This window comes from Rhinatrema bivittatum, chromosome 4 (assembly GCF_901001135.1).
Source record: "Rhinatrema bivittatum chromosome 4, aRhiBiv1.1, whole genome shotgun sequence".
In the NCBI taxonomy this organism is placed as follows: Eukaryota; Metazoa; Chordata; class Amphibia; order Gymnophiona; family Rhinatrematidae; genus Rhinatrema; species Rhinatrema bivittatum.
Window position 1 is genome coordinate 64,113,383 of NC_042618.1, and position 72,089 is coordinate 64,185,471.

The 72,089-nt window shown below is 41.7% G+C and overlaps 1 protein-coding gene across 1 annotated transcript; it reads right to left on the reverse strand.

Moving 5' to 3' along the window:
- Positions 1–1,383: 1,383 nt before the first annotated feature.
- On the reverse strand, positions 1,384–35,627 carry LOC115089868 (N-alpha-acetyltransferase 30-like). Its single transcript, XM_029598240.1, has 5 exons — positions 35,334–35,627; positions 34,321–35,101; positions 27,031–27,154; positions 25,234–25,289; positions 1,384–1,734 (listed from the first exon to the last, which is right to left on the reverse strand). Exons 2-5 carry the CDS (start codon positions 35,098–35,100, stop codon positions 1,597–1,599), a joined length of 1,098 nt encoding a protein of 365 aa, XP_029454100.1. The 5' UTR covers position 35,101; positions 35,334–35,627; the 3' UTR covers positions 1,384–1,596.
- Between the last annotated feature and the right edge of the window lie 36,462 nt (positions 35,628–72,089).

The window sequence follows — 72,089 nt, forward strand, 5'->3', positions numbered from 1 at the left end:
ACCCTTTCCAACAATTTTTTTTGGAGGTAGGGTTTACATGTAATTACAGTAATAAAAAAAAAAATCCATACATTAAATCCTAACACACACAGTAGTAAGGCAAATCTAAATTCTGACTGTTAAACAGTAGAGAAGCTTACACTTCTAGAGATGTCCATCCGGTTTCAGGGGCTCTGTGCAGCTTTTCCAAATTAATTGAAGAAACCTAAAAACTTGCAGTTTATTTTCCCAAACTTAAGAAAAGAACCCTGTCACATATCACAATGACTGATATATAATTTTGCCTAAACAGAACACAGTGGAGGATCACTGTGATGGCTTTTGTAAAACTCACTGGGAAAGGATGGTTTTGTTCTTCCTTTGACTTTAAAGGGAAGCCCCACACCAAATACAGCTTTTTAGAGAAAATGAAAGCAGCTAAGAGAGGATACAATACACCTTGAAATTTATTTCCAAGACCAAGAACAGGGTAAGATGAAAGCATTTTTAGAAGACTGTGAAGCTAAGCGATCTGAATCTAAATCAGTGAAAAAAAAAAAAGAAAAATTGTTCCAACTGCTTTAAAATAGCTGTTCTTCAGAGGTCCTCACATCCATTAAATAAAATCATACCAATTTACAGTAAATTTCTTTATATTTCTTTTAAAATTCCCTCCCTCCTTAAAAAAAAAAAAAAAAAAGTGCACCTAGAACCAGCATAGATTTAACTTTCGTAATACAAGTCTCGTTTTCTTTTAGCAGCTACTCAAGGTTTTTCAAAATAGCTTACACTTCTTGATGTAAGGAATAATGGCCTTCCAGAGTTTACCACTCTGTGTCTTGTCCGGGGGAAAAAGTATTCAAATTATAAAAAACCTGAAATAATTTACCACTCAACTCAGAACTTAAATAAAAGCAGGAGATTTCTTGCAAAGACACGACAAAGAAAAGGAAAGAAAAATTAAAGGAAAGAGCATGCATTCAAACTAGAGGTGAAGACAAATATACTTATCTATACAGGCACTAGAAGACGCAATCAAATTGTTACCATTACTCATTTTAACACACATCCCACCCTACAATACATTTTTTTTTCATTCACTAATCACTGGGATTTTCGGTACCAATATTTAAGAATGGAAAATTCAATATTGAAAAATAAAACCTAAAATTTAAGGTTTTTTGCTCCAGAAAACTATGGCAAGTTTTGTATGAAATATTAGGATGCTTGTAGAATTTTACCATCTACATTGGCTTTGCTTTGGGAACCAAATGTTGTGCTCCACATACATGTTCTTTGATAAAAAGGTTCATTTTTGTATGTTATACAGTCGGTAGACTTGCAAATAAATGAACATATCTCGGCCATTGACTGGCACACGTTGCTGATACCAAAAAGATCTCCTTGCAGTTTGAAAACAATCTGTTTTAATTCAGGACAAATGCGCCATGCCATAGTGCAACAAATATGTGCAACACTCAATGAGACACTGACAGATAAGAGCTGCATGGATATTACTGAGTCCACCTGCAAAGCAATTTTGTTCAAATTGCACTGCATGCAAAAGAAGGATCTGCACGGTTGGGAAGCTGTTCCTCGATGTGATGGGTTCTTCTGTTAGCGCAGCCATAGTTTAAGACGCAGTGCATCTACTCCATTTAAATAATATCTGAACAAGCGTTTATCTCGCACAAAGCCAAGATTTTCATAAAGTTTCAAAGCAGACTTGTTTGTGATCTCCGTTTCCAAGACAACCTTTAAGGAAGACAAGACGGAAGGATTTTAATTAGTGACATTAATCATAACCTAGAAATAGCATAAGTTGCAGCAACAGCATTTTAACCCTTCTCTCTTATCAGTCACTGCTTTCTCTATGGTTTGTTCATTAAATGACTGCTACGCACAGTGGGACAACGGCTCTCATGTAACACATTCTTCTGGGACAAACACGTTTCACGTATGTTTTCTTAAGCCATCTCATTTATGTTAGCCTTACCTCTCTACACAGTGATAGGAGGGGGAAGCATCACCCTTAATATATACAAGCATGAAAAACGTACAAATATAAAAATGAAGGAAAAGTCGCATTATGCTTGAGAGGAATGAGGCCAGCAGGGGTTTGGCTGGTTAGGAGCACACTAAAGAGATAATCTTTAGAGACAATATAGTCTTTCCTACACTAATTCACTTTTTACATCGTGTTGTACAGAGCTTTCTATAGAATTAGGGCAGAATAAGGTAAGAGTCCACACAATAGTTTCAGTCTACTTTTATAAAGTACTCGGGGGGGGGGGGGGGGTAACTTTTCTGAAATGCTTATTCGAAAAGAGCAAAGATGGATTTATAAACTCAATAGCCTCGCCCCACATGGCCTCAATAATGAGATCGAGTGGTCCATTTTTAACTTAGCTTGGCTATTTCAGTTGTCCTTCACGTCCTACTTGTTCTGTCTTTGATCGCATTTGATTGGTTGACAGTTTTCGCGCCAATTCCTCACAGCGTTTAAAGAACTTCATTGTCACTGTATCTGTGCACTCCCTTGAGTTGGAATCGATGCAGGTTCGCGTATGCTTTGCTAGCTATAATTTATGATAAAGGTATCCCATCAATTTAAATGTTCTACACTATTTCTCTCTGTTTGTATTTTCAGATTTAAAACCTTATGTTTGTCCCTCCCGACGCAGCCTCGCGGCGAAAACACGGGATCCGTGTCAGGGACCTGCTGTTACATTGTTATGCGTTTTTCAAGACTATGTGGAGTTGCCATTCCAAGTAAACTTTTATAAAAGTACACTGAAACTATTGTGTGGACTCTTACCTTATTCTGCACTAATTCTATATTTTGGTGTTTAACAAGTGCAGAACGTGTTCTCCGTTTTTGTTTATGGATTGTACATAGCTTTCTGACAGCTGGGTGACATGCAGATATACCAACAAAATCTCACCCTAATCACATATTAGCAGCAGTAGTGCAAGCACACGAGGAGAACCATGTCCGATATATTTTCTGCATATTCCAATGTGACCATGTAATGCTGTATTTCTACAGCTTACAGACCCACAGGTCTGTAAGCGCATTCGTACGCGCTTTTTCCCCCCATGCACAAACCCCTTACTACATCCCCGGATAGGGCTTTGCGTGGGAAAAACGCACATACAAACATGCGTACATGGGTGCACAAAACCTGCGGCAACTTCAGCGCACCTTATTACATCGGCCCCAATGATAGGATGAAGGTAAGGGGGAAGGGTGGGTTGATGGGTGATCAGAGAACTAATTTCAAGCATCTACATCTTTCTGAGCAGGGCAAATCTCTGTAGTCTTTCCTGGTGTATAGTTTGGGTAATTCTGGAAGAAAGGAAAGAGCTGGAGAATATAAATGATTTTGATGAAACAGGGATTTCACAAAGGCAGCAGTTTGAAGAGACAGGACAGTTAAGGTTGTCCAGAAGGTAGAGGGATCACTAAAGGAAATTCCAGCAATAGCACCGCCTTAAGGTGGAAAGAAAAACTGAACAGGAATTGGCCAGGGGACTGTAAAGCCAGAAGGAACAGGAAGCACAGGGCTGCTGGGAAATGTAGTATGGAAATTCTTGGCAGAGAACCAATTAGGATGAAGACAACTGCTGAGGCTATTTATTTATCACAACGGCTTACATTTTTAAAAGATACATATTTTTTAGAAAGACATATTGAAATATAATACAATGGTAATGATATAGTATAAGGTAATGCTTCTATTTTAAGGTGTTTATAATTTATAAATTCATAAATTTCAGTGTTTCTTTTTTATTTTATTTTTAGGTATTTTAGAGTTTTAGGTAGATACAAGTCATCCACCAGTCCATCACTAGCACTTTCACAGTTAATGCAGGGAATCTGCATGTCTCTTAAGGAAGAGCGCACTGCCTTTCAAGGAAGAGAGCAGGCTCACCCAGACATGCCCACAGCCTTCAGTTAGGGGTTTTGAATCTGCAAAGGTACATTTCTATACTGCCCTGGGGAACTGGGCTGTCCTGTGGGTGACTACCAGTGTATCTTACTGAGATGGTCCTGGTGTATCTGGACAGGCAGAGAAAGCCTAACGACTGAAACAAAAAAAAAATTCAGACGTGACCTCAAAATGTGGTTATTTCAAAATGCCTACAATCTCACTTAACCTTTCTAGGATCACCACTTGCTCCTACATCGACAAACTCATGATGAATCTACCCTCAGGACCCCTTATCACTTTCTTTCCAGCCCGTACAAATAAATGTATCTGAAACACCCTCGCTCAACCCCCCCCCTCCTTTTCTTCCCCACAGCACCTATTGTTAAAAACTGCTACCTCTTCCCTACATATTTCCCCTCCCCTGTCCGTCTAAGTCAATGTACATGTCTTTCGCTTTAATTTACGATATATGAACAAATCACGTGATTGTAATTGGCTACCAATAATATTTATGTCCTGATGTAAATCGTTGTGATCTTCACTTGGTACACGGTATACAAAATGTTAAATAAATAAATAAAATGAACACTGGTACATGGTTAGCCTCACCTCGGTGATGGGAAATTTAACGGACACTGTGGAAGGAAAGGGATAGTAAAACTATCTACAATCTGGTGGGTTACTGAACTTGAGGCAACATGGTTTTCACCAGAAGAAGATCTTGTTGAAAGAATTTGATTTTTTTGATTGCGTGACTAGAGAATTAGATCAAGGACGAGCATTTGATATGATCTGCATGGATTTCAACAAATCTTGTGATTTGGCTCCGCATTGGAGGCTCATGAATAAAAAGAGAAGTCTGGGAATGGGTGCTAAAGTGGTGGAATGGATTACATATTGGTTGATTGACGGGAGGACAGTGTGTAATGGTAAATCAAATTTACTCTGAAGAGTGCCTCAAGGATCAGTTTTTGGGACTGATTCTGTTTAATATCTTCTTAGAGCGACATTGTGGAGGGGGACAGAAGAAAAAGTTTGCCTTTTTGCAGATGATACTAAGATCTGCAAACAGAGTGATATGCCTGAAGGAGTAGAGAGAATGAAAAGTGATTTAAAGAAAGCTTGAAGAGCAGTTGAAGGTTTGGCAGCTGGGATCAACATCAAGAAGTACAGTCATGCATTTGGGATGCAGTAATCCAAAAGAATTGTATGAGATAAGGGCTGAAAGACTAATGTGCATGGACTGAAAGAGAGACCTTGGGGCAACTGTGTCTAGTGATCTGAAGGCAATGAAACAATGTGACAAGGCAGTGGCTAAAGCCAGAGGGATGTTGGGCTACACAGCGAGGGGAATAACTGGCTTTTAAAAGATCATAATGCTCTTGTACAAGTCTTTGGTGAGGCCTCACCTGGATACCGTGTTCGCATCTGGAAACCTTATCTCAAAAAGGATAGAGCCAGGATAGAGGTGGTCCAAAGAAGGGAGACCAAAATGGTGTGGGGTCTGCATCAAAAGCCAAATGAGATGACTTGAATATGTATACCTTGGAGAAGAGGAGGTGCAGGGGAGATATGATACAGAATTTCAAATACCTGAAAGGTATTAATGATGCACACCAGAAATGCGGAGTAAATGGCACACATATATACATACATATGAATCCCAAAATAATGTGTGGCACTACAATATAAACTGTTCAATACATATATTAATTGCTTTATTTGTTGAAGGCCAATAGGAAAGAACACATTTAAACAATATACTCTTATTCTGAAAAGGTAGAAAACACCCCGACATGGCCGTGTTTTGCACAAGGCTGCGTCAGGGGATGGCGAACATTTACATCCAGATAAAGAGAATTGTGCCTAGAGAATTGCTGCTGGTGCTCACGCCTTAAAAATAAAAATTCCTGACTCATTTTGTGTAAGAGAATTTGCCGACAGAGCAGCTCAAAAACAAACTACACTGTATCCTCATCCTCGAGTTTTCACAGACTTCCGATGCTAAGCCACTTTTGAAACACTGTACTGAAATGATATTAATCTGTGACCCCTCGGGGTCCCCTTTTTGCTGGTAGCTTCTTCATAATGCTGCCTCCCAACCCAAGACATCATATATAAAACTTTCACACTGCTGAGGTACTGTGATGGCCAGGGAAATGCTCTTTATCTTGACTTCAAGTGAATGCTCGCCATCCCCCGGACGCAGCCTTGTGGGAAACACGGCCGTGTCGGAGGGTTTCTACCTTTTCAGAATAAGAGAATATTGTTTAAACAAGTGTTCTTTACTGTTGGCCTTAAAACAAATAAAGCAATTATTATATGTACTGAACAGTTTATATTGTAGTGCCACGCATTGTTTTGGGATTCATATTAATGATGCACAAACCTCAAACTTTTTTTGCTGGAAAGGAAACTGCAGAACTAGGAGTCATGATATGAAATTCCAGTGGGGGACAACTCAGAACCAACAATGGGAAATATTTCTTCACAGAGCGGGTGGGGGATGCATGGAATGCTCTCCCTGAAGAGGTGGTGAAGTCAGGAACAGCGATGGAATTCAAAAAGTCATCAGATAAACACTGTGGATCCTTACAGGCTACAGGATGGAAATGAAGAAATGGGGTACCCTATGTTAACTGGAGGTGTAACCTACACAGAGCAGCAGTTACTACTATCCTTAACAGAAGGCATGGGGGTAACCTGCATAGAGCGGCAGTTTCTACCAAAAGCAACTTGCTGGGCAGATTGGATGGATCATTTGGGCTTTATCTGCTGTCACTTATGTTACTAAATATATTTTTACTGAAGTCGCTAACTCTTGAGCTGTGTGTTCCTGAGAACTGACATTAATTAGATCAATAGAAAACCATGTCAACTACTAAATGAAAATCCACACACACAGATGAAAGGTCTGTTTGGAAGTCTGATAATATTCACCAGAGTTGAAGGACTATATATTTAAATTAGCACGATATGGCATCACAATTTTTTTTTCAAAGTATATGTACTTAAATTGATGGAGAGGGGTGATGATGATATTGTTGGCTAATCAGCAAAAACATCACTAGTAGCCCAAGACTTTGAGCATTATCCCTCGCATCCATTTTATTTATAAACTATATCTTTTCATGCTTGGCTTGTATAGCAGATGATTTTTTGACTGATTAGATTATGAGAAGCACAGATTGTGACCTGTGACAATGATATGAGACCTCTCCTACATTTTAAAGACTTCCGATTAGTTCTACAAGCAATCATTCTCACGAAAATAGACTACTGCAACTCACTTCTACTGGGTCTACCTGCAAACGCCATAAAACCGCTACAGATGCTGCAAAACGCTGCAGCGAGGATCTTAACCAAGTCCAACAAAAGAGACCACATCTCACCCATCTTAAAAAGCCTACACTGGCTTCCCGTCAAATTCAGAATACTTTTCAAAGTGCTCTCAGTAACCCACAAGGCACTACACAACCTGGCACCACTCGAGCTCAAATTCCCTCTCCAACTCCACACCTCTACCAGACCAGTGAGACAAGCCTACAGAAACAACCTTCAAATCCCACCGATGAAGTCAGCATTAAGCAAAAGAGCTTTCTCCACAGCAGGTCCTAAAATCTGGAACACTCTCCCGTCAGATCTCAGATCAGTGCAATGCTCCACTACATTTAAAAAACGACTCAAGACTTGGTTATTCAACCAAGCTTTCCCTTAACATCAACTTGCGGAATATCCCTGCCAATGATCCCCTCCGTGGGAACACGCTAGAGAACTATATAGACCTCTAGAAATCACATATTCTTTGGCAGTCTAATTATCTAACAACATTATAATACCACCTGTTTAGCTAGACTACATTAGGCACCGTACCTTTTAATTATGTTATTAACCCCATATATCTTAACCCAAGTTAATTCGACCTGTTCATTGTAAGACATTTACTTGTCATTGTTATTGTTGAGAATGTAAACCGAATTGATCAATAATTCTGTTATTGGAAAGTCGGTATAGAAAAATGCTAAATAAATAAATAAATAAATATAAGAAATCTTGTTTTTTAATGAATATGAGAATATAAGGATATGTTGATTTTAATTCTGAAATTTAAATAAAGTAGAAGCAGAGATGTATCTATAGCTTGGATTACAGCAAAGTATTTTGACAGAAAATTTGCAAACATAACCCAAAGACCTTTTTTTTTTTTAATTTTTTTATTTCTCGCTTCATGAATCATCATCAAAATTTAAGTAACTACAAATTTGAAAATAGTCAGAAGTCCACTATATAATACTGTACATTTTCTGTAAATTAAATATTAGTGGAGATCCATGGAGGAATAAAAAACATACAAAGGTATTTTGGTGACAGTAGACTTGCATACCTGTAAGCACAAGGAAACGCTACAATGAGTCAGGAAATCAATTCCTGGAGGGGAAGTCTATAAACTGCCATCATTCAAAAGGGAATAGCCACTGCTTGTTGCCGGCTGTAGTAGCATGGGATCTGTTTAGTGTTTGGGTACTTGTGACTTGGACTGGCCACTGTTGGAAACAGGATGCTGGGCTTGATGGACCCTCGGTCTGACCCAGTATGGCATATACTATGTTCTTGTTATGATCTGTGTAAACCACACTGTAGTAGTGAGTCTGTCTTGCCTCGGTCTGAAGTGAGCATTCATTCTCACAAACATTTAGTAATATCTAAGGTTAAATGCGTATGTTCAGGTTGGCTTATCAAAAAGGACAGCAATACAGCTATCTGCTAGCAAAATTGCTAACACTGGCATACAGGGAAGCAGCTAAATTCTAGTTCGGTTTTTGAGCGATAACAGTAATTGCAGAGGCTTCACTCCACAAATCAAAAACAGAATAAAATCCCACCGGCTGCAAGAAAACCCAGACTCTACCTCATCTCAACAAGAAATCCAATATCAAAGAGCCAACGAACTTACATCTAACAAAACCAAATCATGTGCAATCATTTTCCACACCGAATCTCTGATGCCTTTCAATATACAGTGCCTCATAAAAGGGAATCTGTAGGTCTTATTTTCATGGTCACTGGCAGATACATAATAACTGCACTCCCCAGCAGAACCAATACAGTCATGAAAAGTGCTAACAAATTTATTGCTACATTGTTCTATTACAATGAACCACTTGAAAGAAGAGAGAGAAAATAATAAAAAACCCATCTGATTTTGTCAAGAAATTCTTTGGGCTAAGCTGAAAAGAATTCTAAACTGACAAACACAATTCCGCGTACTATTTCTGATTTCCTATATCATATCTTGATTTCATATCTTTAATTTAAAAAAAAAAAAAAAAAAACCCAACCTGCTGGTGAAATATCCTGTCTGCGCTAAAGTTTGCTATGCATGCAAATGAGCTCCGTAAGAAAACATTCTGCACACAATGTTGCTGTGGGGAAAGCTGGCAAAAGACACAACTACGCCACACTGAGATGAAAATCTCTTTTTGGTGAAAACCAGCCCACAAAGGCTTTTTCGCAAGCTGGTTTTCAACGGATTCACAATGAATGAGCTGCTCTGCATGATCCTGCCTTGCAGCTGCTCATTAATTTTGCATTTAAATAAAATTTTGCACGGAGTGGACTGCATGCAAAAGTTTTCCTGCTCTGAAATTAAAAACCTGCAAAGACTCGTGCAGACGGGGCTTCATGTGCAAGGCCCCCGAAATTCTGCATGTGAAGCCCAGATGGCCGAAGTTTCCGCAGTGTATAGTACATTGGGGTCATAGTGTCGATCCAATCTACTAGTCTCTTTTGTCCTGTATGTCTATCTTGATGAGACTGTAAGCTCTACGGAGGCAGGCACTGCCTGTGCACGTCAAGTGGCCCTTTTATTAATAGTAGCAGTAGAGGTACTCATAGGCATATTGCTGGAGGCCAAAGCCCGTGCCCTGAATTCAATGAGATGCTCCGCTGTTGGGCTTGTGTGCGCCAGATCTTTCCCCGCATACTGCATTTGTAGATGCTAAAAAGTGAGAGAAACCTGCAGCCAGGGAACTGAGACAACAAAAGCAGATTACCACCAGATTTTACTGGTCAAACATGCCAGGGAGACTCAGAAAAAAAGTTTGCATTAGAATATTAATCTGAAAGGCTAATTTTTCAAAAGGGATTTTCCCCCAATCAACAAGCTAAAATGTCGGTTGCACCTCTGCTAATCCTATTCTCATATTTACAACTCAAGTAAAGTCATTTCTAATGTTTTCATTTATTACTTATATACCATGGAACCAGATCCTAAGATCCACTCAATATGGTGAATAATATCAATACAAAAGACAAATAGTGTGTTGCAAAGGTTCAGGGGTCTGCAGACTCTTGGGAGTCCCATCAATAAAAGTGATTTTTATTGAGGAAAATTGTTTTAAAATCCGAATTACATGGGAGTACAGTGCTGAGATGGATTTAACATGCTGCTCTGTCCCTGACACGGGACCTAATTTCGTTAATGCTGCATCGGGAGGAACAAATAGGTACATCTCCAAAACTGGTGACAAAGATTCGCAGAGTTGCAATTTAGGTAAAGGTGGTTGTAAGCAGCGTATTGCATAATAGTGAGGTGCAGTGTAGTGAAATTGCAGGGGAGAGCATGGTAGCAGCTTAGAAGGATTCCTGAGAATACGATCGGGTGTAATCGATTCACGATGTGAAGTATCAAAGCACTTCCTGCTTTCTTAACGAACCCGATTTAAAATTATTCTCTTCCTGTGATACTTCACAACGCGAATCGATTACACCCGATCATATTCTCAGGAATCCTTCTAAGCTGCTACCATGCTCCCCCCCCTGCAATTTCACTACACTGCACCTCACTATTATGCAATACGCTGCTTACAACCACCTTTACCTTAATTGCAACTCTGCGAATCTTTGTCACCACTTTTGGAGATGTACCTATTTGTTCCTCCCGATGCAGCATTAATGAAACACGGCCGTGTCGGGGGACAGAGTTGCACTTTAAATCCATCTCAGCAATGTTCTCCATATAATTTCGATTGTAAAACAGTTTTCCTCAATAAAAATCACTCTTTTTTTTTTTTTATGGGACTCCATTCAAGTGTCTGAATACCCCTGAACCTTTGCAACACATCATTTGCCTTTTGTTTTGATACATTAGTGTGTTTTGCACTCCATTCCACATCCTTTTGTGGTAAGAACAATAAAAATTGAACATCCACTCCTGTTCAATAACAAGATAGTAAATGCAATAAAAAAATATTAAAAAGCTAAACAATAAAAAATCCAACCAACACACAACCACCTCCTTTCAACAAGGCTCCTCAACACCCTCCATATATTAAATGTTAGCCCAATGAAATATCAAATCAAACCTCACAAATCTGCTTCGCTTTTTTGAAGGGTTTAATAAACATGTAGATATAGATGAACCAGTAGATATAGTGTATTTGGATTTTCAGAAGGCATTTGACAAAGTTCCTCATGAGAGGCTTCTAAGAAAAGTAAAAAGTCATGGGATAGGTGGCGATGTCCGTTCTTGGATTACAAACTGGTTAAAAGACAGGAAACAGAGTAGGATTAAATGGACAATTTTCTCAGTGGAGGGGAGTGGGCAATGGAGTGCCTCAGGGATCTGTATTGGGACCCATGCTTTTCGATATATTTAGAAATGATCTGGAAAGGAATTCGAGTGAGGTAATTAAATCTGCAGATGATACAAAATTATTCAGAGTAGTTAAATCACAAGTGGATTGTGATACATTGCAGGAGGACCTTGGGAGACTGGAAAATTGGGCATCCAAATGGCAAATGAAATTTAATGTGGATAAGTGCAAGGTGTTGCATATAGGGAAAAATAACCCTTGCTGTAGTTACACAATGTTAGGTTCCATATTAGGAACTACCGCCCACGAAAGAGATCTAGGCATCATAGTGGATAACACATTGAAATAGTCGGCTCAGTGTGCTGCGGCAGTCAAAAAAGCAAACAGAATGTTGGGAATTATTAGAAAGGGAATGGTGAATAAAACGGAAAATGTCATAATGCCTCTGTATCTCTCCATGGTGAGACCGCACCTTGAATACTTTGTACAATTCCTGTCACTGCATCTCAAAAAAGATATAGTTGCGATGGAGAAGGTACAGAGAAGGGCAACCAAAATGATAAGGGGAATGGAACTGCTCCCCTATGAGGAAAGACTAAAGAGGTTAGGGCTGTTCAGCTTGGAGAAGAGACGGCTGAGGGGGGATATGACAGAGGTTTTTAAAATCATGAGAGGTCTAGAATGGGTAAATGTGAATCAGTTATTTACTCTTTCGGATAATAGAAGGACGAGGCGGCACTTCATGAAATTAGCATGTAGAAAATTTGGAGAGAATTCTTTTCCACTTAATGCACAATTAAACTCTGGAATTTGTTGCCAGGGGATGTGGTTAGTGTAGCTGGGTTTAAAAAAGGTTTGGATAAGTTCTTGAAGGAGAAGTCCATTACCTGCTATTAATCAAGCTGACTTTGAAAATAACCACTGCTATTACTAGCAACAGTAACATGGGATATACTTAGTGTTTGGCTACTTGCCAGGTACTTGTAAGCCTGGATTGGCCACTGTTGGAAACAGGCTGCTGGGCTTGATTGACCCTTGGTCTGACCCAGTTTGGCAATTTCTTATGTTCTCTTCACCTACAGGCTGCATCACCTTCCCCACCAAGGGCTATCACCAATCTAGACTTGGAAAACACCCATGTTTTAAATTTTTTCTTAAAGGTGTTAAGCTTAAGTCTTATCTCTCCTAGTAGGCAATTCCATAGCTGTGGCTCAGCCACCAAAAATGCCCTATCTGACCTTCTTGAAATCCCAGCTGGAAGGTACAACTAGCAGTACCCCCTGGCTAGAAGTTAACTCCCTCTCAGGATGGTAGCAGTTTACCAGCTTTGAGAGACTGACAGGGCACTCCCCTCTCAAGACTCAAAAATCCATGTTGCCTGCTTAAACTTGGCCCTGATTCCCACATTAGCATTCACTTTCTTTGCATTACTCATTTTTACAGAAGTTATATTAGTGATATCAATGGAGCTATTCACAGGTAAGTCTGACCTGTTAACTTCGTAAGAATATATACACACAACAATCTCAAGCTGGCAACAGGAAAATTCACCGGCTGCATGTACAGTGCAATTTAATTATCAGTGGAGCGAGAGTGTTCCAAGATTTATTCCAGAAATCGTTTTCACATACTGCAATTTCAGAATGCCTACTGATGTTATATTGTGGCACCTCTTTCAGTGCCCTTTAGTAAATCTATATACATACTATATAAAGAGCTTAGGTCCTACTGGTGGCCAGCAGTGTGTATACGAGCATAGGCCGTGTACACACCGCTGTACACACTCCGGAAACCTAAGCACATAGGCTGGAATGAGGCATGGTAGGGGATCAGCAGTGCAGGTCAACTGATGCAGCAAACAGCTGTCTGAAAAGGCTCAGTTCATGCAGGCTTGTAAAAGGGAAGCAGCGGCTGTGGAAGACACAGGAGGGAGGGGAGGCAACGGGTCAATGGTGCAGGAGGGCTAGGGAAGCAAACATGTTGGTGAGAGGCCTGGTACAGTCAGGGACGACTGGGAAAGATTCTCTGGGTGACAGCTTATATAAGATATATTTTCCTAAGGTGGTTAAATATAAAATCAGGAATATGGAGAAGTATTTCAGCATGGACAGAAGTCTACTCAGATCAAAGAAATAAAGATGTGCTCTCTTAAATAACAAATCTTACTTTCCAGAACACAAATTTTGCCATTCCTTGTGACCTCGGGCAACTCGCTTCACTCTCCATTCCCTCAGATCCAAACTTAAATTGTGAGCCCACTGGGGACAGAGAAATATCTACAGTACCTGAATGTAATCTGCTTTGAAGCGCCTGAAAAGCATAATATAAATCAAATAAATGAACTGTATTTTTGTTTATCCAACTGCTGCCAACCTTTCCTCAGAAGCTTAAGGCAAGGTGCAACAACAAGACAAACATTGTAAAGGTAAGTGTGCAGCCTTACATCGACCTGTAAGAATAGTACTTACGAAGTCACTAACTGCAAGCAGGAGAGAGCCGCTGCTGTTTGCCCAGGACAGCCCCCTATCCACCAGACCCTGGTGAAAGAGACCTGCCGCCATTGTCAGGGTGCAGAGGAGCTGCTCAGGCCTAAGGCAGCGCCTGCTGCTTTGGCTGCGGTAAAGAGAAGCTACCGCTTGCTGCGGCCTGGGGCAGCCTATGTGCTGCCAGCAGGATTCTGGAGGCATTCTTGAGGGTTGCTTACATTTTATGGGTTTATTTATTTATTTATTTAATGGTTTTTATATACCACCGCTCATCGGAGATATCACGTCGGTGTACATAGAACGAAAATCCGCAATTGCGTTGTACATAAAACAGTAAGAAAACAACTGAGAAACTATACATTAAAACAGTTAAATGCATTAACAAAGAACAGGTTATAAAGATATATATAGATATATAGCGATAATATTATATGGATTAGTTGTAATAGTACAATTTATTATAGAAGCAAGGGAGAATTGTAGGGGGGGGAAGGAGTGAGGGGGTATGAGTTTAAATAGGGGAAAAAAGAGAAAAGGTAAAGGAGGAAGGGATTATATACATGTAAGGCTGTTAAATACAGCAAATTCTTCGGTTTTATAAAATAGCAAAAAAGGTGCTAGGGATGAAAGAGGTAAGAATGAATCTGGAGTTGACTGCTATAGGATGGAGGTAGGAGTGAGGGGTCGGGGAGTGGGGTGACATCTTCAGTGTCTTAACTTAAAGGATAAAAGATTGAGGAAGTAAAGAGGGGAGGGTAAATAGGGCTGAGAAGGAACATGTGAAGGTCACGTGTAGGCTTTAGTGAAGAGCCATGTCTTGAGCTTTTGCTTAAAGGTTTTTGGGGACAGTTCAAGACGTAAATCAGTAGGCATGGAATTCCATAGCATAGGGCCAGCTAGGGATATGGCACGAGCTTTGGTGGATGCGTATTTGAAAAGTTTTGGTGAGGGGGTTTGTAGGGTTACTAAGAGATCTTCTTATCAAAATAAAGCAATGCATTAATTTAATTCAATTCACCTGTTTCTATTTGAAAACGAAGGATTCTTTTTGATGAATGCCGAATGATTCCGACAGGATGCTTTCCTCTCATTTATACGGAACACAGAACTAGGTTTGGAAATGGAGTGCATGGTTGTATCCATTCCCAGAAACACTCTTCTACCTGAACTGCCATGTACAATTGGTATTAGACACGTAAAGTCACACCAAATTCCAAAGCACGAAGGACAGGCTGCAGCTCCTTTTTTCTAAACAGGGTTAAATAGGCTTTAAGAGGCAACGAATAAATACGAAGAGCTCCGTCAAAAGGCACATAAAGGAATAAGAACATGATGCTCTCTCTCAGCTGCAGTCTACCAGTGTCAGAGGCAAGTTATGCTAAGATGAAATCTACATTTTTGCTGATCAAAAGAAAGTCATAGATGCTACTTATTCCTTTCATGGAAGGAATGATGGAAGTCAGAAACAGTAGTCTGCATTTCACATTTCAACATGACTGAAAAAGGATCAGACTGTTGAAGCACTCAAGCTGCATTGCATAACATTATCATATTACAGATTTACTATTATTTACTACAACTAAACAATAAAAATCACACTGTCTATAAAGCCATTTACCAAACAAGAGACTTAAGGGCATAGCTTAGAGACCTGGATGTGATGAACTGAACACTTGCTAGAGAACTTATGTTGGGTATTGCCTGTAATTATCTAGGCCAGTGACCCCACAGCTCAATCAGGTTTTCAGGACATCTACAATGAACATGCATAGGACTTAATTGCAAACAATGGAGGAAGTGCATGCAACCTCTCTTGTGCATATTAGTTGTGGAAATCGCCAAAACCCGACTAGGTTGATGCTCTTGAGGATCCCTGACCTAGGCTAAATGGAGGATGTCAACTCATATTACCTACTTCATTTTTTTCATCACTTCTTCCTCCTTTGCTGTACCAATTAGAGATGCTGACTTCACATTCACCTGAATCCACTTGTTCTATTTTTGATTCAAAGGTGTCCCACTTAGAACTTTTCTAGCAAATATAAAACTACCAGGATTCTCACCCCAGTAACAAAAAAAAAAAATAAAATTGCCAGTGTTTTACAATTACAATTCAGAAGGACACATGGAACCACCCTGGCTGAGTAGCTGATTGGTTGATTAGCTAAAACTTTTGATGTCTAATCTGCTTGTGAACTTCCAAAGAATAAAGGCAAGAAAGAGCAAATGTTAATCAATTACCATTGGGTACACTCAGATGCAGAACTGTGCTTTGAAATCTCCCTCTCATTTTGCACCTGTGTTAATAGCAAAATGTATTACCACATGATACCTATATGCAACACTGGAAGGAAGCCTCACTCAACCAGCCAGCAAATTGTATTTTCGCTCTCTTGCTTGGGGATCTTGCTAAGGTTAAGTAGCACACGCCCACTTCAGTAGCAACAATCATAAAATAAAAGAAGAGCCTGATGAGAATCCGCTAGTCCAGTGCTTCTCAACACAGTCCTCGGGACACACCCAGCTAGTCGGGTTTCAGGATATCCGCAATGAATATGCATGAGAGATTAGCATGAACTGCTTTCATTGGATGCAAATTCTCTCATGCATATTCATTATGGACACCCTGAAAACCCAACCAACTAGTTGGGTCTGGTTTTGCAATTAAATCAGAACATTCTCACGTAGTACATCAGTGTCATTTTAAAGAACTCCTTGCAGTACATTAAAGAATTCAGAATACATTTCTTAAAAAAAAAAAAAAAAAAGAAGGTGAAACTGAAAAATCCAACACAGAGCAAGTGATTTAAAAAGATGACTATGTGTCTGTAGTTTCTAAGATTCCCTGTCCGTAACCTTTATGTAGTACATCATCATTATTCTGAGACTCTGTAACCAATACCCAATTGACATGCTAAATAATTCTGTTATTTCTTTTGGCAACTTGGCAATCCCCATGGATGAGGCAATACGAGAGGATTAAACTGGATTATGTTTCAGTGTTTTAATTCACATCACTTATGTACTACACTGCCATACTCTGACAAACAGAATGCTCGCAGTACACAAACTCTCTCACTTTACTAATGGTCATTATCATGGAAAAAAAAAACCAACCCAAACATTTTAAAAGCATTTTTTGAAATAAGAAACTAATAAAAATTACTGAGAAAGCACTGTTCGTTGCGTCTGCATCCTCTTTCTAAAGTACTAAACCACAGTTGTTCAATAAGAACTTGCGTACTGTAGCACATGTGAAGCGGCACATTCAGGTTCTGCTTCTTTTAAACTCTCTAATGTAAAATTCTAGTTCAGCTCTGTGCACGAAGCCAGCGAGAGAGAGAAATGGAAATCCAACCTCACTTCCAGTTTCATGTTTTTGCTGTCTCAGGCCGACCTGGGCTATGAGCAGCATGGAAACCATGCAACCTTTGATGAAAGAGAGAATGCTCCGCTAAGTCGGAGGGATTTTCTACTGTTAGGGCAATAGCCCCGTTGCCCTCAAGAAGGTAACGGGCACAATCTGCAGTCAACTCGGAATTAGATGGGGGGAAAAACTGGCCAAGAGACATCACTCAACCCGAACTGTAGCCCACTGTCAACAGAACGTCAGAGGAATGGTCCATGCCAGAGTCCAATATAGAAAAAAAAGACCCTTACTGTAAAAACATGAAAGGGTAAGAACAAAGATCCCAAAAAACTGGCAGATGAGCCACAAAAATACTGGCTACAAATCCTACTGTGATGCAGCTACAAACAAACTCAAGTAGGTTTCTGGGCTGGCAAATATTTAGCAAACTAGCATCCAAAAGTTTTAGGAACTAGGGGAATGTTTTTTGCATATAATTTAATTTTTGCCTGATTTCCTACAGAGAAACTGACTTTATAAAATGAGTGTGTATCTTTTCCCCCCTTCTCCCAATAAGTTTAGAAGCATTCATTCACATTTTTGCCAAAATAGTAAAGCACCCTGGAAGCCCAGCTCACACTTTCAATGCACTCTTGATCCTCCCATCACTTAGAATTTTTTTTCTCTCTCTCTCTTAGAAGGGGCCAGTTCAGTTAAAATCTCAGGGAGTCCCCAGCACACCATGATGCCATCAAGAATTTCAAGAGCTGCTCTACCATTGCTAACCAGTTACTAATAATCTGTAACCTATCATTTGAAGCAATCAGGATACCTGAAGGCTGGAAGGCGGCCAACGTGAGGCTGATTTTTAAAAAGGCTGATCCAGGAAACCATAGTCCAGTGAGTTTGACATCGGTGCAGGGTAAAATGGTAGAAACCATTCTTAAAAATAAAGTCACTGGTCATCTAGATAGAAATGGTTTACTGAGGATGAGTCAAGAACATCGCTAAGAAAAAGGGCCTTTTCTACTGCAGGTCCATCTAACTGGAACACTCTCCCTCCTGACCTCCGACAAGAAACTTGCCCAATCTCCTTTAAGAAAAAACTTAAAACTTGGTTATTCAAGCTTGCTTTTCCAGAACCCTCTGGTTAGCTTAAAGCTTTCTCTCCATCTCTCGCTATACTTCTCTGTTTATTTCTCTCACTTATATGGTTTAATCTGTTATTAGTCTCTCTCATTTACCCAGGTTCCCTATGAAGAGACCCTCAGTCACTCTTTTGACTTTTCCTTCATTACTATGTAATCCATTTCTTATTTACCTTGATTACTATGTAATTCAAATTGTATATTTTGTTTTTCTTCTCTTTGACTATGTTACTTAAAGTTGCTTAAATGTTCATTGTTCCATGTAATGCTGTCAGGCAAGTTATTGTTCTTTGTAAACCGGTTTGATTTGCATCTAATGTAGGAAGATCGGTATAAAAAAACAAAAAATAAATAAGTAAATAAGATGGTTTTAGTAAAGGGAAGTCTGGCCTTATTAGGCTTTTAGTGTAAATAAATATGTAGATAAAAGTGAGCCGGCTGATATAGTATATTTGGATTTTCAGAAGGCTTTGGACAAAGTCTCTAATGAAAGACTCCTCGGGAATTTAAAAAGTTGTACAAGAGGAGGCAGTGTCCTATTGTGGATTGGTTAACTTGTTAAAAGACAGGAAACAGAAGGTAGGACTAAATGGTCATTTTTCCAAATGGAGAAAGATCATTAGTGGAGTTTATTCTATCTTCGGACAGAGTGGCACAGGGATCAGTACTGGGACCTGCACTGTTTAACTTATTCATAAATGATCTGCAAAAAAGGGAACTTGAGTGAGGTGATCAAATCTGTAGATGAAAAAAATGTATTCAAAGTTATTAAAACAACAGCAGATTGCCAGGTACTGCAGAGGGACCTTGTGAGACTGGGACCAAGCAACTGAATGGCAGATGAAATTTAACACAGAAAAGTGCAAAATGATGCACAAAGGGAAAAATAATCCCAACTTCAGGTACACAATGCTGGGTTCTGTATTCAGAGTTACCATCCAAGAAAAGAAACGTGGAATCCTTGTAGACAATATGTTGAAATCCTCAGCTCAGTGTGCGGTGACAGTCAAAAGAGCAAACAATCAGGGTCATTTACCATTTCGTGTTAGGGCCTTAACCCTAGCAATAAATGCTCTAACACACAACGCCAGAAATAACTACACCTTTTTTCTGTGCGTTGTGTGTGCATTAGCCGTGTGTCATTCTCTATTTATACCACTGTAAGAGGGGGCACTTTTAATTTGGTGTGGGGTTTGGGGGTGCAGTTTTACATACACAGCGATACGAACAGCAAAGTTGACATCACTGATGATTTTTGGTTGATTTGTACAATGCGCTCTCTACCTAGCTTCAAACAAGCTAGGTAGAGAGTGCAACAAGCTAGGTAGAGAGCGCATTGCACAAATCAAACAAAAAATCTTCAGTGATGTCAACTCTGCTGTTTGTACCTCTGACTCTCTATGTAAAACCACCCCCCTAAACTCCACAGAGTTTTAAAAGTGCCCCCTCTTACAGTGGTATAAATAGAAAGTAACATGGATTTCTATACAGAGTCTCTCTCCCCCCCCCCCAACCCCCCTCAAAAATGCTGCAATGTAGTGTGCACTGCGGAAATTGCCTATGCAGATGTGATAGCTGGAAATTATCCTAACCACGTCAGTTTTTATCGTGGGCGCTTTTTCCACTATATAGCATTTTGATAAATCTAGGGGAATGTTAGGAATTATCTGGAAAATATCATGTCTCTGTATTGAGCCATGGTGTGACCACACCTTGAGTACTGGGTGCAGTTCTGGTTGCTCCATGTCAAATGAGATAGAAGAACTAGAAAAGGTGCAGAGGAGGGCAACAAAAATGATAAAAGGGGAAGAATGGCTTTCCTAAAATGGAAGGTTACGCAAGCTAGGGCTCTTCAGCTTGGAAAAGAGAAGGCTACAAGGGGACATGACAGAAATTTATAATCGTGCATGGGGTGGAATGGGTAAATAAAAAAAGGACAGTTATTTACCCTTTCAAAAATACTAAAACAAGGGAACACTCCATTAAGCTAGCAACCAGCATCGTAGAAAGTACTTTTGTACTCCATGCACTATCAAGCTGTGTAATCTGTTACCAGAGGACATGGTCAAGGCGACTAGCATAGCAGGTTTGGACAAGTTCCTGGGGGGAAAGTCCATTACACGTAATTAGCGAGGCAGACCAAGAAAAGTTAGTGCTACCCCTGGAAGTGAGTAACAGGAACTGGATCTACTTTATGGGATCTGCCAGGTACTTGCGACCTGGATTGGCCACTGTCAGACAGGATGATAGGGCCTAATGGGCCTTGAGCTGACCCAGCATGGCATTTCTCATGTTACATACAACAGTCAGGACTGACACCATCAAATGTATACTTTAAAAAAATGAAAAATACTATGTGCCCACAACATTCTTGCTCAAATGCACTGTTAAAATATGCTGGTGGCATCTCACAATACCTAGCAACAGTTGTTAATCTTTCACGTACATCAGGTATATTAACAAACACTTTAAATCAAGCTTCAGTGACACCTGTACCACATAACCCTCTGCAGATCCATATAATTTTGCTAATTATTGTCTGATATCTCCTCTTCCCTTTTTGGCAAAATGATCAAATATTGCATCAGCTTTCCGATTATATTGATGAAACTGAATATTTGGACTCACATCAACATGGATTTCATAAAGGTTATAGCATAGAAAGACTATTGTTATCATCCTCTGATACAATTTTGCACGGTTTTGACACAAACACATATTACATTCTAGTTCAACTGGATATATTAGCTGCGCTCGACACTGTAGTTCACTCCATACTATTAACTCAACTGAAATCCATAGGCATAACCAGAACAGTTCTACAATGGTTACATAAGACTTGCCATACTGGGTCAGACCAAGGGTCCATCAAGCCCAGTATCCTGTTTCCAACAGTGGCCAAGCCAGGTCACAAGTACCTGGCAGGATCCCTCAAAATTATCAGATTGCAAACAGCGACAAAGTTGGTTCATGCTACTCCTCTTGGCTTAATATCATTTCTGGAGTCCCTCAGGGCTCAGCACTTTCCTCCACAATGTTCAATATATATCTCACTCCTTTATGCAAGTTACTTTCTTGTTTAGGTGTCAATTATAACCTATCTACAGATGATATTCAATTGTTTATTCCTTATTTTCTCTCAAAGTGTAATACACTGTAGCACGCATCACTTTGCATCAAGTCAGTTAAATGCTGGTTAAATCATTGTAGACTAAAGCTTAATGTTACAAAAACAGAAATAATAATTCTGTCAACAATAAAAATCCTACACATCTCTTTCCCTCCAAATTCCCATTTTAAAACTAACAATTACCATTTAGGACTGTCAAACCTTTACGGTTATTTCCGGAATATGATTTAATCAATGAAACAACATGTTTCCTCAATTATTAAATGTTCATTTTATATATTATCTTTGTTAAAGAAAATGAAACTATTGTTAACCAAACGACTTTCAAGCTGTATTGCAAGCACTGGTTTTGGTTGCACTTGGTAATGTAATTCGCTATATTTGGAAAATTCTGCTGCCAGACTGTTAAGCGGGACAAGATTGAAAGAGCGCATAACTCCTACACTGATGAAGCTACACTAGCTACCTATGACATGGAGGCCTCAATACAACGTCCTTGATCTCATTCATAGATTACTAAAGGAAGAATCATCCATTTGGCTTGCATTCACACTTCGCTTATATAAACCTACTCGTCAGCTCAGAAATGTTTCCTGGAAGTACCTGCCCTGAAAGTAGCACGTCTAGACATCACTAGAAAGAGAGCAATCTCCACAGCAGGGCCACGCCTTTGGAATTCTTTGTCTGAATCCATCCGCACAGCTTCTTCTCAGAAATCATTTAAGGAGGCGTTGAAGACTTTTCTTTCTTTGCAGGCTTATTGAACTAACATAAGCTCTATTTAATTTATCTGTTTTTATGGGGGTTTTTTTTTTTTTTTAAATTGATGCTGTATTGTTATTTTGTCCATACATGTGAAACTAAGCTTATGCATTGCTGATGTAAACCGCTGTGTACTGCCCATGGAAAATGCAGGCTAGAAATTTTTATAAATAAATGTTCTTATGTACTTATAATCATATGCAAATTTCTGTAACAAATAAAGGAAAATAAGCATTATGAAATGTTCACATTTTGTTTTTCTTTTATTGTTTTGGTTTTTTTTTAAATTTTTGTTCTGTTTTGTGTATATTTTATTTAATATTTTTTGCTTTTTTGGGAGGTAGGTGGGGGATGAGTTTGCTTTTACGTTTTCCTTTCTGATGTCCCTTCAAGCCTTTTCCCCAGCGCCACATGGCCCCGCAGCAGAAGCTGCTGTGACCTCTCCTCTTTCATACACGCTGGGGTTACCCTGACCTCCTATCCCATGAGGGATGGTGCAATTGTGGGTACCAGCAATTACATTTTGGTGGCCAAAGAACTCGGGATTTTTTTCACCTTTGCCTATGCCACATTCAAACATATTCACACCTCTCATCATGAATCCATTTTAATAACTTTACCACAAACACAGCACATGATCAAATTTAAATGCTGCAGCAACTCTGTAAAAAAAGAAATAAGAAAGGAAAGTAATCCAAGTGTTCATGAAATTGAACACATGATTCAAATATCATGTATCAAGCAAATAAAACAAATCTCCATTACAGAGAGGATAAAAAGAAGGGAAGTCAGATATAACCAGTCAATTCTGAGGAGTTCTGCTAATGCCGAGGGTGAAACTCATTCAGCCTACCAACATCAGCAGCACTCTGAAATCCCAATGCGGTCTTATTGTGGATGTCTCCCAAAACCTAGTGTACTAAATAACACAGAGAACAGAGACAGCCCAGAAGCAGCAGGGGGGGGGGGGGGGGAACCCGGAAGAAGGAGCCATGGGAGTTCTGGAGCCTATGAGCCAGAGAGTTTACAGGACACATGAAAATAATGTACAGTCCAGCATGTTTTATCTGGTGTTCCATTACCCGAAAAAGCCCAATATATGGGAAAAAAAATCCTCCCATGGTTGGGAGTTCCCAGGAGCCCATGCAGTGGCAGGGAGGAGAGAGTTAAAAAAGGATCACAACTCTTTTACCACTTCCTTCCCCCGCCCATGGCCACGCCCAACCCCCCAGCCCTCCCTTCACAGTCAGCTTGGCCCAGAGCTTCGCTACCCCTCCTGCGGTACATGGTCTCAGATCAGTTGTTTCAATTGTGTACTTGCTTCTGACATCATTCATGGACTTATACCAGAAAGTGACTACAGGGGTAGCACTTTTTTTTTTCCCTGAAAATGGTTGGGGCCAAGCTCTTGCTGGCCCTCTCCCTTTCATCTCTTCATCCTGCACAGCCCGACCCAGCTGGCAAGCTGCTCCAGTGGCCCAATACTTTTCTGACCCACTCCTCCTAGGGCCAGCACGTATTCCTCTCATTCGGTTCACAGCTCAGATCATCTGTGCTCCATGCGGTTCAAACAGTTGATCTGAGATCATGACCTGTAGAAGAGAGGTGCTGGTGGCAAGAGGAGCAGGTTAAGGAAGCACTAGGCCCCGGGCTCTGCTTGCTGGCTGAATCATAGAAACGTGATGGCAGAAAACACACACTATATGGCCTATCTAGTCTGCCCATGCCCTATGTTTATCCCGTGCTTTCTTGAATTCAGATACTGTTCTCGTCTCTACCACCTCCACTGGGAGGGTTGTTCCAGGCATCCACCACCCTTCTCTGTAAAGAAATATTTCCTACTACCACTACTATTTCCTAAGATTACTCCTGAGTCTACCCCATTTCACCCTCATCCCATGCACACAGGGGTAGGGTGGTGGAGGAGGAAGAAGTGACAGAGAAGCACTGGCAAAGCAGGGACCCTTCCATTAACCAGAAGAAGCTTGGTAAAATCCCCTTCCAGATAAAAGGTGCTCTCCTGTAGTCATGCTCTGATGCAAGTCAGTGAGCAATGTTGGGAACAATTACATTCGTTTGCCTTCATCACAGTATGTCACCTGACAGAGGGACCACCAAAAAGAAAAAAACCATGCTACAGATGAAAACATTGCATTTGTTATATCTGATATATCTAGTATCTCAAACGGTGGTCAAAAAAGCAAACAAAGAATGTTAGGAATGGTCTGAAAGGGAATGGAGAATAAAAGGGAAAATATTATATTGCCTCTGCATTGATCCATGGTGTGACTGAACCTTGAGTACTATGTGTAGTTCTGGGTGCCCCATCTCAAAAAAAAAAAAAGATAGCAGAACTAGAAAAACTGTAGAACAGGGCAACAAAAATAATAAAAAGGATGGAACAACTCCCCTATGATGAGAGGCTGAATTGATTAGGGCTTTTCAGTTTGGAATAGAGATGGCTGAGAAGGACATGATATAAATTTATATCATCATAAGTGGAGTGGAACGGGTAAATAAAAGAAGATTATTTACTCTTTCAAATACTACTAAAACAAGGGGACAGCCCTTGAAACTAACAAGTTGTACAACCAGCAGATTTAAAACAAATTAAATTGTGGAATCTGTTGCCAGAAGACATGATCAAGGCGACTAGCATAGTCAGGTAAACTAGGGAAAGCTATTCCTACCCTTGAGAGTGAGTCAGAAGAAATAGATCTACCTTTTAGGGATCTACTGAATACCCGTGACCCAGGCTGGCCACTGTCGAAGACAAGATACTGGGCTTGATGGACCTTGCTCGGATCCAGCGTGATATTTCTTACGTTGGATCATTTGATGACACTTACCTCATCACAATCACCTTCAACCATGGCATAAATAGCTTTCTTTACCAAGTTTGTACCTGAAATGCAGAATTAAAAAAAGGTTTGTCTTTTTTTTCTTTTTTGATGCATAAAGATAAAATCTAACAGTTCATTTTGAAAGTTAGCATTTGCAGAATCGAAATTATGTTTACTATAAAATACATAACCTGTATTTTATGGCCTAATCAATTAAAAGGCAAAGGACTACTCAAATAGGGACATTTTCAAGAGCAATCTATTTTTCACTTTTCCTACATTGCAATGCTAGATAGAGCAGCAACTGAGATGGGTGTGCTTACCAAATGCCAACAGGAGCAGGATACGGCTTTTTATTCTAGGGACAATTTCTTACAAAGCCCTACTCTGGATATATGCCAGATATAAATCTTTTAAATAAATAAATCAGTCCCAGACAAGTTAAAGTCCTGCTGAAATCTTTTTCCAGTTCTAAACTGCAATTCTAAGATCACCAAGATTACAGCAAAGATGTCTTAACAATTAGCTTTCTGCCTAGATTACCAAAAGCAGGTAGGACGTATTGCACGCTCTCTCCTTAGTCTGAACAAGGGGTTAAAAAACGCTTCCCAGAGGACTTTATTTTAGACAGACCACAAAGGCCATGTGCCAAATCAGGTTTTAGTGCTCGTACTGACCATTTAGAGTAGCAATGAAAACTTTTATGTCCATCTCCCATACAACATGAGAAACTTTTTGAGAAGGCAGAAGTTGTGTTTTACAAAGAAATTATTTGCTCTGAGAAATCTGAAAAGAAGCTTCCCAGGACAGTATCAAGTAGGAGGCTTGGTTTTAAGGAGGGATTTTCTTTGTATTTGAAGATGCACTAAAATATGACGAGGGGCAGCTGTTCTCCAAGGCACTAGCCTGACTAACTGATGGCATGACCCATGCCATATAGCTCACTGGAAGGACTACATAATCCAATGAGGACACCACAAATTAGCTCCAAGATACCATCCAAAAACCCAGTCCATTCTACGTTTTACCAGGTTATGAAAACTCATTATCAGGTGGTTTTGTCAATCATTCTCGGCTCGCACAGTAATGGGCAGGCAAACCACTCTCTGCAGTGTCTGCATATTGCCTTAATACCATTTATAAAATTACAGGAAATGCACTGCAAATCTAAGGGCAATCCTGCACCAACTGCTGTAGCAATAAGCTAATAAAATGCTGCTCTGATTTGGGCACTCTGACTCCAGCAGGAACACCAGTTTAGTCTTGTGGGAGTCCTACCATGAGGTCTTCATTTCTATTATCAAAAGGAACACAAAAGATGACAGAAAGGAATGTCCAAGTCAATATTTTAATTTTCCTCTTTCCTCCAAGTTTCAGAAGAAAGCATGCTGCAAGTTTGTAAACTGCCTCCGACTGCTTATTTAAAAATCTTTCCAATCTTTGGGATCAGGCATTTAGTGCCCAACCTAAGGGTGTTTTCCAAAAATGTTTCATTCATAACAGTTTACCACAAATAGCATCCATTCCCCCCTCGGCTGGCACCGCACAAAGTGAGAGAGACCACACAAAGCCGCAAGCACAAACTTCTCATCCGGTCACCGTGCTCGGTTTCTTCCATCTAGTTTATAACTTCTGCCAGTAACGGCCTCTGATGTGATACAGCTTCACGTGGTCTCTCTGTGCACAGGCGGGGGGGAGCTTGAATCTATGGTGCTGCACTGGTTAACCCACGGTTACTCCTCTGGTTTGGGCGGCACATGTACAGAATTCCCTAGGTCTGCAAAGAGAGAGCCAAAATCTTACCGATGCCTTTTCTTCTGTATTTGGAATCCACTGCTAACATGGCTATATAACCTCTTCGGAACATCTTTTTGTGCATATCCAACTTGCAGACGATGGCACCTACACATTCCTCATCTACCATGGCCTTAAAGACAAACAAATACTTTTATGTTCTAATTTTCTGACACCCACAATGGAAAACAACATTTTTAAATGGCATTTTTACAATACATGTAAAACTGGTTTTGTTTTTAAGTAAACACTTTGAAGAATATTCCCGCAGCAGCCATCTTCTCTTCAAGATTCTAGTTTGTGCTGCATCTGCTCCCCAATATTCTGTTCTAGAATTTGCACCAAAACAGAAATATCATAAACAGAATACACCAAAGAAAGTGTATTTATTTATAATTTACCTCACTCCTTTTCACTGGTGACTCAAGGCGAGATAAGTGCTTCCAGATAAAACAGAGCAACAAAAATATCCGTCACAGCAAGTGTAATTAATGAAAAACATCCTTGAGAATCATTGAAAATACCAACAAGAACACCAAGGGGGAGACACAAGCATTTTTTTCAATCCAAACTTGCACAACTTGCATTGACAAAGTGGCAGGCATGTTAAAAAAAAAATAACAAACCCATTAGCAAACGTGATGGGCACTGCAGTCCAAGGGGTCTATTAATTAACCTGTGATGAGCATTAACAAGCAAGCATTATTAATGGCGGCTTCCATTATTGGTAATGAGGCCTATTCATAGGTCATAAGTCATAGGCTTGCAAACAGATCCCCAAGTTTCTTATTCCCAGGTCAATACTTGACCTTGTATTGATAAATCAGCACTTGGTGCTGATGATATTTAAAAAAGGGGCTGAATTAGCGCATTTCAAATTTGTAAAAAGTAGCACCAATTGTAACCCAAATATAAAAAAGGTTTACCACAAACTAGCATGTCTTATTGCTTCACTTGAAAATAGGTTAACAACCACAACCAGTACCAGCCAAATACTGAGGAGATTTTTTAATAACTTTGCGGAGCTAAAAAGTTGAAATATATTTGATTAATAAAAAAAAACAAAACAAAAAAACTAACATTTTTTAAAAGATAGGATGAATGGAAAATCTCAGCAAATTATGTACTGTGATATAAAAAGCTAAGCAACATGTTACATGAACCTCCAAAAACTTAATTATTCAATGCTCGCTAATCTGTATTTTGCTCCAAGCTAAAAACTTAAATTGTCAATGTCTGCCAATACATTTAGTCTAAAAAATCTGTTACCAATTTCATTAAGATAATGAATTTTGGCACCTAAAATGAGCAATTCCCTTCCAATCCAAGGGACTGGCTGAGGGTTCAGGAAGGATACACTGTATAATTATAATTCCACCATTTCACTTTTCAGGCAATTAATGATTTCATGCCGCCTGTGCTGTAAAAGTGAATTAACGACAGGAGCATGGGGGAAACGTTGTTAGGTTTTATAGGCTCAAACAATGCCAGACTTTAAGTTGGTGCATTTTTCAGAAGTCTAGCCCCTCTTCCCCACTGTCATTGCTCCTCTGAACTTGAATGCTGCCTCATGGGGAGGAGTAAATGATTGGGGTCTGCATTGCTTACTACTGGTTTTCTTTGAGTTGTGTATTTATTTAGGAATTTTTAACATGGTGTAATTTGCATGTATGAAATTGTATTATTTTTTTGTAAACTACTCCGGGTGGTCCTACAGGACTAAAAGGGTGGGATATCTCTGTTCCTTGCAAAAAGCTTAAAACTCTTGTGATTCAGTAAACGTCAAAGTGCTCCCTTTACATGGCACTCCACATGGTTCTATCTATCTATAATATATATAGCTAGATATATTTCTCCTAATGTTACTTGGCTCCTTAAATGCACCATCAACAAAACACCACCACTGAGTATCCACCAGACTAGAAATGAAAGAGAAACAGTTCTAACTGCAGTGGAAATGGAATATTCCACTTGTGATCTTCTGACCTGTAGCTGTGTGAATAGACAACAGCACAGAATACATACGTTGTAATATTGGAATAGAGAACAAAGGCTGAAACTGGAAAACCAGGACTCCATGAACATTCACTGGGAATTAGAAATATTCACTAATGAAGGGAAAATGTTTCCAATTTTCACTTCAAAGCACCGGGATGAACTTGTGTATATATTTATGGACTCCTCTTTTCACAGAAAAATACAGCAGATAAGGACAATTAGATCCATCTAATCTGCCCATCCATAATGCAATACTGTACATCCTCTCAACTAAGGATCCCCCTCTGTTTATCAGAGGCTTTCTTGAATTCTTTTACTATTTTGTTCTCCACGGCCCCCTTCTGGGACGACAGATCTCTTTATTTACTCCTGAACCCTTTTGAATCATATATCAAGATCTCTTTTGCCAGAACTTCTTTACCACTGAAAAATGAGTTTGCTCCTTGTGCATTATTTATATCTTTAAAGTATCTTAATGGTCCTATCCAATTCTCCCCTTCATGTATTTAGGCTCTTAAGTCTCATTTTGTAAGTCGTATGGACCTAAGTATGCAGACTTTTCAAAGGCGGGGGGAGACAGACACAGGATAGAGACATTCAAATAATGCAAAAGTTATTAGTAACAAAAAGCAAACATTTTCAACAGAAAGGAGGTTCTAGAACAAGGGATGTGTGTGAGGGAGAAGAGGGGTTGATACAATTTTTAAAAAAGCTATGAAAAAATTCAAACCTACACAAAACTAATCTCTTTGATTACTATTAGTCTGTAATAGAAATAAAAATGTATCTAGAAAAACCCTCCCATGATAGTGCTTTGTATGCCCTCACTTCGGCTGATTATTAGATTGCGTGCTTCACCCTGGGATTGTGACTGCAGGATCACCACTTGTCAGCGAGCACATATCAAAAGCACTATGTGGGCAGATCAATGCCTGCCAAACAGGAGAGAGTGGTGAAGCCATGACTATAGCTCTCTAGCCCCCCATGGTCATTGAAGCCAGTAGTAGTGGTCTAGCAGAGCTAAATGGGTTCACCAATTTTGTGGCAATCAGCTGTTAAGATGAGTAGTGCAATAATGGATATGCTAAAGTATATGGCGTGGCAATAGGGAACTGAATGGATTTGGGGAAAAAATGGGGAAGAAAAAGCGGTCAATCAAAAAGCATCCAGAGTGGATAATATTTATAAGCATAACTGCCAAAAAACCAAGAAAGATATACCTTTGCATACTCCTTTGAGGAAGTTTTACTGAGCTCTTCACCTAATACTGAATGGTCTTTTGTGTCCCTTTTCTTTCTATCCACATTTACTCCCTTTCCTGCAAATATCCTTTAATTTGATTTGATACAATACCAAAGTGGACCAAACTATTTCTATTTCTTTAGATCTCTCCTATAATGGGGGCACTCAAAGGCTTGGTCCTCCTTAAAACCTTCCTATGGATTCTGGAGTGTGTATTATATATATATATATATATATATATATATATATATATATATATATATATATATATATATATATATATATATATATAAAATCAAGTGGACCTATTTTGGTTCGTATTAGACTGCAAACCCTTTATAAATCTAGCCTATGGGGCCTTTTCACTGAAAAATATTTCATATGCACAATATACTGTATCAAAGATCATGATTTGTGACTTAGCTATAGCAAATGAAAACATATGCACAAAAGTACCCACTTTAGTCCAGCATACAGACCAATGCACATACTATATTGGTCAGATCACTTTTCAAAAGGAGAAAACAAACATGTGCAAGTAATTGCTAGCTGGGAAAGCATCTATGCAAGAAGACAATTCTCCTGAGCCTATCTCACGAAGCAGCAAGTTACAATACAAGGCTCCTTTGCATCCAAAAAATATGTATTATTTATTTTTCCTAAGTAGGTTTATCACTACCTGCTAGATAGTGAAGAGCGGGGGCTTAGCTGTAGTCTAGCAACATTTATCTACAGAGTGAAAATAGACTAAAAAAAACACCAATTACATCGAATTTCCTTTCAGATCAAACATTACCTAAAAAGCCACAATAGAAAATCACAATGTATTTGATACCAAATTTGTGTTTCACTGTACTTACAGAGTTTAGTGAAATGTTTAGCACTGTAAGAGAGCACAGGAATACACATATTTGAAATGTCCAATATAAAATGAAATTAGAAACAAGTATTGTTTTTGGTCTATTTTTTTGACTTTATCATTATCCGCTACACGTCTCTGAACTCCCTGCAGTCTCTTTGCATCCTTAAATATATACAAATAATACTTTCTGGCAAGAATTATGGGATTTTATCAGCTGATCAATAATAAGATTTCACTATAAATCAAGCAAGCCCATCGACATCTGTACAAGAAATATAAAATCTGTAGAAATCAATGGTCCTAGTCAGGTTGACCGACTGTGAAGGATGTGTTGAGGGTGTGTGTGAGCCTCTGAACTGGTCAATCCAGGATCTCTACAAGTATAGTTTAGTAACTTTACTATGCATAATCTGGAATAAAACATTTTCTGTTCCTGTGTGTTCTTTAGTTAAACTGGAAAAGGTCAAATTCAAACGTAACATTCTGTGCAGCCCATCATGTATTCTGTACCTGCCCTCACAGTCTTAGTCAAATCTTGTATACTGGTATGGACAAGACGTACACCCCCAGAAAAATATATACCAACTAATCTTATTAATAAAACTCATCTCAATGGAAAATGGGCAACCAGGCCCCATAAGTTCTTCCATTATTCACTCAATACAATGTACTGCTGACTTTCTTTTGTAACACCCTCTTCTGAAGTGCTAATGTGCTCAAGACATTGGACGGATTTATCAGGGCCTCAATGTATATCAACACTGCATCATTTTGATATTCACCAGACAACAAAATATCACTGAGATGTGGCATACAAATACTATGAAGAAGCTCCATTTTCTCCTGTCCCTTGCCCATGGCAAAAGATGTGTGTGAACTGGACCCATAAGACACCATTTTCACAGATGTTTTACCACCGGAGGATAGATATAATTTCACTAAAAGCTAAACATACCATTTTTAGTTGTGTTACTAACAGGGCTTAAGTTGTGTGTGTGTGGGGGGGGGGACGGGACGGACAGCCTGGAATGCAGTTCGGGGACTTCTTTTCAGGCGCAAGAGGAAGAGTAGAAGGGGTGTTCTGCTCTAGCCCCTCTCCCTCCAGGTAGCCTGCAGGCAAGAGTGGAGGAGTAGCTGAGTAGTTAGAGCACCAGGCTGTGAACCAGGAAGGCCAGGGTTCAAATCCTGCTGCCGCTCCTTATGACCTTAGGTAAGTCACTTTACTCTCCATTACCTCAGGTACAAACTTACTGGGTCATTTTTCAAATCGCATTAGGGTCTTATCACGGGTGTTACGTCCATAACACGCGTTATTTTTCGTATCCTGTGATGTGAATGCAAATTTTGAAAACTTATTCAAAAGGGGAGGGGTTCGGGTGGGGTTTATGAAAATGAGGGGTGTTTAATGTTGCGAGCAATAGTGTAAAGCAAGTTATCGCACATTTTAATGCCGGAACTAACTACACCTTTTTTCCTGGTGTTAAGCTGTGCAATATGCGATAAATGTAAAGCGCTAAAATAGCACACATTACAGTAACTCAAAAATTACCCTAACCATGCCCCTTCCTTTTTTTTTTTTTTTTTAATTGTGGGCGCTATTCATGTGAAATTTATAGCAAAATGATAAATCTAGGCCTTAGATTGTGAGCCTTCTGGGGATCAGAGAAATTCTTATACCTGAATGTAATCTGCTTTGAAGTTCCTGAAAAAGCAGAATATAAATAAAAAATAGAAGAGGAGGCGGGTGAGCCTGGAGCACAGAGAATAACCACTTTGCTCCCTAATCCAATCCCTCCCCATGTTTCCCCTCCCCTATATTGCAGAACAGAAGGGGTTTTTAGTAAAACAGACATTAAGAAGTGTTTGAATTAGCATAGCTTTGCAACTTGTGAGGAGTGCAGATTGTCAAGGCTTTAGCCCTGGCCTTGATGAATGGCACTACTGCTCACAACTTTCAAACTTATTGGTAATTCAACCTTTTTGTGTCTATTACCGAGAGCTTAATTTCCAGCAGAACAACTCAGAACCACATTCAACCACCTATTTTTCAGGGATCCAAGATGTGGACCAGAGCCAGCAGTGAATATCAATTCTGGCTCCCCTGAAGAAACAGAGCAGATCCAGTGCTTGCATGGATTATTTATGCCCCCCCCCCTTTGGAGGAAGCAGAGAAGTACATAGTGTATTGGAGCTGCTCACCCTGAGATAAGGGCAGCTTTGATTTGGGTAGGTGAGAGAGAGAGATCACTTGATCCTTACTCCACCCATCTCACCCCTCCACAGTTCCACTTCCTTTTTGTTTACAAATTAAACTCTAGTTACTAACAAGGATCATTAAAGTCGTGCATTCTGCAGACCCCAATTTTAAAACAGGATAATAAAACATGAATCACTGTTAAATTACATTCTGTGAAGAACAAAAAGTCAAATTTAGTTTGTACAACCTTATAACTGTGTGTGTTTTTTGAGCCATCAAAATATCTAGGTCCATATTTTTAAACACAAACTGAAATAAAATCCTTTTTAAAATGACTACAAATGACAGAAAATTTTAAAAAATATGACATCACTTTGTGCTCCACTAAATCCATCTGATGTATAAACAAACAAACATCAGCAAAAAATGAAATAAGTCCATACATCTCCAGTTAAAGGGTTTATCTTCTAATTAAATTAAAATGGATAAATAAACTTGCTCTCCTATCATGCTTCCTCAGTGCACCAACAAAAGCTCTCAGAAGAATGAACTAGTAATAAAACAGAACCAACAGAGCTAAACAAATATAAAGCAATGTTAAAACCTCAGGAAACATTAAATATTCTGAACCCTGAATCAGTTTCCTCTGCTTAATGCTGCATTAAATTGAAAGTACACAAACTGGTTTTCCTTAGAGGCTCTGCAGAAAACAAGACCAAGAAAAAATACCTGCCAAGTAAACATGACAGCAAAGACAAAGATTTATATACTGTCATATGTTCATCTGTATACAGTAACTTCTTTCAGCAGAAGTTTGATCATTGCCTACTTTCATTACAGTGCTACCGGTAACTTCAAATGTTTTATATCCTTTGTTTTACAATAAGTACTCAATTTCTATACTCTGATTTCTCAGAGTACTAAGAACCTCTTGGTCCAATCATTTCCACATCATTCCGTCCTCAGCCGGGATGCCCCTGCCAACTTCTTCCACACTTACCAAGAAGCACAGCTGAGGCCAGTTGTGGATAAAATACCTATAAGTATAAATGGAGTAAGGTTCGGACAGATCTTTGGTGATCAGTCTCATTATATCGGGCATTTGTAACTCGGATTCGTATCGGACGTATTGTATCGTCGTGTCCTCCTCGTCGGACTGCGCCCGATCGTTCGTTTCCGTGCCCTGTAGGCTGCAGGCAGCCAGGGAGGTGGCGAGCGCCGCGGGCTGGCCGTCCCGCAGCCGCTCCAGTCCGTTGCTGGCGGCCAGGCCGCTGTCCCCCGAGGCAGTCCTGTCATGCTGGGCAGGCTTCATGCTGCTGTTGTCGGGGCTGTCACCAGGCTGCACCCCACCACCACCGCCGCCGCCGCCGCCTTTGGTTTTACTCTTCTCCGCCTTCACACCCTCCTTCAAACTCTCGTCCGGCGTCAGGATTTTACTTTTCAGGGAAACGGTTTTGAGGTGGCGGAGCTCGGGGCTGATAAGGCCGTTGAGCTGGTGGCTATGGTTGTGGTGGTGATGATGGTGGTGGTGGTGGTGGTGGTGGAGAAGATGATGACCCTTTACGCTCTCGGCCTCGCCGCCGTCCGCCGCCGCCGGCTGCTGTTGCTGCTTGCAGTCTTTCTTGCCATCGCGGTCCGGGTCGTGGCCGAAGCGCCCTGCCACCGGCACCTCCTCGGCCGGCTTACAGCCCCCGCCCAGCGCGATGCCGGCCCCGGGGAAAGGGGAGATCTCAGCCGGGGGCGGAGAGAGGACGCTAGGCCCAGGCGGTACATCAGCCATCCTGGAAGAGACACAGACCGAGAAAATAACGTGAGAGGAAACTTCAAGGAAGGCGAGCGAGGCATGGACGGTGGCCGCAGCCCCGGCTGCCCGCCCGGCCCATCCTCAAGGCGCCACGGAGGAGCAGCGCCCGTCAGACATTTCCCCCCGAAGCGAGAGCAGCCGGAGAGACCCCGCAGGAGGAGTCCCCTGAAGCGCCTGGTCCCGGCTTCCGAGTATTCCCCGTCACTAACCCCGAGTGTCTTCAGCTCCGCTCCCACTCTCCACTCATCGACGGCCGTAAAGAGCCGCCGTCGCCGCACACCGTAAAGTTTCCTGTCTGGCTTTGCGACGCTTCTGCGCTTGGCGGCAAGTTCTGGTCGAGGAGTGCGGAAGGGGCACCTTCGCGGGGTGGGAGGCCGGGGAGCCGCGTGGGGCGAGGGGCAGGGACTGGATAGGCTGGGGGCGGGTCCGTTTCTCCGCCCACTCCCCGGTCTCGGCGCTGTAGGTGAAGCTGCCTTGGGTACATTAGCACCTCCTGCGCCTGGAGGTGGCCGCGCTTCTCTCAGCCCTTCCCGGGATGCTCAGACTGCCGCTCCTCGGGGCTTTTCCGGATTAGGATGCTCAAAGCCTCGCAACATCATAACGGAGACAAACTTCTGAGAATTAGAATCCTATTCCATTTGAATGTGGTTCATTGCTGAAGTGACCGGGAGGTTGTAAAGTCAGGGCACCACGGTTAAGTGTAGTAAAACTGCGCTCTAAATTTTATGCAAAGTGAGTACTGTTAATATTTCCGTGGGAAACTGATGAGTCTTTATGCGTGGTGGCCTGCTTGTTTCAACCGTTTATTTAAATACTTTACAATAAATGGTAACCTTCGAGGTGCATCAATCCGAGGCCTGTCTTTCCTACCTGATTATTGGTTATGCTATCCAGGACAGGAAGTACTTTATTTATTGCGAGATTTGACTCATTTGGGTCATGCGTCCACGCCTAGATTTAAAAAGTTATTTGCCTGATTAACTAAAGTTTTTCTCCCACTCTGTCTTGGGGGTCTGCTTAGTCAATGAAGCCCTATTTTTATCGTTGCAGACTTTTTAAATTTTAGTCAAACCAGGAATACTTGAGGTTTATTGAAGTCAATTTGTGGCCAGCCACAATCCAGGTCTGGATTTAATCTGAATTGGTATGCTCATCTATATTTAGCATAAAACAAAATTATTCTAATTCTCTAATGTTGCATAATATTGGAAGGGAACTTAAAATGTTTGAGAATATAGGAACATGCCATACTGCATCAGACCAAGGGTCCATCAAGCCAGCATCTTGTTTCCCATAGTGGCCAATCCAGGCCATAAGAACCTGGCAAGTACCCAAAAACTAAGCATATCCCACGCTATTGATGCTAGTAATAGCAGTGGCTATTTTCTAAGTCAGCTTGATTAATAGCAGGTAATGGACTTCTCCTCCAAGAACTTATCCAAACCTTTTTTAAACCCAGCTACAGTAACTGCACTAACCACATCCCCTGGCAACAAATTCCAGAATTTAATTGTTGAGTGAAAAAAAAGTTCTCTTTTTAATATTGTGCAAAAGTTACCATATGTCTGGTACAATTTTTTTTCTAGAGTATTGGTCTTGAAATATGCCTATATCCTGATTCTACCCATTTTTATAGAAATAAAAGAAATTGGTAGAAAAAGACTATAAGGCCCACCCAGTCTCCCATCTGACCAGTTAATTTAGCATTATAATTCTCATCACTTCTTTAGAAATCCCCTGTGTTTATCCCATGCTTTCTTGAATTCAGATATTGTTTTTGTCTCCTCCACGTCCACTGGCAGGCTGTTCCTCGTATCTACCACCCTCTCTGTAAAGAAATATTTTCTAAGATTACTCCTACCCCCTTTCAAACTTATTGCATGATCCCTCATTCTAGATCCTCCTTTCCTCTGAAAAAGGTTCACCTCCTGAGAAATTTGAATGTCTTATCATATCTTCCCTATCTCGCCTTTCTTCAAGGGTATACATGTTTAGATCTTTAAGTCTATCTCCATATGCTTTAGAATGAAGACCACTGACCATTTTAGTAGTCACCCTTTGATAAAGGCTATTACAAAATGTAATACTTTTAACCAAATAGAGAATAGCATACATTCCTCTTATCAGTTATGTTTATTCAATAAATATTTTTATTGAATAAAGATAATTTTAGGAATTAAGTAAAATGTTACAATTTAGAAGCGTGGCCAGATTATAAGAATATTTCCTTATCTATGCCCGACCAGTCTAGAGTGATTATGTTCCCTGCCAGCAGATGGAGACAGAAACAAAAGCTGAAAGCTGACTTCCCTGCCCTATAAAGATGATGGTGCTCCTTTCAGCTCTTCAGTATTTCTCTGTCTCCAGCAGATGCCCAGATATGTGAACTGGTACTGCAGAAAGGTTTTAGGTCCAGGTTCCCAGGGGGAGCAAAGGCTGAGTCTTGGAGATGCTCTGGGTGATTGTCTTGCTGAACAGATTCTCCCTTTCCACTTGGGTTTGAGTTCCTGCACCAATGGGTCAAGCACTGGATGATCCCCCAGTGATTTTGTTCCCTTGGTAGTTTTGGCACCAGGAACTACTGACAGGGCTCCTAGGGCCACATTCTTCGGGCTGATTTACTTGGTAGAACAGGATTCTAAAAAGGAAGGGGGGGAAAAAAAAGGCTTGCAGCACACCCTGTTTCTTAGATTGCCTCCTGGTCTCCTATGGTGTTGCACCAGATTTGGTTAGGGAATCAGATGATCACTCTTCCCTCTCCCTCCCTCCATTGGCTTCTAGTTTCTCGGTAGGAAAAAAAAAGGGGGGTGGGGATGGGAGTGAGGCAGGCACCACAGTTAAATCATGGTGGCTCAACATGTCAGCCAGTGAATTCTGCCAGGCATGAGGGTGAGATTTGTGGAGGATCAGCACCATGCCCCAAGCAAAGCTAGGTGTGTGCCCTAGTTCAAGACCCAACCCCTTGGTAGAAGGTGGCAGTATGGCGCACATGAAACAGCGTGCCTGTTTTATTTATTTAAAAGTATTTATTACCTACCTCTCCAATTGTAGTTTGGGGTGGGGAACATTTAAAATGTACAGAATTAAAAAAACAAAAACAAAAAACAATACAGTACAAAGTAGAAAAAAATACCAAATAGTCATACAAGAAGGTGTCCTAAAACATGCAAAAATAATAGCAGGAGTCTTACCAGGCTACTAAAGATGGTAACTTGGTGGACAAAACTAAAGGAGAAAAGAGTTCAGTATCAATCATTGGGGAAGGCTTTAAGAAACATATAGGTATTTAGAAGTTTTTTAAAGTCTTTACTATCCTGGGTCATTGAATAAAACTTGGCAGGGAGTTCCACAGTGTGGGACCATAGATAGAGCTCCTTTTCTTCCTTGTTACATAGAGGTGAGCCACTCAAGGGGAAGGAATGTATAATAGGTACTGGCCAGAAGAGTGTGGAAAGCGTGAAGGGGTGTGAATGCTTAGAGTAGACTCAATCTAGGGGGATGAAACATTGTTTTGGCAGGATTAGCAGCCATTTCATTTTCTTCCTGCTAGACCAGTCATCACATATGGGATTTTCCTCCTCCAGAACTGACAGAGACAGAGGAAAGCAGGAACAATAGCAGAGGGTCACTCTGGAAAACTAATTGAAGATTATTATCAGAGGGGTTTGTTAATAGTAATTTGCCTTTGAAACTCAAGATACAGTGGTTTGCAAAAGTATTCAACCCCCTAAAAAGCAGATTTGTGTGGATTACAAAGCATTTTTCAATTTTTCATTTTATTTTACAAAAAATGCAGAGAAATAATGAATTGTGACTTTGAAATTTTATTTTAAGAACACACTGGTTTGCAATAAACATATTGTCTGGAACAATCGGTGTGTCATCCACACATCTGACTTTTTTAGGGGGGTTGAATACCTTTGCAAGTCACGTATATAGCAGGGGCAGAGGTTGGTAACCCTCAATCCTGAGGGAACATTGAGAACAAGATTCTGCTGCTGGCTGAAGAGGATTGGTGAGTATCACTTGACTGGGTAATTTTGAGACTTAAAGTTTGGTGGAGAGTGAGATTGTAGGATAAACTAATTGTTAGTTTTGTGTGTAGCGCATGGTCTGGTCACAGTGTCTGGAACAGTCAAGGAAGACAGCAAGACTTGGCTGTTCTAATCAGGAACAAAGATTTATTTACAGAAGTCAAAATAAAACAGCAAAACAAAAGTACATAAGAAATTGCCATGCTGAGTCAGACCAAGGGTCCATCAAGCCCAGCATCCTGTTTCCAACAGAGGCCAAACCAGGCCACAAGAAACCTGGCAAGTACCCAAACACCAAGAAGATCCAATACTACTGATGCCAGTAATAGCAGAGGCCATTCCCTATGTCAAATTGATTAATAGCGGTTAGTGGACTTCTCCTCCAAGAACTTATCCAAACCTTTTTGAAACCCAGCTGCACTAACTGCACTAACCACATCCTCTGGCAACAAATTCCAGAGCTTAATTGTGCATTGAGTGAAAAAGAATTTTCTCTGATTAGACTTAAATGTGCTACTTGCTAACTTCATGGAGTGCCCCTTAGTCCTTCTATTATCCGAAAGTGTAAATAACCGATTCACATCTACTTGTTCAAGACCTCTCATGATTTTAAAGACCTCTATCATATCCCCCCTCAGCCGTCTATTCTCCAAGCTGAACAGCCCTAACCTCTTCAGCCTTTCCTCATAGGGGAGTTGTTTCATCCCCTTTTTCATTTTGGTTGCCCTTCTGTGAACCTTCTCCATCGCAACTATATCTTTTTTTGAGATGCGGTGACCAGAATTGTACACAGCATTCAAGGTGTGGTCTCACCATGGAGCGATATAGAGGCATTATGACATTTTCCGTTTTATTAACCATTCCCTTCCTAATAATTCCTAACATTCTGTTTGCTTTTTTGACTGCCGTAGCACACTGAACTGACGATTTAAAAGTATTATCCACTATGATGCCTAGATCTTTTCCCTGGGTGGTAACTCCTAATATGGAAACTAACATCGTGTAACTACAGCAAGGGTTATTTTTCCCTATATGTAACACCTCGCACTTGTCCACATTAAATTTCATTTGCCATTTGGCTGCCCAATCTTCCAGTCTTGCAAGGTCCTCCTGTAATGTATCACAGTCCGCTTGTGATTTAACTACTCGGATTAATTTTGTATCATCCGCAAATTTGATAACCTCACCTTACATTAAACATCAAAGCAGTTCATGCATATTCGGTACGGGCGTACCATGGGTTCACAGTAGCTCCTCCAGGATCAGGAAGGTCCACAGGGGCCTTCCTGATCCTTTATTCTAGAAGGGATCCTCCAGAGATCCAGAATCCTTTATGGCCCTGTATCTTAATGGTTTGAGGGAGTCTCTTGTACATTCCCTCACATACCCTTCCCCTACTCGGCTGAGTGCCTGCCTGTATCAGGGACACCTCTCTTGATAGAAAGCATGGGCAGGTCGATCCCAACGAGTTGGTTATGCACCTCTGCCAGCAGATGGAGATGGAGCAAAAGCTGACTTCATAGCCATATAGTCCCACACCAACATCAGTTCACTAGTTTTCTCAGTCTCCAGCAGATGGTGGTATGCATTTCCCTTTGGGAGGATTGCCCATGAGTTAAAAAAAAAAAAAAAAAAAAAAAAGTTTGATAAATATCGGAAAGGCAAGACGTCTATATAGCACCACTTGCCTTTGAGGCGAGACAGTGAAGTCTTTCCCTTAGTAGAGTGCCCTCAGTCCGGTAGCCTTGAGTGGCATGGGCCTAAATTCTATCTAGTGGCTGCAGGCCAAGAGAGGCTTGGCATTGAAGGCTTTAGCTGACCTCTGGTAAAAGTTTTTTACTTTAAAAAAAAAAAAAAAAAAAAAAAAAGCAGGAGAAAGGGGTCTGTTTCTTCTGCATTCTGCTGTCCTGCTTATGTCTCTGAGTTCTGTGAGGTGAGGAGGTAGTGCATGCATGGTGGGTTGAGCAGCCATTTGGTTAGGCCCTGCTTCCTGGCTTCTCTCTTTTGGTGCGTGGTAGGCCATGAGGTAATTTCGTATGATTTTAGTGTTTTGTTTTTTTTGCTGTGGGCTGTCGGTGCGTGCCTTTGCCTCTGTTTGTGCTCCCATTCTCGCCTGTGTGTCCAGTTTGGGCTTTCTTCCTTCTGGGCACATATCTTAATGTGTCCATTTTAGGCATCTTCCTTATTATCAGTACTGGGCGCCCAGTTTGGGTGCCTAGTTGAACGAACGGCCTAGGCGTGTATACTTAGATGCACATTTTTTGTGCGTCCATTTTAAGTGTGGCTTATACACGTGGGTAATTTAGGTGTGAGCCTCTACTTGTCTGCATGCTTACAACCATGGCACCCGCAGGGAAGAAACCTAAGCACTTATCTGTTGGTGCTGCATGCTACATCAGAGCTATTCAGCCGGAGCTTTCTTTAAGCCTGTGTCAGCGCTGCCTGGATGTTCGGGAAAGTTTACTTCCTTCTGATTTTGCAGGCGATAATCCATCTCCTCAGTCTGAGGGGATTGTGACAGAGGAAGACACGACGGGGGAGTCCCCTCCCTTGATTGATCCTTAGGCCGTGTTGTCAGGAGACACAAGCTCTCAGGATGTCTGTTTCAGGCCTGTGGGACCTGGAATCGACCCATCCTCCTTTTTCCTTTGAAGAATCCTTTCAGGGATTGCAAACATTTCTATGGAACCGGCCTTCTGAATTGGCACTACCTACTAAGATAGGTCTGTGTGTCTCTGCCTGTCTCCACAGTCAAGTGCTGTGGCACAGTGTGGTCTGACAGAGCTCAATTGCAGGTGGATCAAGATGATACCTATGATGATGGTGGTGGCTCTCTGGTGAGGAAGGGGACATTCCTCCAGATTTGGAACCATATAGCACTCTTCTCCGTTTCATTCAAAGAGATGAGTTGCCAAGTTTGATCTCTCAGACCTTGACCTGCAGAGTGGCTGGGACTGACTCCTTGGGGATGCAGAAGAAGGTTCCCATTTTGGTCACCCTGTGTAAGGCTTCTTGTTTCTTTCCCCTCCTGTTTACAGTCCAGGAGTTGATTGATCTGGAATGGAGTGCGCCAGAGGCATCCTTTAAAGGGGGCTGCGTCTTGGCGGGTTATACCACTTGTATCTGCAAGCCAGAGAGCAGTTACATTTCCCTAAGGTGGATGCCTTGGTGTGTTTTGTCACGAAATGTACCACCATCCCGATAGAGGGAGGTGCAGCACTGAAGGATGCTCAGGATAGAAGAATTGAGGCTATCTTAATGCGAGCCTTTTAGGCGGTGACAATGAACTTGCAAACTGCTTCTTTCTAAGCATTTGGACAGGTTAATCCACACCAGTGGATTATGCACCTCTACCAGCAGATAGAGATGGAGCAAAGCTGATGTCACAGTATATATACCCCACACTGGCATCAGCCTGCCAGTATTCTCTGTCTCCAGCAGATGGTGGATGTGCATCTCCCTACGGAGAAAAGAGAGAAATTGATTCACTTCGCTCTCCTGTGGTGATACCTTACGGTTTTCCTGAGCTGATATCTGTGGATCCCTCCCTCAGACGAGTGCCTTGGTCCGGTAGCTGGTTTTCCAGCATGAACTTAGCTGTGTAAAAAAATTAAAAAATAAAACGGCTGAGAAGCTAGTGGGTGCAGTAAGCAGAGTGCTGCAGTAAAGGCCTTTGCCCACTCCCCCCTCGGCTGGAGACCGACTTTATACTCAGCTGGGACAGGCTGTCCATTCCTGCCTCTGAAGGAGCTGGGAGAGTCATGGCAGGTTGAGCAGCCTTTTTGGCTAGGTCCCGCTCTCAGGCTTTGCTTAGGCGCCGCGTGGAAGGCCACGGTGGCGTTCACGTGCTTTTCTGTGCATAAGTCTTCTGCAAAACACTATCCAACGTTGGCTCCCACTTGCACCCGGGTCTTCACCTAGATGTGGACACTCAGGGGCATGCTCGGGCGGACACCTGTCTGAACCGCATGTTGCGTGCCTATAATTTTTGGATGCTTATTGGACAGGCCTTGTTTTTGGCTGCCGTGTTCACGCTTGCTTGGGCAGGCGCACAGTGGTCAGCTGCTTTGGGAGCATGCAGCTTGCAGGCATTTACTTTTGTGCTATTTGCTATATTCCGGCATCTCAGCTTGGCATTCCCCCCCCCCCTTCCCCCCCCCCCCACACATTATCGTATCAGTGCTACTTGGCAGCTCAGGGAGAGTTTTCTCCGGCTGTTTTTGCTGAGCCCGCCCTTCCCAGCACGATGCAGAAATAGTCCGGAGGGGGACCTGTTAGAGGTGTCGCCTGGTTTTGGGGCTCCCCTAACTGGATTGTCAGTGAGGGAAAGCTTCTCAGTAGGTCAGGACTGGCACTCCCTGGTTTTGGTATGGCCGTGTCGGGTTGAGCTGCCGCTTGGCTAGGCCCCACTCTCAGATTTTTGCTCAGTCGCTGACATGGTAAGCCTGAGTTTTCAGGATCTGTCTGCAAATCCCCACACAACTGGTGGCGCAGGTAAGCGTCTGAGTGTGTCTACTCCTGCTGTGGGTCACGCTGATAGGGATCCCGGTGACACGGATTGTGAAAGCGGCCCTTACTCCCCGGTGGATGGGAAATTCGGGCAGTGGAGGGCCTCAGTGATCTGGGACCAGTGCTCTTAATATATTTATAAATGATCTGGAAAAGTGAATAACAAGTGAGGTGCTCAGATTTGCAGGTGACACAAAATTATTCCAAGAAGTGAAATCACAAGTGGATTATAAGAAATTGCAGGAACACCTTGCAAGACTGGAAGATTGGGTGTCGAAATGGTAAACGAAATTGAATGTGAACATTATTTTTTAAATAAATATCATCAATGACTGCCCCTAATGTCTTATTTTTTAGTCTTATGTATCACTTGTTTAAATTTATGTATGCCATTATGGATTTTTTTTTTTTTTTTTTTTTTACTGTAAGCCACTTTAGACCAGGGCTGCTCAAACCTGTTCTTGGCCCCCCCTCCCCCCAGCCAGTTGAGTTTGCAGGATATATCTAATGAATAGCATGAGATTTGTCTGCATTCACTACCTCCTATGTATGCAAATATTTCTCATGCATATTCATTAGGGATATCTTGAAAACGTGACTGGCTGAGGGGGGACCAGTTAGAACACCCTTGGATTAAACCCAGGATAAAGCGGCATAAGAACATAAGAAATTGCCATGCTGGGTCAGACCAAGGGTCCATCAAGCCCAGCATCCTGTTTCTAACAGAGGCCAAAACAGTGTACATAAGGGAAAAGTAGCTCACCCTATAGCTAGAAGATGTTAGGTTCCATATCTATATTTATTTGTTTGGTTGTATACCATCAGTACCTTGGTCCAAGGCAGTTTACAACAGAACATGCACAATATTACAAACAGAAATAAAAACAAACCATTTGGAATAGAACTTTGCAATTTCAAGTACCACCAGCCAATATTTAAGACAAGGCCTGTCTGACAAAAAGTGTTCTTAATGAACTTATAAATGTCTTTGTCCAGTCCATTTGCCTTAGCTCCTGAGGGAAAGCGGAGTTATTGCCCAGGAAAAGAGTCTGGGTGTCATCGTGGATAATACTTTGACATGCTCAGCATGCAGCGGCAGTCAAGAAACAAACAATGTTAGGAATTATTAGAAAAGGAATGGAGAATAAAATGGAGAATATCATAATACCTCTGTATTACTCTGTAGTGAGACCACACTTAGAGTACTGTGTGCAGCCCCTATTCTCTTACTCATATCTTCTCCCGGTTCTCCCCTCCCCTGTTCTATGTAATTTCAACCTTTCGTTACAATGTAAACCGATATGATGTGTATTTTAATGTCTCTATAGAAAAGATGTTAAATAAAATAAAGGGGATGGAACAGTTCCCCTATGAAAAAAGGCTAAAGAAGTTAGGGCTGTTCAGCTTGGAGAAACAGCTGAGGGGGATATTGCAGGTCTGTAAAATCATGACTGGAAGAAAACAGGTAAATGTGATTATTTATCAAAAAATACCACAACTAGGGGGCATGCTATGAAGTTGTAAGTAGCACATTTAAACAAATTGGAGAAAGTTCTTTCACTCAATGCACAATTAAGCTCTGGAATTTATTGCTGGAGGATGTGTTAAAGGCAGCTAGTGTAGATGGATCGAAGCTAAACTTGGTTGCCCCAGTGGTGGCTCTCTGGTGGTGTGGGGGTGCTTGCACCCTCAAAGCTCAAGGAGGCACTAAGGACCTTTGGCAGGAAACTTTTTCTACAGATGTTTTGGCTATGCATAAAGAATATATGGCCAGGCACAGACCTGCAGAACCAGGGACATCCAAATCCCTAAGGAACACATTTCGTACCTTAGGGTGGCAGCCAAGAGGCCTTGAAGAGGCTCAGAACCTCCTCCTACAGGACATTCAAGCACCTATGCCTCTAGGGAAGCTTTATTGTCTGGTATGGACACTCTCCAGGGCTCTCCAGAGCATTCACAGGAAGAAGGGGAGTTCTCCTTGGAGGAAGATGATGCTACCATATTCCACTTATTCTGAAAAGAGTTGCTGGCAGCACTTATTTCTGCCATTGTGTAAAGTTTGTGGACCCTTGGTGTTGTAGTGAGGTTGACACAGCCTGCAGGGAAGGCCCTGCAGGTTCTCAGCAACAGATAGCAGAACTGGACTGGAAAGAAAGTGGTCAGGAGCTTCACCTATACCAACCCCTTTCCTCTTAGGTTCCGGGGGCTGGCAAGAGTCTCTTATTTGATGAAGTGTGCAGAGATCTAGAGTTTGACTTAGGTCAGAGCCAGTCTGCAGGCAAGGATGACAGAGATCCAGGCTGCAGTCAGTGTCAGGTGGCAGTTAAGGGTTGTCGAGATCCAGGCTTTGGTCCGTGGCAGGCGCCAAGGAGGAGTGGTCAGAAATCAGGCAAGGATCAGATCCAAAGGTCAGTCTGAAGGCCACCGGAGCACAAGGAGAAGGACTGAGACAGCAAGGCGCAGGATGAAGCAGGATTTCTGGAGAGGACAGGGCAGGAATGATGAGCCAGGCTGGGCTAGAATGGTGAGGCAGGCAAGAAGAGACTATGTAGGTAAGGCTGGAGAGAATGAGGTAGGCAAGGCAGGAATGCAGACAAATGCAGCAACTCTCTTCAGTGGACTGAAGTGAACCCATTGCTGAGGTGGCAGTTGGCAGGGAGAAGGGCCCTTATAAGGGCTGAAGCGGATGATATCTGAGGGTGCTGTAGCTAGGTTCCCGCCGTGGGCCCTTTAAATGACAATGTCTGGCACAAGTCTTAAGAAGTGGGTCCCAGTGTGCAATGGTGGCATCACCAGTGTTTGGGGGTGAGTGTGCCAGCTTGTGGGTCATCCCTGCTAGCTGGCAAGCATAACACATGCTTGAAGCATTGGGGATGTCAGATGCTTTCACTAAAGAACCTCTGAAGAGGTATCCTCTTCTCCAGGACATTAGAAAGCCACCAGGCATATGGTCCTTATGGAATGGAACACACCACACAGGGATTTAAAAGGAGGAAGAACTTTGAGTAAATATACCCCCCCACCCCAGCACTGTAGGAAAAAACAGCATCCTGAAAATCTCCTGCATTGCTGTGTTGGTTATAGCAGTCATGTGGAAGACAACCATTCCTGAAAAAGGGAGGGTCAGTGCTAAAGGATCCCCAAGATTGTAAAATAGAGGCCACTCTTAAACAAGCCTTTATAACAAATACAATGGCTCTGCGGGCCTTCATTTGTGGGGGCTAAATGGCCCAAGCTGTCCTACATTGGATCCAGCAGCTCCCAGACAGACCAGAATTAGCCCAACTGAAATCAGCCATAGAAATTTGGCTGATGATATGTATGACCTTGTGAGAATGTCCTCTAGTGCTATGGCCTCAGGAGTAGGGGCCAGAAGGCTTCTATGGTTGCGCAATTGGGCAACAGACTTGGAATAAAAGTCACACCTTTTGTAAATTACCTTTCAAAGATAATATCTTTTTTGAAGAAGACCTAGAAAAACTGTCAAAGGACCTAGGGCAATCAAAGCTCTAGAGACTTCTTGAAGCTAGGACTCTCATAGGGGCACGGAGTTTCAGGACTCAAAATTTCTGAGATTGGTGCAGGTATAAAATTGCTGAACAGCCCTCTTCGGATGCTCAAAGTAGGGGCCAGTCCTTTCAGGACTCTCCACACTTACAGAACCGCAATCCAAAAAACCAAGAAAGATTACTATGCTCGCAAAACCCACAACTACCAATATAATGCCAAGGCCCTCTTCGCTTATGTCTCAAGCCTAACAAAAGCCTCCCCTCCCCTAGTCTCAGAGAATGAGGCTTTAAACAAATGTAATGAATTAGCTCATTTCTTCCACAACAAAGTAGACAAGCTCATATCTCGATTCCCACCTTCCTCCTCGGACTCCACCACCTTCCAAAATAACCCAAACATCTCTCTCAACTCATTCGAACCAACCACCACCTCGGAGATAACCTCAATCCTAAAGAAAATGAAGCTCTCTTCTCACCCAGAGGACCCTATCCCAATAAAATCTCTCCATCCCAGAGACTATCGCCAAACCACTATCAGAAATTATTAACTGCTCTCTTACCCTCGGAAAGGTTCCTCCTGCCTGGAAACAAGCCACCCTCAAACCCATTCTCAAGAAACCAATCCTAGACACATCAGACCCCTCTCACTTCAGACCTATCTCTAATCTCCCATTCCTAGCCAAACTTTTGGAAAGGGTGGTCAACTTACAACTTACAGGTCATCTGGAACATCACAACATCTTATCCCCATCACAATATGGCTTCCGTAAGTTCTTCAATACGGAAACCCTTCTAATATTCCTCACGGATACCCTTCTCAAGGGACTTGACAAGGGCCAGTCATATCTCCTAGCCATGCTAGACATTTCTGCTGCTTTCGACACGGTCAATCATAATATGCTAACTGACCGCCTCTCCGAAATAGGTATTTCCGGAATTGCCCTCAGCTGGTTCAAATCCTTCTTCAGTAACAGACTCTATAAGGTTAAAATTGGCAAACATGAATCTAACTCCATTAACCTGACCCAAGGGGTCCCTCAAGGCTCCTCCCTTTCCCCAACACTCTTCAATGTTTACCTTCTTCCTCTGTGCCAACTCCTAGCAGAACTTGGCCTAACACACTACATTTAGGCGGATGATGTACAAATACTCATTCCTATCACGGAATCCCTACTTAAAGCACTCAAGACCTGGGACAACTGTCTCTCCACCTTCAACAAACTCCTAACTAACCTCAATTTAGCCCTAAACACCACAAAAAGAGAGCTACTTCTCATTTCTCCAGACCATCACAACCTCCTCCCCCCAGATCAGCCCTCCCCCTTTCCCCAGCACATCAGGGATTTAGGTGTCTCCTTGGACAGCCATTTAAACTTAAAAAAAATTATCAATAACACCACAAAAGATTGTTTCTACAAACTGCAGGTCCTCAAGAAACTTAGACCTCTCTTCCACCTACACGATTTCCGAACTGTCCTCCAAGCCACTATATTCAGCAAGATTGATTATTGCAATTCCTTACTTCTAGGCCTTCCCGCAATTTCCATCAAATCCCTCCAAATGCTGCAAAATGCAGCTGCTAGAATCCTCACCAACTCCCGCAGAATAGATCATATTACACCAATCCTTAGAGACCTCCATTGGCTTCCTATCTCTGCCAGAGTACACCACAAGACCCTCACAATTATCCATAAAACACTTCATAACCAAAATACTCATTGGTTTAAGGACTCCCTGCACTCTCACATTTCCAATAGACCTACCAGAGCTCCTACAAAGGAAACCTATCACTACCCTCTCACAAACTCACTCACCATATCTCCACTAAAGATCGCACCTTTTCCATAGGGGGACCTACACTATGGAACTCAATGCCAGCCGAACTACGCCAAGAACACTGCACAAAAACTTAACCAAGTTTTTAGTTTTTTTTTTTTATTTAAAAGGGCCTATTCATAACAATAACCCTCTACCATCCTTTCTCCCAAAAATCATTCTCCCTTCCAATGAAATCCACGGATGCTTATCTATTTTACCTTTAGTTAACCCTTTGAACTAGAGCCGCAACTCAGAATTTTGTAAATAGTTTTTTCCATCTCATTTTATTCTATGTTTTATGTTAACCTACCTAACCATCCTCTGCACCCTTTATTCTTCCACGTCTTTCCCATCTTGTTCCTTTGCCGCCCTGTTTCATGTAACTTATTTTTCATTTTCTAAATCTTGTTGTATTAACCCCGTTTATATGTAAACCGATGTGATATGCAAATGAATATCGGTATAAAAAAGGTTTTAAATAAAATAAATAAGGATGCAAGAAAGGTGAAGGCAGAGCTACCTACAGCTACAATGGCAACCGGCCAGCACAATGAGGTAGCCCTGGGAGGGAGGGTGGGGGTCGCCTGCTGAGGTACTACAAATTTGGACCCGAATCACTTCAGATCAATTGTGAACATTGTGCGAAGGGGATATACCACTGAATGCAGAAAACCTGTCCCAGAGGTCTTTGTAATCTTCCCTCTCAAAAGAGAGGAGTCAAGGGGATCTTAATGAAATTACAATGTCTATAAGCAATAATATCATTGCCTCTGCAAGAGAGAGCTTGTGGCACTAACTCAATTTATTTCATGGCTTAAAAAAAAAAGGCAGATTCGCCCAATGTTGGACCTCAAAGGGAGTCAACAGATATTTGCATATACCCCATTTTCAAATCTGCAAATAGTGATAGCATCAATAAGGCCAGCAGAATACCCAGTATCACTGGACCAAGCGGAAGCTTACTTCCACATTCCCATCTAGCAGTCTCCTACATAGCAGGAAAGAAGAATCTGCAAGCCGACTACCTTAGTAAGAACAGGTTGAACCCAGGAGAGTGGACACTGGGGCCAAAGACCTTTCAAAGAATAGTAAGTCGCTGGGGACCCCTATGCACAGACATAATGGTGATACATTGGTCTTGGCGTTTGCATGTATTTTTCAGCCGCAGGGCAGAGCCTGGATCTAAGGGCATATATTCACTCTTATTTCCATGGGCAAGGCTTAGCCCCCATATGTCTTTCTACCATGGCCATTAATTGGCAGGACAATAAAGAAGGTGGAAAACCATCCATTCTTGGTCATCCTAGTAGCCCCAGATTGGCTAAGGAGACTCATGTATGCGGATCTGTGAAGCTGCTGGATGGTGAATTGCTGGCTTTACCGAAAGAGTGGGGTCTTCTCTGGCAAGGTCCATCACCAATGGAAGACGTGTCTCCATTCTGTCTTATGGCCTGGCCTTTGAGAGACATGCCTGCACAAAAGAGGGTGCTCTTCCTCTGTGATCTCAATTATGTTAAAGGTGTGGCAGTTTTCCACCTCCCTGACCTTTGTGGGGGATTGGTACCAAGTAGAAATGTTCTTTGTGGAGATTGGATTTCTAGCAAATATTAATTTCCTACAAGCAGGGTCTAGACAAAGGTGTGGCATGTGAGTCCTTGAAGGTTCAGGTTGCAGCCATTGTATGTTATGGGGCAGAATGAAAGGTACCAAAGTAGCAGAACACCTGCACATAAGGTGTTTTCTTAAATGGGTAAAACGCATTAGACCATTGTTTTGCCCAGTGGGACCTTAATCTGGTGCTAAGAGCCTTAGTCAAACAACCCTTCAAGCCACTAAAGCACACATCTATTAACTGTATTAAGTACTTGTCACTGAATGTTTCTTCCTTGTGGCAATCTGCTCAGCTAGGCATATTTCAGAGCTGCAGGCCCTATCATGCAGGAATCCTTATTTGGTATCTTTGCAGGATTCGATTACTTTTCAGCCAGCTCTGTCGTTCCTACCTAAAGTCAGCTCAGCATTTCCAATAAATCAGGTGGTATCTCTTCCAGCCTTCAATAATTAGGACTATCAGGGAAAGGATAGGAGTGTATGCCTATTAGACTCATGTTGGATTTTGTTGAGATATCTCAAGGTGACAAATGCCTTTAGGAAAATGGTCAGGCTATTTGTCTTGTTTGGTGGAGCTTGGAAGGGGGAGGCAGCCTCCAAGGTCACTATGGCCAGGTCAATTAGGGAAGCAATCACATTTTACTGGTGAGAACGATAAGAGCTTCTAATTTCGTGGGAAGATCCTGGGCAACATTCTTGTCTTTGATCTTAGTAGAGAGGCCTTCTAAAAAGATAGCAACTAAACTGTCCTCTCACCAGTTTAGTTTAGTAGCCAGTGTCCGGAACTCTATTGCATATGCTGACTGGATTGTTGACCCTTGACGAAGATGTAACAGGTCGGAAGCCAGGCTCCTCAAAGACAATTCAAAACTGCTCCATGAATTGTTGCAAGTTGAGTAAGAGGGTAGAGGTCCAAGCTAAGGCTGTTCCATCTAATAGAGACAGAATATATGTCATTTTCGCTTGGTCATTGGGGAATAATGTTGCCTATATTTGAAAATACATATGGCACTGATTCAGAAATCCCCTAAATCGCGTGTGGTCCTGGCATACCGGGGTGGAGTTGATAATTGTGTTTAATGGGGTGACTGGAGGCCACGAGCAATGGTGTCCGTACAGGTGTAGGTGGCACTGTAGAAATGGTCAAGGCATCCAGGCAAGTAGATAGACAATCCAGGCATTCCAGGGTTCTTTGATGATTGTGCAGCTTGTGGGCTAGACCTGGAATGGAAGTCAAGTCTGCTGGATCCATGACCTCAGGATGGCCATTTCTCACTGGGCTCTGGCAGGAATGGAGATCAAGAGCTGTGTCCTACTGGGCTCAGTGGGTGAAGAAGTCTGCCTTGTGAACCGTACAGCCTTGCACACCCTCTGTCCCCACCCAATTAAAACTTATGCATTTATAATAGATTTTAAAGGAAAAATTACAAAAGTGCAGTCTGAGGTAAAAAATATCACTTATAACATGTATATTATATTTACATGCACTGTTGTGGTGCCAACCTGAAAACCCTGCAAAAAAGTAAAAAAAAGACACTTGGAACCCTTATGGCATTAGGCTTATTGTAACATGTTCAGTGTGAGCTTAGCACTCAGAAAGTCATGAGTAAAAGAATTATAACAATAACAATATAGTAAAACCTCCATACTAAAACATAACTAAGTGCCAGCACACAAACAGTAACAGCCCTACTTATGAAAAAGTAGAAGTGCTATTATTACACCAGACCCTAAAATACCAATACACCTCATATTAGGAAAATAGAACAAGCCAGGCTGCTATAGATCCCTACACAAAAACTACACACTGGCAGAATACCTCATCTTGATCATCTATGCAGAATACAGACAGACCTTCAGCAAATACAGAATAAAAAGAACATACTGTAAGTACGAATAGAAATATACAGACAAAAACTGAATTGGAAACCACCACAGTACAACAATGGAAAAACAATCATCATGCCTCATAAAAATATAAAATAAATAGTAATAAAATCATACTAATAAAAAAAATACATATTTCTTAACAGCTGAAGACTAGAATAACATCCAAAAATTAAAAACTCATAAAAATGTTCCAAACACCAATAAAACATTTCAAAACAGCAGACATAAACATCCAATAATTAAAACTAATAAGGATTTTTTAAAAATCCCCTGCTCTCCATACCTGGGAACCCTTGATTTCACGGTGCCATGAGATTGTCTTGGATTAACAAGAGAAGAAGAGGGGGGTCTTATATATGCACGTACTGTCTCCCTCACTCTCACATGCTCAGTCTCACACAAATACACAGGCTGTCTCTCACTCGCTTTTGCTCAATCTTGTGCACACACACACACACACAGGCTGTCTCTCACTCACTTTTGCTCAATCTTGTGCACACACACACAAAAACACACATATACGCAGGTTGTCTCTCACTTTCACATGCTCAGCCTCACATAGGCATGCATACACAGGCTGTCTCTCACTCTCGTGCTCAGTCTCATACAAACACATGCACACACAGGCTCAGTCTCACACAGGGTGTCTCTCATTCATGTGCTCAACCTCACACAGGCACACACACAGGCAGTTTCTTACTCTCACATGCTCAGTCTCTCTTACATACACACACACATTGACTCTCACTTTCACATGCTCAACATCACACAGGCAAAGACATCACACAGGCAAAGACATCCACAGGCTCCCTTCACTCTCACATGCTCAGTTTCACACAGGCACACAGCTGTCTCTCTCATGTGCTCAGTCTCACACAGGCACACAGCTGTCTCTCTCATGTGCTCAGTCTCACACGGGTTGTCTCTCACTTGCTCAGTCTCACACAGACAGGCACACACACACACACACACGTCTCTTGCTTTCACATGCTCAGCCTCACACAGGCAAACACACCCTCGGGCTCTCTTTACTCTCACATGCTCAATCTCACACAGGCACACACATACACATGCTGTTTCTCTTCTCCTGGAAGCACAAGTAGCAGCAGCAGCTTGACGCTTCAGCCTATCCTCCTTCATCCCTTGCAGCCAAGGGAACTCGTTCTCTTTTGTGAGGCCATGGGGCTGAAGATATGTTTCTTCAAATTTGGCTCAGCACTGCTCCTTCTCATGTTCCTGCGCTGGTTAATCTAACTTCCTCTTCTGGATAGTGCCGATAAGGAGGCCATACTGCCCACGCGCCCCCCCCCCCCCCCACCACATATGTTCTTTCTAGATGGCTACTTCCTGCTGCAATCGGCTCTGCTACTATGTTCCACCTGGGCTTCAAAAGGCTGACAGCCCGGGCAGCAGATGAGATCTCCACATTTCGCTGGATTTGAGGAGGGGAAGAGATTAGCTGAATCAGCAGGAGACCAGATAGCTCGGCGTTCTGAAGCAGAGGCAGCGACACACTAGCTTGTGTTGCATAACACAGTGGTTGAAAATCGCCGGTCTATGGAGAAGGACAGGTGCAATACTGTCATTAAGAATTGTTACAGTATAGCTATTAGCAGCCAGCCCAATGAGTTATATGTGCCTTGTTAGACCGTGGCAGGAAACATTGTCAAGGAGAGAAACGTATTGCAGTGAAGCATTTTTCTAAACCAACCTATCACTGCTCAGTGGATCCAGGAACAATAAACTTGAAGTCTGAACATGTCTGAGATGTGTTGTGCAATCAGGCTCATTTTAAAATGAGCACATGTGCATCCATACATGTGTGTATCGGCATGCGAGCAGAGATTCACTGGAATTTTAAATCATGTGTGCACTTGCAAATAGAGTATTTTCATACTCCTCAAAGAGCCCTTAGATCAACTAACAAAAGATTACTAACCACCATACCCTCTCTTCAAAGTGCACACAAGTGAAGATAGGGATCGAGCTATTTCAGTGGCAGGGACTAAATTATGGAACACTATTCCAGATTTCTAACAGATACTAAGAGCTTTATAAAGGAATTAAAAACCTGGTTCTTCAAAATGCCTTTGACATCACATAATATACAGAAGTAGAAATAATCTGTTTATGACTAGATTGTGTTTTACATCTATAAAATGTGTTTATATGTTTTAATTTTAATGTTTTAATTAATTTTATGTATGTTTTGCTACTGTAAACCACTGTGATTATATTTGGAATAACAGTATATAAATGTTTGTAAATAAAAATTAAATAGACTTGAGTGCATATGATTTAAAATATGCCTACCATATGTTAAGTATGCTCCTAATTTTAAGAATTTACTCAAGTAAACCTACTTTAAGAAACTTCCATAGGACTTTGTCAGCCTTAATGAATGTATGTAAGCAGATTTTTAAACGTGCTCATGTGAGGGACATTCCCAGTTTTTACACTTATTTATTTATTTATTTATTTAGCATTTTTATATACCGACATTCTCGATACAAATATCAAATCAGGTCGGTTTACATAAAACAAAACTATCGCGGTGAGGCGATGTTATGGGGCAATGTTATGGGGCGATGTTACAATAAACGGAGTTTCAGAACATGAGAATAGTCCACCAGTTTGCCCAGTCAATATTGAAGTCTTCAAGACTTCTCTGGTTCTTCATCCTGCATGCCTCCCAGTTGATCTGGATCCCTCACCCTGTTCTGTAAGCCCTAAAATGCGAGATCAATAGACTTGCTCCTCAAAAGAAGCAGCAGTAAAGTTATACAGCTTACAAGCCGACATGCGCTGCGGCCTCTGGTCTTAAAATATGGAGTTATGTGTGTAAGTGTTGGCCTCACCCCTTTTCCGTCCCCTTATTTTGGCTGCATGCACAGGTATGTACATGCATAAATTGCAGCTTTTAAAATTTGCGTTGATTGTGTGCAGCCCACATACACACTCATGGGCATTTTTGCATGAGAAATGCTTTTAAAATCAACCTCAATGTATACATTCTTTCGGAAGTCTTTGTCATGTCTATCTGCTGTTTGATGTCCAGCTACCATATTCCTAATAACCCCATAAGAGGTACCCCCATAATACTATAACATAATACTACCCCCATAATAATCCCCACATAATACTAAAAAATAGTAATACGGTGCCATTGCAATTGAGCCAAAAATGATAATTAAGATTTTTTTTTCTGAAAATTATATTATTTAGTGGATGTAATTTTAAATGCAAGTTGAATTTTACAGTGGGGACCCCACCTCGGCCCAAGGATCCACCTCCCGTGCAACAGGTTGCAAAGGCCATGGTCTCAACGGAGCCACGTGCCCTCCAGGCTATCCCCTAATTCTACCGTAGGGGACTGGCTAGCACATGCTTAATTGCCGTATCCCTTATGTCACCATAGGGGACTTGCATGTTGCTGCCACAGACTACTTGCTATACCCCTTAAACCACCACAGAAGTCTTAGTGCCACTGCTCTGCCTACCTGCTATGCCTGCCTAATATGTATGAGCATGAGAGTTTTAGATCCTCTATGTTGTTTGCTGTTTTTTTTTGTTTTTACTAGGGTATTTGCTTTTCCCCAGAAGAAAAAAGTGAAAAATTTAAAAACAAAACATTTTCCTCCCCTCCACCTATTTTTTCAGTTCTTTGTTTTGTTCTAACTCCTCTGCAATGATACCATCCTGGTTCTTCTGCCCTGTTTGTTTGTTGATTTATACTTGAGTGGTTTGTTCATAAAAGTCCTCCTTCTTAAGGAAGAAATATAAGCAGAGTTGAAAACATAGTGGGGGAAAAATCATTTACATGTACTGAGTGTGTTAAAAGTATCAGACAGTTAAGCAGTGAGAACTCGTGCAAATCTAAAAATCAGGGAATGGAACAGCCAGAGTTCAGATGCAACCCTCCCAAGTGGGAATATGTGAGCCCTTGCCCACTGTTGAGTTGATGCTGCCAGGCCTGTATTGGTACGGGACAAGCCCTGACAGGCGGTAGCAGTTGCATCCTCAGGCTAGGACTGAGGGATACAGGATCTTCACCAGTATTAGCTCCCTTCCCCACAGGTTGAACCCTTGGGCTCTGGGGGCTGGCAGGTCTTGAGACATGAAGTACAAAGGTGACCCAAGGAGTGGATAGCAGACTAGGCATGTGGCCAGAAGTAAAGTTGTGGTCCAAGCAATGGGCGGGGCAGGCAACAAGAGGCAGAATTGAGATCCAGGCAAGGGTCAGAACAGTCTGGAGGCAAGGGAGATTAATCAGGAGCAGACAGAAGGATAAGGGTGGTGGGACGCCACCAGAAAAGAGAGAAAATGGGAGCAAGACAGGAGGGAAGTCACATGTTGCTGGGACAAGCCAGAACACATCACAGGGGACAGGAATGCAGGAAACAACTTGCACCAATGATGAAGCTCGATGACTCATTGCTTTGATGCCAATGTCCAGGAGAACTGGTCCTTAAATACCTCACAGAACTGACATCACCAGAAGGTGCTGCGGGACTTTTCCCTCCATTGGCCCTTTAAATACTTCTGAGATGTGTGCATACCTAAGGAGAAGTATGGCCCAAGTGATGGCAGTATGAGGCCAGGGGCGACACAGTGCCAACCATGGGGTGAGCACCACGGCCAGTGAGCCGTTACACCTATCTACACTAATTTGTGAAACTACATCTTCAGAATGTGATGCTATTTTTATTTGGAAAGCCCATTTTACAAGAAATTCAAAATTCCTCCTAGCACCTCGGGGTCTTTGTGCCACTCATCCTTGCTTCTGTGCCTAGGCCTCACACCTTGGAGTTGTCTTTGCCACTGTGCCTTGCTGTTATATGCCAGACCTTACATCTTGAGTTGTTCCTGTCAGTCTGGAGGACTACTTTGCATCTTTCATGTTGCTTTGAAGTCTTGAAGCCACCTTTTGTGTTGCTTGGCCCCTTTATAAGTGTCTGCCTTGGGTTTTGTTTTTCTGCCACCTTTTCTGCTTTGTCCCCCACTCCATGTTGCCTTAGATGCTGATGCCACGTTTGGTGCCAGGTTGCCACTCGAGATGCCAACACGATCAAATCACTGTTGCTGGTGCCATTTTATGGAGCCTTGAGTTGGTCATCCTCCTCTTGCTGCTTCTTTGCTGCTCCCATGGTGCCTTGGAGAACTCCTGCTACTGCTGGTGCCCCTTTGCCCCTTTGCGGAGCCTTAGGCTATTCATGCCACTTTTGTCACAGTATAGGTACCTTGAAGTTCTTTCTCCCTTCTGAGAATTTTTATCCCAGAGGTTTGGTGAGAATTGATAAGAAAATCACAATTCTGGAGCACAAATTAGGCTGCAATACTTCCCCCATTGATTTTAATGGAAAACAAATGAACTAATGAAACAAATAAACAAGTGTTTGTTTTTTTTTCATTTTGAAACTAATTAGGGATGTGAATCGGGCTTCAGCCGATTGAAAATATCGTCGATATTTTCAAAATCATCAGAAATCGGGGGCTACCCCAAAACGATAGGAAAACCCCACGATATTGATCGTGGGGGTTCCCTTATCGTTTTGGGGGAGGGCGGTTAAAATGCACACAAAAATATCCCCTAAACCCATCCTGACCCTTTAAAACTAACCCCTTAGCTTCCCTGGGAGCGACCTCCTGCACTCAGACCGTCGGCTGCCAGTATTCAAAATGGCGCCGATAGCCTTTGCCCTTACTATGTCACAGGGGCTACTGGTGCCATTGGTCAGCCCCTGTCACATGGTAGGAGCACAAGATGGTGCTGGCCATCCAGTGCTCCTACCATGTGACAGAGTCCAGCCAATGGCATGGATACCCTGTCACATGGTAAGGGTAAAGGGCCATCGGCGCCATTTTGATTAGTGGCAGCCGACGGCCCGGGAGCGGGAGGACAGCCCGGAGCGGGAGATCGCTCCCAGGACCCCCACTGGACCACCAGGTACTTGTAAAAAGTTTTTGGGGGGTCAGGAGGGTGGGGGAAGCTAAGGAGTTAGTTTTAAAGGGTCGGGGTGGATTTTTTGTTTATCGGCTTGGGCGCAGCCGATAAACAAAACTGCAGTCGGGCCCGATGCAAAAAAACCCACATGTGAATCGGAACCGATTCCGGTTCCGATTCACATTTCTAAACTAATGAAACAAATTTGGGTCCCAATGAAACAAATGAATGAACCAAACAATGTTTTTCTTCTGCACATCTATAAAAAGGAATTGCTCCTACCTATTTCAAGTGTTTATTATTTATCAAAGATAAAGGGAAAAGATGGTATGCAAGAACTGGGCCAAGACTGGAACTTTTATAAAATGTTTAGACAGCAACTGACTTGTCAATTGAAAGAACTGTACTTCAAGTTTTTGTTTTGGACATGATAAAGATTCAATGAATTTAATATTTTTGGATCAAAAACTAGAATTTCTCTTATGCTTCATCAGGCACCACTGCAGAGGAGGCTACGCAGAACTGGGTTTTATGGGCCCAGGAATATGCCTTCCACAACTTGCCCCTTTGCCATGGATCTCTTGCTAGACTGTTCCCCAAAGAGTGTTGTGTAGAGCTCCAGAACCCGATGAAGAAGTTCATTCTCTTTGCCACTGAAAAGGATATTCTGAATCAGGGTCTGGTCATCAGAGTCCTTGCTTTGTGCGTTGCCTGTCATGCCACTTCACATCTGACTGATGAAGGGGATTTTTCCCTTCCTGCAGTCTCTTTTATACTCATCTCTCCTCTTCTGTCTTTTTTATTATCATCTATCCCAAGTTAGGAAACAGTGCGTTTTGCTTTCATTATAGATTATTGTTGGTTCATCTTTTCCTAGGTCTGCCAGGAAATTTCAGACCTATTAGTAAAAATTTGTAACCTATCATTAAAATCATCCATTGTACCTGAAGACTGGAAGATAGCCAATGTAACCCCTATATTTAAAAAGGGATCCAGGGGTGATCTGGGAAAGTATGGACCGGTGAGCTTGACTTCAGTGCCGGGAAAAATTGTGGAAACTGTTATAAAGAATAAAATCATAGAACATTTAGATAGACATGGTTTGATAGGTCACAGCCAGCATGGATTTACCCAAGGGAAGTCTTGCCTCACAAATCTCCTACATTTTTTTGAAAGGGTGAATAAACATGTGGACAAAAGTGAAGCGGTAGATGTGGTGTATTTTCAGAAGGCGTTCGACAAAGTCCTGCATGAAAGGCTTCTAAGAAAACTAAAAAGTCATGGGATAGGAGGTGATATCCTTTTGTGGATTGCAAGTTAGTTAAAAGGCAGGAAACAGAGAGTAGGATTAAATGGTCAGTTTTCACAGTGGAAAAAGGTGAACCGTGGAGTGCCTCAGGAATCTGTGCTTGGACCAATGCTTTTTAATATATTTATAAATGATCACGAGTGAGGTGATCAAATTTGCGGATGACACAAAATTATGCAGAGTAGTTAAATCTCAAGTAGTTTGTGATGAATTGCAGTAGGATCTTGCGAGTCTGGAAGATTGGGCATCCAAATGGCAGATGAAATTTAACATGGACAAGTGCAAAGTGATGCATATAAGAAAAAATAACCCTTGCTGTAGTTACACAATGTTAGGTTCCATATTAGGAGTTACCACCCAGGAAAGAGATCTAGGAACTTATCCAAGCCTTTTTTAAACCCAGTTACACTAACTGCTGTAATCACATCCTCTGGCAATGAATTCCAGAAGCTAACTATGCGCTGAGTGAAAAAGAATTTTCTTCAATTTGTTTTAAATGAGCTACTTGCTAACTTCATGGAGTGCCCTCTGGTCCTTCTATTAATTATCTGAGTGAGTTAATAACTGATTTACATTAACTTGTTCAAGTCCTTTCATGATTTTGTAGACTTCTACCATATTCCTCCTCAGTCATCTCTTCTCCAAACTGAACAGCCCTAACGACTTTAGCCTTTCCTCATAGGGCAGCCGTTCCATGCCCCTTATCATTTTGATCGCCCTTCTCTGCACTTTCTCCAAGGCAACTATATCCTTTTTGAGATGCGGTGACCAGAACCACACACAGCATTCAAGGTGTGTTCTCACCATGGAGCGATACAGAGGCATCATGTCATCCTCCATTTTATTTTCCAATCCCTTCTTAATAATTCCCAACATTCTGTTTGCTTTTTTGACTGCTGCAGCACACTGAACTGACGATTTCAATGTGTTATTCACTATCACGACTAGATCTCTTTCTTGGGTGGTAGTTCCTAATATGGAACCTAACATTGTATAACTATAGCATGGGTTATTTTTCCCTATATGCATCACCTTGCACTTATCCACATTAAATTTCATCTGCCATTTGGATGCCCAATTTTCCAGTTTTGCAAGGTCTTCCTGCAATCTATCACAATCCTCTTGTGATTTAACTACTCTGAATAATTTTGTATCGTCTGCAAATTTGATTACCTCACTTGTCGTATTCTTTTCCAGATCATTTATAAATATATTGAAAAGCATGGGTTCCAGTATAGATCCCTGAGGCACTCCACTGCTCAATCCCCTCCACTGAGAAAATTGTCCATTTAATCCTACTCTCTGTTTCCTGTCTTTTAGACAGTTTGTAATCCACGAAAGGACATTGTCACCTATCCCATGACTTTTTACTTTTCCTAGTCACCTCTCATGATTAACTTTGTCAATCGCATTCTGAAAATCTAAATACACTACATCTACCGGTTCACCTTTATCTACATGTTTATTAACTCCTGCAAAAAAGTGAAGCAGATTTGTGAGGCAAGACTTGCCTTGGGTGAAGCCATACTGACTTTGTTCCATTAAACCATGTGTTTCTATATGTTCTGTGATTTTGATATTTAGAAAACCCCCTATTTTTCCTGGCACTGAAGTCAGGCTAATTGGTCTGTATTTTCCCAGATCACCCCTGGAACCTTTTTAAAGATGGGGGTTACATTAGCCCCTCGAGATGCAAAAAATGATTTCTACACAAAAAAAACAAACTAATTCCAACACAACCAAAGAATGTTATTTAATATTGTACATGGCCTAACCAAATCCACCAATGGACAGGAAACATCAGTCTCCAAACTATCAAGCAATGACCTTGCAGACTTCTTCAATGATAAAATAAAAAACCTCATTAACAACAATCTCAAACACAGCACGCAAGACTCGAAAATATCAACCATCCAAACATCAAACTGGACCAACTTTGACTCAACATCATCATTAGAAGTACAAAACATCATTAAAAAAATGAACTCGGCCAAGAATCCCCATCGACAGCATACCCATACAGATGATCAAAGCAATTGAAACATCAATTACTAAATCATTAACCGACATTGTGAACCTATCACTCACAGAAGGAAACTATCCCAACTGCCTAAAGTCAGCAATTATCAAACCCATCCTAAAAAAGACACCCTTGATCCAGAAAACCCACTAAACTACCGTCCAATATCTACTCTTCCATTCATTGCCAAAATCATTGAAAAAATCGTCCACTCACAACTCAGTGACCATCTGGAAATGAACAATATCCTACATCCCACGTAATTTGGTTTCAGGAAAGAACTAAACACCGAATCCTTACTCCTAGCATTAAATGACACCGTCCTCAAAGGCTTCGATAGCGGCCACAGCTACATTCTAATCCTACTAGACCTATCAGCAGCTTTCGACACAGTAAACCACTCAATATTGATTGACCATCTCACAGAAATAGGATTAAAGGTCCTCCTGCAATTTATCACAATCTGCTTGTGATTTAATTACTCTGAATAATTTTGTATCGTCTGCAAATTTGATTACCTCATTTGTTGTATTCCTTTCCAGATCATTTATAAATATATTGAAAAGCACCAGTCCAAGTACAGATCCCTGAGGCACTCTACTGTTTACCCCTTTCCACTGAGAAAATTGACCATTTAATCCTACTCTCTTTTTCCTGTCTTTCAAACAGTTTGTAATCCTCGAAAGGACATTGCCTCCTATCCCATGACTTTTTAAAATTTCTTTAGAAGCCTCTCATGAGGGACTTTGTCAAACGCTTTCTGAAAATCCAAATACACCACATCTACTGGCTCACCTTTATCCACATGTTCATTAACCCCTTCAAAAAAATGAAGCCGATTTGTGAGGGTAAATCCATGCTGACTGTGTTCCATTAAACCATGTCTTTCCATATGCTCTGTGATTTTGATCTTTAGAATAGTTTCCACTATTTTTCCAGGCACTGAAGTCAGGCTCACTGGTCTATTGTTTCCTGGATTGCCCCTGGAGCCCTTTTTAAATATAGGGGTTACTTTGGCCACCCTCCAGTCTTCAGGTACAATGGATGATTTTAATGATAGGTTACAAATTTTAACTAATAGATGTGACATTTCATTTTTTTAAGTTCCTTTAGAACCCTGGTGTGCATACCATCTGGTCCAGGTGATTTGCTGCTCTTTAGCTTGTCAATCTGGCCTACTACATCTTCCAGGTTCACAGTGATTTGGTTCAGTTCATCTGAATCATCAGCCTTGAAAACCATCTCTGAAACCGGTATCTCCCCAACATCCTCATTAGTAAACACAGAAGCAAAAGAATTAATTTAGTCTTTTTGCAATGCCCTTATCTTCCCTAAGAGTCCCTTTATCCCCTCGGTCATCTAATGCTCCAACTGACTCCCTCTCAGGTTTCTTGTTTCGGATATATTTTTAAAAGTTTTTATTATGAGTTTTTCCTCTGTGGCCAACTTAATTTCAAATTTCTCTTAGCCTGCCTTATCAGTGTTTTACATTTAACTTGACAATGCTTATGCTTTTTCCTTTTTTTCTTCACATGAATCCTTCTTCCAGTTTTTGAAGGATGGTTTTTTTTGGTTAAAATAACCTCTTTCATCTCACCTTTTAACCATGCCAGTAATCGTTTTGCCTTCCTCCTACCTTTCTTAATGCATGGAATACATCTGTACTGCACTTCTAAGATTATATTTTTAAACAATGTCCTCGCCTGTTATACACTTTTAACCTTTGCAGCTGCACCTTTCAGTTTTTTTCCATTTTCCTCATTTTATCAAATTTCTGTTGCGATCCCTCCCACGGCCGGAGCCACGGGAGGCCTCTTACCTCTATGGCCAGAGGCCGCTTTCATCCCTGGACTTCTCTGAGCGTCTTGAGCTGCTGCCAATGTCCTTCGTGGCAGGGAGCCACCGTCTGCCCTCCTCTTCACCGCGGCGGGGAGCCGCAGACTTCAGCTTCCATTTGCGGCCAGGGCTGCTGGTGCCATCGTCTTCCTGCAGGCCAGGAGGCCTGCTCCTCTGCAGCAGGACACCGTCATCGCTCCGCCCTTGCCTCCGTCATGAGGCAGGAAGCCGCCTCCCACGTCGGGACCTGCCTGCGGCCTGTTCTCCTCCTCCTGCACTCGGTGTCAGCAGGGCCACTGTCCAGGGTCCTGCTGCCTTCTCTTCCTGTTCCTTAGGCGCGAGACCAAGCCTCTCTTCCAGTTTTAAAGGGCCTGCTGGGAGTGGTCCCTCTGGCCCCACCTGGATGACATCACCCGGGAGTTTCCTGTCCTGCCCTACAAAAGGGCTCTGCGGTCATTCAAGCTTTGCCTTCGCAAGGAGTCAGTTCAGGAGTTGGACTGCTCCTGGATCCTATTCCAGCTATCCAGTCCAGAAGCTTCTAATGATGTCATTCTCCTCATCTTCTTCAAGGCATTCCATTCCTCATCGTCCTTGTCTTGAAGTCTGAGTTCCCTTCCTGATGTTCCATCCTGATGTCCGTGATCCAAGTCCTGATGTCTATGGTCCAAGTCCTGATGTCTGTGATCCAGTCCTGATGTCTGTGACCCAGTCCTGATGTCCGAATCATGTTCTGTGAGTCAAGTCCTGATGTTCAACCCTGAGATGTTCCAAGATGTTCCGTGTTCCAAGTCCTGAGATGTCCCGTGAGTCCTAGTCCTGAGATGTTCTAGTCCTGATGCTCCAGGTCCTGATTAACTCGTGCCTCCGGAGGTTCCTTGCTTTTAATCCGAGTTCCAGTTTCCAAGCTTTATTCTCATCTGATTCCTGTTCCGATTCTGGAGGACCGAGGGGTTGACCAGCTCCCCTCATGGTCTGCGACCAGCCATCTGGCTGTGTAGGGCTCGTAGGGGACAGTGTGGTCTGTGACCAGCCTACGGGCTGTGTAAGATGCCTCAGGGTTCTTGCTCATCCCCCTTTGTGTCCTCGTTCCACATTCCTCGTCTGAATTTCCAGTGTGGTCTGCGACCAGCCCACGGGCTGCGTAGGGCACCTGAGGGACTTTGCTTGTCTCCACGTCTCCTCATCTACGTTCCAAGTTCCACATCTGAGTCTTCAATCCCAGAATCTCCATCCGCCCTTGTCTCCTGTCCGGCCTGCCACCTTTGTCGTTCCCAGCAGCAGGTCCAAAAGGGCTTGGAATGGTCGGAGGACCACTCAGAGACCAACCTTGTGTGGTTGGCCTCACCAAGGCTGTGCAGCTCGGCGGGGACCTGGGCTTCTAGTCCTCGCCCAGACGGGACTTTGTCTCACCTGCCTCAGCGCTTTCTTGGAGCTCCTCTCCTGGTTTGCTGGGGTCCAAGGGCACACTTCTCCTGTGGATCAAGAGCGCTCCCTAGTGTTCCTTCCTACAGATCCCCATCAGTTCTCTTTTGAAAATTTAGTTCTAGAGCTGTAGATTTACATATTGTCCCCCTTCCAGTCATTAGTACAAATTTGATCATGTTATGATCACTGTTGCCAAGTGGTCCCACCACCATTACCTCTCTCACCAAATCCTGCGTACCACTAAGATTTAAATCTAAAATAGCTCCCTCTCTCATTGGTTCATGAACAAATTTCTCCATGAAGCAGTCATTTATTCCATCCTGGAATTTTATGTCTCTAGCATGTCCTGATGTTACATTTACCCAGTCAATATTGGGGTAATTGAAATATCCTATTATTACTGCACTGCCAAATTGGTTAGCTTCCCTGATCTCTCTTAGCATTTCATCATCTGTCTGATCATTTTGGCGATGTGGATGATATATACTCTTATCATTATACTTTTACCCAACACACATGAGATTTCTACACATATAGATTCTACTGAGCATTTAATCTCTTGTATGATCTTTATCCTGTTGGACTCTATACCCTCCCGAACATAAAGTCCTACACCCCCACCAAGTTGATCCTCCCTATCATTGCGGTATAATTTGTACTCTAATATAGCACTGTCCCATTGGTTATCCTCCTTCCACCAGGTCTCTGAGATGCCAATTATGCCTATCTCATCATTCACTGCTATAACATTCTAACTCTCCCATCTTCTTAGGCTTCTGGTATTGGCATACAGACATTTCAAAGTGCATTTTTTGTTTGTATTAACAACCTTATTTTCAGTTGATATGGATAATTTGGAATTCTTTAGTTCAGGTAATTCTTTACTTATAGGCACATGGGCTACTTTTACTTTTATTGGAACCACTCTGTTGGGTGCCCTGTTTCATTAGTATCCTTCAAGGATACATTCCTCCAAACCCATGCACTGCTGAGTGACTGTCAGCTTTACCCTTTGTTCTAGTTTAAAAGCTGCTCTAGCTCTTTTTTGAAAGTTAGTGCCAGCAGCCTGGTTCCATTCTGGTTAAGGTGGTTCCCGTCCTTTCAGAAAAGTCTCCCCCAAAAGATTGTCCATTTCCTTACAAAACTGAATCCCTCTTCCCTGCACCATCATCTCATCCATGCATTGAGAATCCGGAGCTGTGCCTGCCTCTACGGACTTGCACATGGAACAGGGAGCATTTCAGAGAATGCCACCCTGGAGGTTCTGGATTTCAGCTTTCTACCTAAGAGCCTAAATTTGGCTTCCAGTTCATAATAGCTCTGGCAAAGTGTTCCATAGACGAGGACTGGAGACATATTGCTCTACTCCTGGTAATTTCAAATCTTGTTAGTTTTGGAGCTGGGATTTCTAATACATTTTTATTGGCTGAGCGCAGATGTCTGGTTGGTTTGTAACATAAAGGGTTGAAGCCAGCCAGGTGGATGAATCATTGTGTAACAGATTATAAATGAGAGTGAGAACTTTGTACTGTGTTCTCCATTCAATTGGTAACCAGTGTAGCTTCATGAGTACTGATGCAATATGGTCTCTGAGTTTAGTTCCAGTTAAGATTTTAGCAACAGAATTTTGAAGGGGATGAGTATGAGGTATAAGGAGTTACAAACGTCCAAGGAGTTTAGAATCAAAGATTGCAGGACTGAATGAAAATCATGAAGTTCCAAAATAGGTTTTAGGTTTTTTGACAGATGGAGTTTGTAGAATGAGGATTTAACAACTGAGGAAATGTGATGCTTCATTATAAGCTTGTGATCAATGATAATTCCAAGGTTCCTGGCAGCTCATCCAATTGGCAGTTGGTGTCCTTGGAATGCTATTGAAGTCAGAATTGAATAAATTGGTGTTTTGACTGGGAAGAGCAATATAATTTAAAATTTTGAAATACTGAGCTGTAATCTGTGATGCATCAACCAACGTTTAATTGTATTTATGCATAATGAGGCCAAATCTAGAGTATCAGCCCAGGAAGTAGAGTAAGGTACAAAAAATTATATATCATTTGTGTATACATTATAAATAACACTCAAACATGATACTGTTGAATCCTGGGGAACTCCAGATGAGATGTTGAATCAGCTGGAGTAAGAGGAGCCTAATTTAATCTCTGTGTGTGATCTGTCAAACAGGGTATGAAGTACAGTTCCAGTAATACCAAGTGATTGTAAGTGTGTAATTAATATTGAATAAACTACAGTGTCAAAAGCTATGTTGATTAAAATCATAATATAATCTGTATTAGTGTCAAAACCATGAAGTATTGTACTAAAGGCTGAGAGTAGTAGGGTTTTGATACTAAAGCCTTTCCTGAAACCATGCTGATGGAAATCAAAAATTTGTGAGTTGATGTAATACTACAGATTCCAATAGCTTAGACAAAAATGGCAATGATGAATTTGGACAGTAATTAGTGAAATCTAATGGATCATTGGAAGCTTTTTTTGATATCAGAGTGACAGACGCTTGTTTCAATGAAGCGAGCAGTTTATCAGATAAGAGAGAAAGATTTACTAGAGAAGCCAAGTAATGTGAAATACTCTTTAACGTATTTTAATATTGTGATTGAACATGAGCTTTGTGGGCATATAGAGTACTTTATTTCAATATAATTATGGTATCTGCATTAAGCGGAGAGAATGTATCCCATTTTGCAATGGGGTGCGCAGTTTAAACTGATATAGGTGTCCCAAGGAGTTGGTAAATGAGAGAAGCTGTCATATATTTTTTGTTTTTTTCATTAAAGAAATTTCCAATTTGATTACAGTAGTGAGGGATTGCAGGCAAATTATTGCTGGGATGAGTAGAAGAGAGTGATTTGACTATGCTAAATAGTTGTGCATAGTTATTTGTGGCAGGTTGAATTTTATCAGAATAGAAGGCTTTTACATTGCACATTTAGATTTACACTTTCTAGGAGACAATAATGCATGTTCTTCTTGTAAATGAAAAATGTTTTATCATGGAAAGGATAGAAAAGTTAGATTTCTGCAGCTTAATAAAAGAAAACAATGGATCTTGTTTCATTTCTCAGTTCAATCAAATTTAAAGTATGTATGTGGTAGTGGTGGGGGAAAATGGTGATGGGACAGAGAAGGTGATGATGATACCAAGGGATGGAGAAGAGGGGTGGAGGAAGAGGGAAGGTAGTGATGATACCAGGGAGTGGTTGTGGCATTGGGGAGATTCTTTGAGGGTGATGATTCAGAAGAACTGAAGCAAATGACAGTGAAGTGGGAAGATATACTAGGGCAAATTGACAAACCAAAGTAGTGATTTCTTAACTTTCCTATTATGTGACCCACCACCAGCTTCCCCATCATAATTTTCTCTTCTCTTCCCTCTCCCCCATCCCACTGGCATCATCATCATCTTCTCTCTCCTCCTACCCCCTGGCACCATCACCTTCTCTACTCTTCTCTCTTCTTCCACCCTTGGCATCATCATCATCATCATCACCTTCTCCTCTCTTCCCTCTTCCCCCACTTCCCAGCATCATAATCACCTTATCTTCCCTCTCCCCTGCCATCATCATCATTTTCTTTTTTTCCCTTCCCTCTCCCTTCCCTCTCCCCCATGCCCTGGCATCATTACTTTCCCTCTCCTTTCACTTCTCCCCCCACCCACTCCCTGGTATCATCACTACCTTCCCTCTTCCTCCACCCCTTTTCCCCATCCCTTGGTAGATTCATCATCACCTACTCTGTCCCATCACCATTTTCCCCCACCTCCTACCATTGTCATCACCTTCTCCTTCCACTTCTCCCCACCCACACCATGGCATCACCATCATCTTCACTCTCCTTCCACCTCTTCTCCCTCACTGCCTGGCATCATCATCATCATTATCACCTGCCCTCTCTTTCCATTCCTCTTCCTCACTCCTTGGCAACATCCTCCCTTTCCCTCTCCCTCTGCCCCTCAGAAATCACCTTCCATCGCCTCCCACCCCTGGCATCGTCATCAACCTGCCTATTCCTCCACTCCATGACATTGCCATCTTCTCTTCCCTTTCACTCCACCCCCTGGCATCACCTTCCCTCTGCCTCACCCCCTAGCATCATCACCACCCCTATCTATCCACCCCTGACATCATCACCTTTGCTTTCCCTCTAGTCCTTTCCCTCCACCCCCTGGCACAATCATCTTTTCTTCTGTTTCCATTCATCCCTTGATATCATCTTCCCTTTCCTAGTATACATGCAAATCTATACCATGCATATTCATTAGGGAAATCCTGAAATATTAACTGGTTTGCAGCCCTCAAGGACCTGAATTGCCCACCCCTTGTTTAATGTTTGCCATATATACTGTTAGGTTGGACAGTGCTTTTAATTAAAGGGTTTTTTCTTTTTTTGATTACTCCCTGTATGGTAGACTGTATATGGATGATCTAGGTATTGCATTGTTTTATTTCAGAGTTTTTCTTCTTTATGATGTTCAATAGATCATCTGATTGGTTCTGTATCAAGGTTTTTTTGTAGATATTTCTGAAAGTTTAATAAAGAGATAATTAAAAAAAATAAAAATATACTTAATAATAAAGCAATAAAACACAAAAATAATCATAAACAAAATCCCTAAATACCATGGATCACAATTTCTACTCTCACTGTGGGAGCAAAAGGCAATAACATCTCTGAAAAAATAAGATTCCTTCCCTATATAAACAATATTACATATAATCAAAACTCCTGCTTTCCTGCAGCAGATTTTTCAAGGTTCTGTGGCAAATTTGCATAATTTTCTATAAAGATTCACACCTCTGATTATGCAAAAAATATTATTTTAAAATTGAAACTAATTAATGTTTTTGTTTTTAAATAATATTTAAACTATGTACAAATAAAAAAAAAATGTACCAAGTGCAAAAATCAGCAATTTATCAAGTCAAAACGTATGTTACAAATGTTTGCCTGTAGCATTTTTGTTTTGGATTGAAATAGTGCAACACTCCTTTTTAAAAAATTTTTTTGAGAAAGTCTTTATATGAGCAGAATTCTGTATGCTAAAATTGCTCTCAACATCAACAATGTGTCATGCTGTTTATTAATCAGAAAGATATATGCAAATATATTGGACAAATGGTAGCAGATACAAGAAGAGGTTGAATTAGAGCAAGTTTGAAACTTGCCAGCAGTAGGGTCAGCCATCAAGACTTTGCAAATGGTGAATGACTGGCTCCATATGAGGGTGCAGGAACCTTATTATAAAGATGAACTTCACTCCATCCAGGAATCATATGAAAATAATCTTTGGTTTGATTTAAGAGATTTGAGGGATCAAACATTCTGACTGTTTTCTTTGTCTGTTCTGACTTCCCTTCTCCTCCTCATGTTCACTTCAGTATATTAGAAGGGAGAGGGGAACAACAGAAGAAAAAGGGCTGGATTAGGGAGCAGAGTGCCTCTTTCATCTGCTACACCCTCAATCCCCCCCCCCCCCCCAATGATCCCAGCAGGAGCAGCAAGAACTCAAACTGAAGGAAGGTACTCCAGCTTTGTGCAAAAGATTGAATTAGGAGATGGGAAAGATTATGATAGGTTGATTCTGCAGTAGGTTATCAATTATGCGGAAACAAGCTAATTATTAGGGATGTGAATCGTTTTTCAACGATTAAAATTATCGTCCGATAATGTTTATATCGTCTTAAATCGTTATAGAACACGATACAATAGAAATTCTAACGATTTATCGTTAAAAATCGTTAAATCGTGTTAGTGCGCACTAACTCGAGTTAGTGCGCACTAACTCCCCGTTAGTGCGCACTAACTCGATTTAGTGCGCACTAACTGAAAATGATACAAATAAACACTTTCCAGGTCACTGAAGGTCAGTTAGGAATGAATATGTGTTCCTATTGGCTGGCTGCCCTCTTATCTATTGATGTTACCAAGGTTACCACTGAGGTGATGGTTGGGGGGATGGGAAATGGAACTGGAAACTAACGAACACCAACAGAAAATGAAACAAAGTGTTCACACTTCCCAGGTCAGTAAAGGTCACTTAGGAATGAATATGTATGTATGTATTCCTATTGGCTGGCTGTGCTCTTATCTATTGATGTTACCAATATGGTTGGGGGGATGTGAAATGGAAACAGTTGGAAGCTTGACAAAAAAAGTAATGTAATGATCAGCACTCACGTGACTAGAACTTGTTTGTTTATTATTTTTGTTAGCAGGCACCTGAAATGCTAGTGCATGTTGAATTTGCCAATCACTGTGCATTTTAGAAAGGTGGTCCTGGCTGGAACTGTACACAGTTCAAATATATGTAATTGATTGTTGGTAAGTGTATTTTTTAAGTAGCCACACTGGCACCAGTATGTTTACTTTTCCTCCTACTTAACTCACTAGCTCAGCTTTGTAAGAAGGGCTTCTCTGCTTGTGTGTTGTTTTTGTTTGGTGTGAGGAGAGCAGAAACATCAGATCTTTATTCAATCTACTACAGTCATCTCTTACAGTGCCCTATCCCTATTAATACCAGGAGTGTTGTGATCTTCCTGCACACAGTGCCCTAACCCTGATACCAGTCTGAGACAGCTCCCTCCCTGCATTACTAGTGAGAGGCTGGCTTCACAGACAGGGGGGAGCTGCCTGACCCTCACTCCTGACTTCCCCCATGTCCCAGCTAGTGAATGGTGTGTGGGTGAGGGGGGGGGGGGGGGAGGATGGTGAAGTCTGAGACAGCTCCCTCCCTGCATTACTAGTGAGAGGCTGGCTTCACAGACAGGGGGGAGCTGCCTGACCCTCACTCCTGACTTCCCCCATGTCCCAGCTAGTGAATGGTGTGTGGGGGAGGGGGGGGGGGAGGATGGTGAAGTCTGAGACAGCTCCCTCCCTGCATTACTAGTGAGAGGCTGGCTTCACAGACAGGGGGCAGCTGCCTGACCCTCACTCCTGACTTCCCCCATGTCCCAGCTAGTGAATGGTGTGTGGGTAAGGGGGGGGGGGGAGGATGGTGAAGTCTGAGACAGCTCCCTCCCTGCATTACTAGTGAGAGGCT

Bases quoted from the DNA above. Each gene is read 5' to 3' on its own strand.
- LOC115089868 (XM_029598240.1), bottom strand. From the start codon at position 35,100: ATGGCTGATGTACCGCCTGGGCCTAGCGTCCTCTCTCCGCCCCCGGCT. The intron at 27,155-34,320 runs GTAAGTGTGGAA...TTTGTCTTTAAG, and splicing joins GGCCTCAGCTGTGCTTCTTG to GCCATGGTAGATGAGGAATG. The intron at 1,735-25,233 runs GTAAGTGTCATC...TCTTCCTTAAAG, and splicing joins TTGAAGGTGATTGTGATGAG to GTTGTCTTGGAAACGGAGAT.